The sequence below is a fragment of the Euprymna scolopes genome, chromosome 8, assembly GCF_053919585.1.
Source record: "Euprymna scolopes isolate OS-2025 chromosome 8, ASM5391958v1, whole genome shotgun sequence".
NCBI lineage: Eukaryota > Metazoa > Mollusca > Cephalopoda > Sepiida > Sepiolidae > Euprymna > Euprymna scolopes.
The window spans coordinates 55,270,019-55,342,107 of NC_136489.1; positions in this window are offsets into that span (position 1 = coordinate 55,270,019).

Here is a 72,089-nt window from a genome sequence, read left to right on the forward strand (position 1 = left end):
TACTAACGGTTACTATATTGTCCAATTCCTACTGTACACTCTTTAACCCTTATCCTCGAGTGGCCTTTTGGACGTGATAAGTGGTGATGCCTATGTAAAAAATAAAAAATAAAATAATATTCGAATCGAAGCTTTGTCTTGATTTCGAATCTTTTCCTTTCACAAATACTAAGGATTCCACTGAGTTGATTATATTCTACGAGCGTTTTCTCAATATACCTGAGGACTTTAGCTGTTTTGATAACATATCTGCAATCTACTTTAATGTAATTTTAATTTCGTACATTTAAAATTCAATAGAATAACCATCAAAATAGATAAAAGTCTATTTTATTTTAAGAAAAATTTTATAGCGAATCATTTTAATTGTTAATAATATGATCACAAGAAAATTTCCCTACAGAACTAATTATCTCTCGTTATCTGCGTGGTTTTTCAGCAGAGCTCAACTTTTTTTTAGATATATTGCCTATATTACAGCTGCAGAACTTCATATGCTAAAAGAGTGTTCGGCAACTTGTTCATCATCGTAGGCTGGATCGTACTATTATGACGCGGCATAAAGGCGTTTCTTTAGGTTTTCATTCAATTCGTGAGGCACCCATTTATCAATGTTTTTGTCTTTCCAATCTCTTTCAAGATCGTCTTATACGTTACGTTAAAGTCAGTAGCAAGTTGTGCTTTAATTGGTGTCAATTAACGCTCTTAATTGATCGTTGTCAACATCCTATGGCCGACCAGTACGCCCATGACCTTCCCGACTCTCATGTCTGCTACGAAATTTCTTAAATTAAAATGATGCTGTGCATTACGTAGCGATTCCTGAGACAAACTCTCTGTTAATATCGCGGGCTGTTTCAGCAACTTTTCAGCCTAATTGTATGAAATAAGATAATTGTGCGAATTTGCTGTTTGTCAATCTTGTATTCAATGTTTGGAAAAGAAGATATAATTATTTTAAAACGATTGTAATTTAAACGATTAGACATACGCTCTTTAAAAAAAATGTAACTAAAGATATTATAACGAAAACTTATTTGATAATAATTATTAGATCAGGGTTAAGGTTTCGAATGAAGCAGATTTAATTTGTCCATCATATTTTCTCTTTTGGTAATGGTTTCAACCATTTGTTTGATTAAAAATTCGATAATATGCGTGAACGCTTACTTTCGTAAGTGGTCTTATGATTTTGCCCAGGACTATATATATATATATATATATATATATATATATATATATATAATACGAAGCTGAACGTCTATGTGTGTATCTGCTCACGAATAGGCTCCTATATGGTTGACTATTATAGAAAACTGATCACATGGCAGCAGGTGGTTCATTAAGATTGCAGGGTCTGCGTACGCGCCTGGTCCACAAAGTATGGACATAAAAAATTAAAAAAACTAAACGTTTACAAGTGTGTTTGATATATGTGTGCATATTAATACTTTGATAAGTATGTTTTAACTTAAATATGGATGGTATAATAAAATTGTGGGGTCTGCGTTCGCGCCTGGCCTCCATAGAATGGAAATAGGCACAAACTTTAATAAAGACTTTTCATATCTATCTGCGTAAGTATAATTTGATAATCATGTTTCAGTTTGAATAAATATGGTATAATAAAATAATGGGGTGTCCGTTCGCGCCTGACCTCAATAGAATGGAAATATGCCACAAGGTTTTTTAATATAGATCCACGGAATATTGTGATAAGTGTTCCAGTGTGAACAGGTATGGTATAAGAAATCATGGGGTTTATCTATTTTATTTTTACTTTCATCACATTTTGCTTTGGTTTTGATACCCCCACATTCGAAACAATCTCTGTACAACCCTTTCTATTCATATCCTATCATACTTTCATAATTCAGAGTCCATTTTCTGTAGGTTGTTTTTGAACCCAGTCAACGACGGGTACTTGCTAGTATATATATATATATATATATATATATATATATATATTTGGAAGTATAATTTCTTATTATATTTCAATCCTTATATAAGAAGCTTAATGTGATTACAGAGCAATATACAGAATAAATGACAAATATTTGTATTCCAAAATTCATGATGTTGACAATCTTATACTTTATTCCTGTAAATCAGTTGATTTATACAATTCTTGACAGTTATTGTTTCGTAGCGCAAAATCAATCACTTAATTATTATATCAATTAGTGAATCTATCATGCACTTAACTCACAAAGATGCTATTTCTTCTGATGAGTTAAGGGCATCATAGATTCACTAATTGATATAATAATTATGTGATTTATTTTGCGCTACGAAACAGATTCTGTCAAGAATTGTATAAATCCACTGATTTACAGGAATAAACTATAAGATTGTCATAATCATGAATTTTGGAATATAAATGTTTGTCATTCATTCTATATATATATATATATATATATATATATGTATATATATATACATACAAACTAGCGATTCTCTATCTCTCTCTCTTATATATATATATATATATATATATATACATGGATTATTACACAAATATATAAATGTATATTTTTTTAGAATCATACTTTATTTATTGACGTGTAATGCTACAAAATGTCTTTTGAAAAACAATTAAAGATCATAATTTTTTACTTATACCTCGATGTACATCCGTGTGAAGCACGGATATATCTGGTCGGTGTACGATGGGTAGTTGTAACAAAAAGGGAAAGAGTATAAAGCACGTCATTAAAAGGTTTACACTTGACCATCTGAGCCGTCTTACAACAACTAACAATTTAGATGACTTTTAACAAAATACAAATTTATCAGAAAATATTGAAAAGTACTCATATACCTACCCACGCATGTGATTGCATGCGCATATACATAAAATAACATGCATGCTTATACATAAATAAAAACCATGTAAATACACATAAACACATATACGGAGGCACAAACGCACATATATTAAAAATATATAGGTAGAAAATAAAAAGTCCTTTCAAAATTGAATAAGAGAAGAGGAAATCGGAGCATAATAACCTTTCTGTTGCGTATATATATATATATATATATATATTAGCTTTATTATTTTTCTTTGTTCTCTCTTTTTTCGCCATCATTTTTTTTATCTAATTTGTAAAGCTTTTCCATATCGAACCGGAATGTTTGTAAAGTCGACGCTAACTTTTTACTGTACATTTGTACACAGTCAGTTTGTTCTCCTCTTCTGACGAGAGGCATTCGGTTCAAAGGTCCTTGGACTAAACTTCCCTCTCCCCTATTCCCCATCTTGTAATTATTACACTTGCCAAAACATTTTTATGTCCAAGGTTTCTAAGCTTATTTAGTCTTATTTGGGGGTGCTGATTCCGAAAATTACAAGAATTTTCTCTATAATTTAGTCTAAATTAGGTTTCCTGTCTCTGTTTGTAACACAATATCTCTTTTAAATTTACTTTCTTCTTAATTTCATTTTCCCGTACATAATAACTGGCGACAAAGCAAGACTTTTTCTTTTTTTACCTGCTCCTATATCGTGCATCATCGATATGTTTTATGTAGTTCTTCACCTGGACAATGTGTTTGTTTACTTTGTCATGCAACGTGAAATTTCAGGTTCCATTTTTTTTTTACTAACTTCTTCAGTTTTTATATTTCTTTAACTCATTCATTTTCTTACTCTTGTTTGTTGTTAGTGTTATTTTTTTTGTCATACCCGTTATTCTCTTTCCGGATTTACTTTTTACTCTTTAATTAAATATACCTGTGGATTATGTACTAGTCTTCAGATTCGTTATTCTTTCAAATAGTTTATCTGATAATTAAGCATAGGTGCGTGCGACGACAATACATTAGACGTGTTTATACATTCTAGCTTCATAATTACAAGTGTATGTAAAACATATCGTGCATGTTAATTAATTATGACATCACAAACCTTAAAATAAAAACCAAATTTCCCATACAATGAGGTATGTATTTGGTAAGAAATAGACATTCAGTGGTAAATAGGTCTTCCGATGGTGGTGTGCTTTAGTTGATTTCTGGATCAAAATAAAGATTTATTCTCTTAATGTTAAGAATTCATTTATAAGTCAGATAGGAAATAATTATGATGCATTATTTATTATTCCTTGTAGATTTTTATAGAAAAAATTAAGCGTGGCCACATCATCTTTTAGGCGATTTTATTGAAATAATTTAAATGTGTTTTGCTATATTTTTGAGGATTATATGTTGCAATCAAACAGAAAAAAGATCAGCGAATTTGTAAAGTGTGTTTAACTTGCTGTAAGTAATGCTGGATGGTCAACATAGGGCATAGTTACCCCATATGGTATCCAAGCAATATGTTGAGCATCTTTGACAGTGGAAAAAAAAGAAAGTCACTTCACTTTGGTATACCAATAGTCTTGTATGAACCGAAAAAGCATATCGATGTCTGCTATCTCTGTACAGTCAAAACGAACGGAATCAACAAGATAACAGGAATTTGTCTGCAGTTAAGCCAATTCAACACCGCAATGAGATTCCCGTGTTTAAAGTGTTACTTGAATTAGAATTGCCTGGTTCTGAAGAAAACCAAGCCTCTGTTTTGTCCACTGACATTAGTGAAGCTATTGTTTCACATGTCGGTTTTCCTCCTTCCACATTACCAGAGCTTTTCCTCTTATTGATCTGAATAGAGATATCAACTTTTCACAATAATCTCAAAAAATTTTAGCTGCAAGAAAAAAGAAAAAAAATCTGCTTCAGTCTAGAACTCTCATAATCTTTCTATAAAAAATTATATGAATTCTTCACATATTTCACTCAGGAAAACAACATAGTATACTGCAACGACATTGCCAGTCTGCTGCGGCAGCTTGGTGTTAAGCAAGATTGGCAATTTTTTATAGACAGTTAAAAACAAGTTTAAAGTGTGTTCTTCACAATGGCACTTTATATGGATCAGTTCCGCAAGGCATTTCAACGACCCTAAAACAAATTGATTAAATCAATTTTTTCTGGAAAAGATTTCGTACATGCAGCACCAAGAGATCATATGTGTCGATTTGAAAATATTTGAGTTTTTCCCGGGCTACAAGGTGATTACAAAAAATTTCTTTGGTTCTTGTGTCTGAAAGAATAGAGTACTAGATCAAAAAAAGATTGGCCTGTGCGCAGTGAACAGATTTCTTCTTCTCTCAATGGTCTGGCTTATCCTTTTAGTGGAGCGTTCCAAAATTGTGTTTCCTCCTCTTCACATAAAGCGTGGCATTTGGGAGCAGAATAAAGGCTCCTGAGAAAGATAGCAACTGTTTCAAATATATTTACATGAAATTTCCAGGCCTAATTATTGAAACATTAAAAGCTGGAACTTTTGATGGACCCAAGATTCGAAATTTAATGAATGGCGCTAATTTCTGTAATTTCATGAATCCCATAGAATTGATTGTTTGGACGGTGTTTACGAAAGTAGTAAAACTCTTCTTGGAAAAAATGAAGGCGTCCAACTACAAATAGCTTGTTTAAACATTACTCATAAGTCTCCATCAACTGGGTGCAAATATGAGCATCAAGTTACATTTTTTTACGGTCATCTTGCCCGTTTACAAATGTAGGTGATATGAATGACATGGAAGTTTCCTATTAACGTTGTCGGGTTGCTACCATGCTTGCAAACTGCCGTTGGTCTATCAAACGCGATTATGCCGGGGCCCCTAATTCTAGAAAATCAGTAAAACGTCAATTTATGGATGATAATGTCTATGCTTAGCATTTTTTACAACTTTAAGCTTTAACTGTGAATATTTTGGTGTGCTTTCATGAATATGTATTTTAAAATTACATTAACATATTGTTTGCTTGTTTTTATTGTGCAGAGTGGTGTATACCATAGCAGAAAAACTATGCCTGATAGAAAAATTTCTATAATCAGCGCCCTCAAATATGGTAAAAACAGTCTTCAAACATCTTACGCACATGACAGTTTTTTGTTGGCTGGTGCAATCATTAAAACGGTCTATTATGTGTATGAGTAGTTTTCCGTAAAACGTTACTTTCCTTCTTTGAGGAATATATATTTTTGCGTTCGTTTTTAGAAATTATTTATTGACTGATTCCGTTATTAACAAGATCATTCAATTATACTTAGTAATTTTAAACATTATTTGGTTCTTGGTTCCATTGATAAAAGGAGGTTGGACCTGTAAAACCACCTTTGTCCATTCGTCTGTCCGCACTTTCTTCAATAACTACGCCTTAGAATTTTATTTTAATTTTGCACAAAAATTAATCATGATATGAGTAAAAAAGTAATAGAACGAACTTTCTGGAAAAAACTTCGCTTCCCCCCATAGTGGTGACTTTCGATTTGTAATGACTAAAATTGACACTTTTTTGCTTATTAAGAAAACTTGATGCCTCGGATTTTCATCAAATTTTCTGATTTCTATATCATTTTGTTTGTCTTTACTTCGCGATAAGTCTTGGGTGTGCCCCAGTGGTTGTTTTAGTGCTAATAATACCACTCCATTTTTGGACTATTTTACCATATTTGTCCAAAATTTTCTGTGTATGTCTTTAGCAGTTTCGCGTGGTGCTGAACACAAATTTAAATATGTAAAGACATTGGGGACATTTGGAGCTAAATGGGGGAGGGCAAATGATGGACTTAGTCATTTCTTTTTTGTATATGTTTTACATAATTTAAGGCATAAACTGCACCGTTTGTTCATTTTCACCAGGATTTGACGTTTCCTGGGGATATTTGGGACTGAATAGAGGGGGGACTAAACGGGAGGGCAAATGCTGAACTTAGTGATTTTTTTTCCTTGTTCACTGTGAACTAACGGGGGACCATGCATGCTTCACTTGTTATTTTATAAATTTATAAATGTTTGCAGTATATATTTAATCTCCTCGCGTTACACCGTGCATACATTTGCATACATAATTATTATATTTGTTTTCAATTGCAGTATAAATCGAATCGCTTTATTTGATTTATTATAAAGTAAATGTTAAATAGATTTTAGTATTTTAAATCCCCGAAAGTGCACAATGTGTTACGTATTATGAATGGCTTATGATCGTCATGATTGTATAACGGACAGTTATTTTGTTTTAAAATGAATACGAGACGCTTATTGTAAAAAAAACACCAACCATACAACGAAAAAAGACTAAAAATGGTCCTTTGAAAAAAAACTTATTTATTTTATGACATAATATTGAAAAAAAAGAGACAGAAACAAAACCAAATCAGAGACTTTCAATTTGAAGAAAAAAACATATTCATTTACAACGGACACACTATTGAAGAAAAAAAAACATACTCATTTACAACGGATATACTATTGCAGAAAAAAACATACTCATTTACAACGGACACACTATTGTAGAAAAAAAAAATGTGACGGAAACACAATCAAATCAAAGACTTTCCATTTGAAGAAAAGAGAAAAAAAAGGAGAAAAAAAGAAAAAACAAGGAGGTAGGTCGAATCCGATTTTTCTTTGCTTGTTTCTGTTCTAAGATTATATATATATATATATATATATATATATATATATATATATATATATATATATATATATATATATATATATATGATATGATATGATATGGTCATGATATCAATTATGTCAAGTCCTTTCCTTACCTTGGTAGCAAGGTAAACCAGGGCGGTTCTCTTGATGATGAAATTGTCAACAGGATTGCTAAGGCCACTGCTGCCTTTGGAAATCTTCGCCATCGCTTGTGGAACGAAAGGGGTATTCGACTAGACACAAAAATCCTTGTCTACCGTGCTGTTGTTCTTTCCATTCTTCTTTATGGATCTGAGTCATGGACTCCATACACCCATCACATTAATCAGCTGGACGTTTTCCACAAAAGTTGTCTACGCTCCATATGTGGTCATAGCCTCCGCGACAAGGTATCAAATGCCGAATTATTCACAAAATGCAAAATACCTGGCATTGAATTATTCCTTATTCAATCGCAATTGCGGTGGGCTGGTCATGTATTGAGTATGCCCGATGACAGAATTCCAAAAATTGCGATGTACAGTCAATTTGAGGGTGGTAAAAGAATTGTCGGACGTCCTTGGCTTAGGTACAAGGACAAGTTGAAGAGTAACTTGTATGCAATGAACATACCATACAGGAGTCTTTAAAATGAGGTGAATGACCGAAAAGGATGGAGATTAAGGTGTTTTGAAGGTCTCCAGAGGTTTCAATCTGAAAGCTTAAGGCAACTGAAAGAAAACAGAGTAAGAGCAAAACGACTAGCAGTCGCACCAATATCTGCAGCGTTAAATCCACATTCATGTTCTATTTGTTGCCTTGTTTGCAAGTCCCTTGCTGGACTAAAAAGTCATTAGAGGCAAAAGCATAAATGAGTTTGAGAAATATTGGTTGTCCGAACCTCATACATCGAAATCGACAGGAGAGTCAATCATGTATATATATATATATATATATATATATATATATATACAAAAGAAAAAACACTTCAAGCTTTCGTTAAAAAAGAAAATAAGAAAGAAAAAATTCGTGATTGTTTGACAAAATTAATAAAAAATAAGGATTTTTTAAATTGTACTTTTGTTTCCTCTTCTTGCGTTGTTTTTAGGTGTTTATAAAGAGTTCAGAAATGATGAAAACGAATTGTTTTTCGAATTTCGTACAGAGCTTAATCATGGAGATTAGGAATGCGGTGGAGGTTAGAGGAGGGTGGGTCGCAGATCTGTGTCAACCTGTATTTTCGCTTTGTCTCTCCTGTTTTCTCTCTCTCTCTCTCTGCTCTTTTTATTTATCCCACTTTGACTTGTTGGCCTTTTTCTCGGCAGCTTGTTTATTATTTGCAATTCTCTGAGTCTTGTTCCTGTTGCTTGACCTGTTAACCTTATTTCCGCTAGCATTTGTTGATTGCTGGTTTTAGTCTAACCTATTTAATATCGGTTAGCTTTCCAGGCCGATTAACGTCATGGATATAGGTCGTTTTAAATCCCGGGATTTTCATTGTGTTCTCTTTGCTTGCCTGGATAAAGCTTCATAACACTGTTATAGCTCACCTTTCCTGGGATTGATTTATTATTCTCTTGATCGCCCGAAATTCTCTTTAACAAATGTTTATTTAAAGAATGATGTTACACAGTAACAAAAGTCAACATTTCATTTTTGAATTAGTATTCATTTTTGTTATGTTAGTAATATTGAACATCCAATTTCAATATAGAATTGTGTTTCTTAATTTATGGTTTGTAAATGGAAGTATTTATATTTGATAGTATTGTTTTGTATTTTTTGTTTGTTTGTTTTTCTTATTAATTATAGATGGTTACGATAGTTATTACGTTTTGGAGGTTGTATAGATTTTCACAACTTATTTAGTGTATATTTTCACTGCTGAATCAGGAAATTGCATCTGTTTCTCTCCATCAGGTCTGGTGTCTTGTGTTAAGTAGATAATACATCTTAATTAAGATGGAACTCATCACTGTTACATCGACACAAGTTAAATGAAGCAAGTAACCCCCTATGCCAACAAATGCTGGATACTGATCGAAATATATAACTCCGGGTAGTGTAATAAGAAAACGGATCTGTGTAATTATAGTAAAACCCAATTACGTGTAAGAGAGCAAATATCTATAAAATTAGGATGATTTATTAACTAGGAAACCATTAGAGTTTCTTGTGTTGCTTAATTGGCATTAATATAATTTCATATTACTATCAATATTAAATCCATTTTTGAATGCAGGCGTCATATGTTATTAAATATAATCTTCATATGCTTAGTCATCTCTCAATTTGTCCTGAATTGTGTGGCGAGAAATTCTGACATTTTACTTTTAAATTTATTATATTTACTTATTCACAAATTTGCATCTTAAAAAGTAGATTGTCCTAATATTTATCGCCACCAATTACTTACTCTGTATTCTACTCAAACAGTGGGTATATTGCTGAGAAAATTGGATTTCTTTGAATTTCATTAATTATTGGATTTTGTCGTCTTTTGTATAGTACATTATGCAATAATTTTAAAATCTAAATACCGATCGCTTGTGTTGGAGGATTAAGTTAATATCATTCTGCCATTTTTAATGTATTTTGTTTATAATTTCTGTAAACATGTTGAATTTAGCTTTAACAAGCATATGGACGTATGCATTAACACATGATGACGTTCAGTTTCATGTGTAAGAGATGACTGAAACGCTTGAGTTGACAAAAAGGCTATGAAGAAGAGAACGGCGACCTAACAAAACAGTTATAAACAATGTTTAACTCTACGTTCTACCAATCGCTGCAATATTCCATCCTGCGGTTGCTTTGCACATATTTCCATGGAATATATTCTGATGACTATACACCACTTGTACAAACTTCATGTAAACAACATCGAAAACCTCTCAAAACGCGAACTCCGAGTATTTCACTATAAAACAACAGATGCGGGAAAACGTTCTATTAGTTGCTTTCATTAGACTAGTTACAGAATTATTTGCTTCTAGATTTCCTGAATGTACCAACACTCGGAAATGTAATTGTAATATGAACAAATATTTTGTACCATAACTCACCACTAAATCTGGCCAATAATCACAGACGATTCTTATATATGCCTTCTTTTGGGTGAGTAAAAGTAAAAAAAAAAAAAAAAAAAACACCTGGATTTCTCCTAAAACAGGAATATCCAATCGAGATTATTAATTCTATGAATAAAAGTGAAAAGTTTTAATGTAAAGAAAAATGTGTTGTATTCGTTTAAAAAAGTGTTCTTATTATTTAATGAACTTAATAAACTGAATGATGCAAAGTTTCATGTTGATAGATTTTTAAAATGTTTTCAATTTAATCGAACGCATAAACTACAGTTATACTGTAACGGAAATAAGATAAAAATAAAAAGTATTTTTTTTATAATTTGGTAAAAGATTAGTCGCGTGATTGTCCATTGCTTTGAATATTTTCCGCAAATATTAAGACATCAGATTTAATTTTGCAGACAACGCATACAAACAAATTATTTAACCAATCAGCTTTATTTTGACAAAATCAAGTTCAATTATTCGATGCGTTGTGGATTCTCTACAAAAACGATTTTTGCGTCTGTCCGTTTATCTCGCGTCGGTTGGTTTGTCATACTAAACTTTGAAATCGCAATTTTATCGGTAAATGCATGTATTCGTAACAATTTTATCTCCTACATAAATTTGAAATAACATAAACCTTCTTTTAAATTTTCTGATTTCTTTTTCATCTTAAAATTTGGTCACTTCACCAGATACCATACATTTACTCACTATCTTATACATTCCAACCAGGAGATCATTTTAAGATTCTAACTGTTCTATTTATGTTAAATTCTTAAAATGTATATGTCAGGCAATATTTGAAGTTCTTTTTCATAAGTGGTGTTGGTCCTATAACCGCAATCATAGAGATCTTCTTAAGATTTTACTTCTTTACATGCCATACATATTATCACTTTATTTCGTAATCAAATGCTTACATCTTAAATGTACGTATATGTACCGTGAACAGTTCCGATGATCCAAAACAGACACAAGCCTATAGATCTGTTCAGGATTTTACGAAACTACGGTTCATTTAGAAAAAAATGTTAACTGTGGCAACCTTTTTACAGATAGTTTCCTTGCAATAAACTACGGGACAAGAATATTACTTGGAACGTTTAGAAAAAATGGATGGGAAATACTTTTACTTTAAGCAAACAGCATCATATAAAATACGATCCGTATAAAGAACATATTGAACATGTACTGGTTCATATCGATATATGTATTATATATATACATACAGATATATATATATATATATATATATATATATAATATAAAGCTGAAAGTATGTGTGTGTGTGTATGTGTGTGGTCACGAATAAGCTCCTATATGGTTGATTAATTAAAAAACTTATTACATATAATGATAGAAGATGTATCGAGGATCAGGAATGGATATGTTTGCTCTGGCAGAACGGTGGTTCAGAAAAACTGTGGGGTCTGCGTTCGCGCCTAGCCCCCAAAGTATGGAAATAAAAAATGAAAAAAAAAACGTTTGCAAGTGTTTTTGATATAGATGTACATACGAATACTTTGATAAGTATGTTTCAACTTAAATAGGGATGGTATAATAAAATTGTGGGGTCTGCGTTCGCGCCTGTACTCCATTAACATATGGCACAAACTTTAACAAAGACTTTTTTATATCTATTGGCGTAAGTATACTTTGATAATTATGTCTCAGTTTGAAGAAATATGGTATAATAAAATTATTGGGTGTTCGTTCGCGCCTGAGCTCCATAGAATGTAAATATGTCACAAAGTTTAACAAGGTTTTTTAAAAGGGGTGAGGGTCAACAATAACACCTTAACTTTAATCTTAATTCACATTAGTTTTTATTTATTTTTTTTTAGTTGAATCATATTGTGTCGAATAAATTTACTTCATAAATTCACGTTCTTATTAACGTGAAAGGCAAAAAAGTCGGAACTTTAGACAATTCTCGACACAAATTTTGCATAACTGTTTTTCCTTCTCCACTTGCACGTGGCACTCTTTCGAAAATAGATAAATAATAAAAAATAAGAACGTTACTTGTTATCGTGTCAAAAGAAGGAAAAAAACCTGCTCACGTGATTACGTGTCTTTTTAAAAACATTTACATAGCCTTTTTTATTTTTATTTATATCTTTTAAAGCTTATTGTTGTCAGTGTCGATATTTCGTCGATATTATTTAGTAAGAGTGTTTAGAAGAAAAGCCAACAAACGACTACCCGAAAAATAAATATACAAGAAATAAATGTTACCATAGTCAATAAACGTTCAGTTCATGTTTTTTTTTGTTTTGAAATAGTTTTTAATGCTCTTTATTCGAAATAATTTCAACGAACTTAAATTAAAACGAAATTTGAGGCGATAACTACTTAAATGAATTTTTATATAAACTACACATGCCATAATAGATTATTCCTCAAGCACAAAATAACGGAAAACATTAAAATATGTTTATAAATATTCCTTACGTTGACGGAACTCTCTTAAATTGTAAACACAGAATGCTCAGGTGCTCCTCCTTACAATTTAAAATGGGGCTCACCATTTCAAAGTCGCTGCCATTTTGATTTTTTTAAACTGGTTCCTGGATTTAAAAAAAAAAAATTACAAACTATTAGGTTGTCCGGAAAATAATGGCCATTTCAGGAAGTCTATTTTAAATTGGATTTTATCATAGGATTTTTATTATATTTCAGGTAAACATCAACATGATTATTGATTTATATGTGCTCTTTAATAATTTCTTGCTTTTTTCTTTCAGAAAACGTTTTATGAGCGAATGAGCCCATAATTTGGAATATGAGAAAAGAAGACTTACGATTACTTTTCCTGCATGAGTTTAAGCTTGGTAACAATGCTTCTCAAACAACTGCAAATATCAATAGGGCATGGGGAGAAGACATCACAAGTGATAGAACAGTACGAAGGTGGTTTCAGAAATTTCATAGTGGTGATGAGAGCCTTAAAGATGAAGAATGTAGAGGACGGCCATCTAATCTTGACAATGAAAATTTGAGAGCTATTGTTGAGCAAAACCCACGGCAAAGTGTCAGGGAAATGTCTCGGGAACTTGGTGTCAGCTTTTCAGCAGTGTCGGACCATCTGAAGCAAATTGGCAAGGTGAAAAAGCTCGACAAATGGGTCCCACATGAGCTCAATAAAAATCAACAAGCTCGACGTTTTGAGGTGTGTTCGATGCTCTTTTTGCGAAACATTAATGATCCATTTCTTGACCGAATAGTCACCTGTGACGAAAAGTGGATCCTTTATGATAATCGGAAACGATCAGGTCATTGGCTTGATTGTGATGAAGCACCCAAACATTTTCCAAAGCAAAAGTTTCACCAACAGAAGATTATGCTGTTTGGTGGTGTGCAATTAGTGTTATTCATTACAGTGTTCTGGATGCTAATCAGAGCATCACGGCAGAGGTTTACTGCAATCAACTCGAAGAAATGAATCACCATTTACAAAAATTGAGACATGCATTAGTGAATAGGCGTGGTCCAATCCTGCTCCACGATAATGCGCGGCCTCATGTTGCGAGAATGACACTGCAGAAACTCACAGACTTGGGATACGAAACTTTACCACATCCTCCTTATTCTCCAGATATTTAACCCACGGACTACCATTTTTTTCAAGCATTTAGCCTCTTTTTTAAGCAACAAAACTTTCAGATCTAATGCAGAGGTTGAATCTTTTTTCAAAGATTTCTTAGCATCTAAGCCAAAGAATTTATATCAACGAGGCATAAATGATCTAGTTGATAGATGGCAAAAATGCATGACTGTTCAAGGATCATACTTTGACTAATTTCAATGTCTAGTGTCACCTATTTGATTAATAAATCCTTTTTCTCTAAAAATTGGCCATTATTTTCCGGACAACCTAATACTTAACAATACAAACCCATGAACTTTTCTACCATAAAAGTAACTTTTAATCACTGTGGTAACATTTATTTCTTTTATATTTATATTATATATATATATATATATATATATATATATAACATTTTCTCTTTTTAAGGAAACATTTTGTTGGTTACTCTTGGCTACGAATGGAAACAAATTTGATATGGAAAATATACTTTGCGAAAATCATCTTTATTTTCATCATATTTTCCTTAGGGTAACATTATTGAGTATCAAAAACCTATCTCTTTACAACCCCCTCCTTTTCATAATCTATCATACTTTCATCAATCACAGTCCATTTTCTGTAGGATGTTTTTGAACCCAGTCAACGACGGGTACTTCTGCTAGTATATACAAAGGAGGATAGAGGGAAAAGTAGAGGAAGAAAGAAAAAAGGAGCAAACCAAGTTATGTGTTCGTCTTTATATATATATATATATATATATATATATATATATATATATTCTAGGCGCTGAATGTGCCTTCCGCTTATCTCGGCAATTGTTTCCAATCGTACTGTAGATACAGACACTAAACTTGCCACTGGTATTTAAAAACAGCAGAGGTGTTGTTGGATATTACGCACCTCTTGCCACAAAATTTTAACGTGCAGGCACCGCTTCGTGAGTATCCATAGTCTATTAATATATATATATATATATATATATATATATATGAAAACGTTTTTTGTTTTATGGTGAGAGTATATATACGAGGCGCTGCATGTGTGTAGGTTACATCAGTATCATCAAGTAATATGTATACATTCCTTACAACGTATGTACAAAATATAGATCCGTTATCTTTCGTGGTATACACACTAATACCAGTTATGTCTTTGAATTCATTTATAACATACGCACTTTATTTACATGATATGGATACATGTGTTCGCGTGTATTTAGCATATTCTTGTATGTGTGGCGCACAGAAAAAAGGGATATACTATATATTATAGTTACTTTGATTGTCCGGCTATCGGCCGTTGAACTTGAACCGCTGTAAGTGCATATTTTCATGCGACGGAATATCGTGAAAACTTTTTATTACATCTCCTATAACTTTAGTTCCCAGTTTATTTTTTGTCTCTACATATAAGAAGTAAATCCCCCAAAACTTTTTAAAACTAAAACTGGCGATATCTCTCGAGCAGGTTTCACAATTAATTTGCAACTCTTACTCTTATTAAGTACTCTAGATTCGTCTACCTAATATAATAATGTTCGCTTCATTTATTAATGCTGACACACCTCGAAAATATAACTGGCCCTGACGGCATCCCAATTATAGTGTTAAAAAAGCTTCAACACGAACTTGCTCCCATACTTACGAAACTGTTTAAGCGTTGCCTTGAGGAGAAGTGCTTTCCGACTCCCTGGAAGGCCTCATCAGTTTGCCCTGTATTTAAGAATTCAGGTGATAAGTCATCTCCCTCTCAGTACAGACCAATAAGTCTCCTATGTGTTATGAGTAAGTTGCTGGAATCCATATTAAATAGAGAAATAATCAACCACCTCAGCAGAAATAACCTTCTTAGTGACACACAATATGGTTTCCGCTCTGCAAGATCTACCGCAGATGTGCTAACGGTTATATCTCATAGGATTAGCGAATCTCTTGACAAAGGCTTCCTTTCTAGGGCAATTGCTCTTGACATATCAAAGGCATTCGACAAGGTATGGCATAAGGGCCTACTTCACAAGATTTCCAGCTACGGTATCACTGGAAATGTTTCCTCAATCATTAAATCATTTCTCTCCTATAGGCTCATAAGAGTAGTTGTCGATGGAAAAAAATCAGAGGCCTGCAGTATTAATGCTAGAGTCCCTCAAGGGTCCATCCCGGGCTCAACTCTCTTCCTGTTCTACATCAATGATCTCCCAAAACACATACTTAAATCATTCGTTGACATCTATGCTGATGACACGACCATCTATGGCAACACATCAAAGGCTGTAAATGACAAAGTTCTCCCTGATTCTCTCTCCTCTGGACTTGGGCGCGTGGTTCAGTGAGGGAAGACGTGGCTGGTTACTTTTAATGCATCTAAAACCAAATTCCTATCTTTACATTATCAACGCTCTGATCCTCATCTGGCATTGATTGAAATGAATGGCTCTCGTCTAGGAGAAGCCCCATGTTTTGACAAGCTTCTGGGTTTTTCCTTTACTCCTGATCTGAAATGGAACACGTACATCAAGTCTGTTGCCAAGTCGGTGGAAAGATGGTGAGATCCTTCAACCGCTCCAGAAGATATCTCACTACTGATGCAATTCTCTATCTATATAAAAGCCAAGTACCTCCAAGGATGGAGTACTGCTTCCATATCTGGGCAGGAGATGCTAAAAACTGCCTATCCTGCCTTGACAGAGTACAAAATAGACTTCGTGGCTTGGTGGGCGATGCCCTTTTCTCTTCCCTGCAACCTCTCTCCCACAGAAGAGACGTTGCAAGCCTATTCTTGTTTTATCGTTATTTCCATGGCAGGTGCTCGTCTGAACTTCAATCTCTGGTCCCCCCCTCGCCAATCTTTCACAAAAAACACCCGTCTAGCTGAATCCACTGTCAAAAATTTTCCCCACCCTTTATCGGTGTCTAAATCAAAACGTAGATTCCATGAACAAAGCTTCTTTCTTAGAACTGCACGCCTGTGGAACTCTCTTCCGTCTGCCTGCTTCCCACCTGACTACAAGCTGGATGTCTTCAAGACCAATGTAAACAAATTCCTAATGAACCGCCCCCTTAAGTAAACACTTCATTAAATCTCCACACTAACGTACTGCACTTGCAATAACCCTTATCCCTGAGTGGCTTTCGGGCCTTGATAAGTGGTGACCACTGTGTAAAAAAAATTGCGCTATTCGTTACACTTAAGAAGATAGTAACAATTTGCCATTGTAAACTAATTAACATGTGTTTAGTGTGTAAGTCAAATTGTTAATGTAAATAATTCAATTATTAAATCTGTTATTCTTGTAACATTCTTAAATGTTGCTTCAAGAAATATTAGCCATTATATTATTGTTACAAAATATATTTTCTTTTGTAACTTCTAACCGAACCAGTTATGGGAACTGCATAGGCTACTAGCTACGTACCCACTATTCTCGCATCGTAGGGTTTCAATCAGCACTAAGCAGACAAGCAGTAAAATCACAATAAGAAACAAGTAAATAGAGCTCCAAATCCGATATAATTCTGGATTATAATGCAAACAGAAAGTTGATTGATGCATTATGCGTTTTAGTCAAGAAGAATTGTGATAAACCAACCAATAGATAGATTATTATTTACTGGATAATTGATGTTGCAGGATATGTCTGTCTAAATTATTTTTCTCTTATCCCTCATCTGACATCCTGCAAACCACTCTAACACAAAGTTTTCTTTGCCGACAAAAGCCACACTAGTAGATAAGAAACTCACCGCTACTCGTGTTTGATATCATGAAAGGCCTAGATATGTCCAAGGCGCGTTAGCCTGATCTTATCCCTACCATTTCAATTAAGAAATGTTACTCTGAGCTAGTGCTTGTCCTCTTCCCACTCTTCAACAAATACAAAGCCATATCGAGCCTAACTGGTAGCTGGAAAATTGCCTTAGTTGCACCTGTATTTATTCGCTTAATTCTTACCTCATCAGCCCCCCCTCACATCGTTAAAATCATTAATTAATTAAGCACTGGTACAGCATCTTTTAAATGCTTAGCATTTATCTGATCCACAGTATGAATTTCAGCAAGCCGCTTTCACTGCGGATATTTTAACCATCGTCTCTGGGCGTATATATTAAGTGGATAAGACAATTATAGCCATTGATATATGCAATGACTTCGGCTTTTTATGGCATGAAGAAATTCTTATATAAATTAACTCTGATATTTAAGGATCAACTCGACATAATCAGATCCTTCCTAGACAAGCAGAAAATTTCAGATTGTCCTCAATGGTCACATAATTGTAATGAAGAGGTCGATCTTTAGATCATTATTTTTCTTGATATTTATAAGTGATCTTTTTGACAAAATTTATTCTGAGATTATTATATTTTTATGACACTACCCTCTATAATTGACATGGGCTAAAATCAAAATTACACTTAAGCAAGGCAAGTGCAAAAATCTAATAAAACGTACTTCAGTCGGTAGTGGAATGGTGCTCGTAATAGTTGGTAATATTCAATTCTACTAAAACTAAACTTCTTTCATTTCACAACTAAAAATGCCTTCATTACAAAATATAGCCATGAAAAATAGCACTTTACTCGAGAGCTTATCTTTCAAACTCTTTGGGCTAATATTCACAGACACGATTCGGAATAAATACATTTAGGGCATTTTCAATTCTGCGACTACGAAAATGTTCTCGGTACACAATGCTAGAAAATTACTCACATCAGAAAGCATTCTATACTTTTACAAATCGACGATTCTCATATGCACGAAGTATTGTAAACACATCTGAGCTGGTTCATCATCTCTAATCTTTCACACTTAGACAAGGTCCAAAAATTGTGTAATATAAAAAGGCTGACTGGGAAGCCATCACGGAATTAATTAGAGATGCCCCATAAAGAAATATTTTCTCTCTCCCTGCTGAACAATGTGCAAACGAGACCACTGACTGGTTCAAAACTGCAATCGAAGCGCATGTTCCCATGCGGAAATTTTATAGTAAGCCCCACTCTCCCCAATGGTTTACGTCGACTTGTGCAACTGCCATTGCTCAAAAGCAGCATGCATACTGTAGGTTTAACCGACATAAGTCCAGTTCAAACAGACTGAAGTATATAGAAGCTAGAAGTAACGTTAAGAAAGAAATAGCGACAGCTAAGAGAGAATTTACGGAAACCACTAAAAAGCGCATCGAAGCACAAAAACTAGGTGCTCGAGACTTCTGGTAAATCTACAACAGTGTAGTAAATAATGGGCAATCAACAATTCCCCCACTAACAAACAATCACGAGGTTGTCTCCTCAGCAACCTACAAGGCTAACATGATTGCCAGTCGGTTTGCCTCGAACTCCACACTGGACACTTCCAACCATCCCCTACCTGACTTTCCTATGCGGACAGACGCCACGCTAGACGATCTGAAAACCACCCCTGCTCAGGTGCATGCTATCATAGAAAACCTTGACACTTCAAAAGCATGTGGACCCGATCTTATCCCAGCTATGCTATTAAAAATGTGCTCAGCCGAAGTAGCTCCAGTTCTCTCCAAACTCTACAACAAATGCCTTAATGAAGCTTGCTTTCCGGGCTGTTGGAAAACTGCTTCTGTTGTACCAGTATTCAAGAATTCTGGCGAAAGGACTGACCCATCAAATTATCGCCCCATTAGCCTCCTCCCCCTTTTTGCCAAAATATTTGAGACCATAATTAACCATGCTCTAGTCCATGACCTTACAGATGCTAAACTACTGACTGACAAACAATATGGATTTAGACAAGCCCGTTCAACAGAAGACATCCTAACTGTGATCTCTGAACGTATATACCTTTTACTGGACAAAGTGGAGGAGGGCAGAGCGGTAGCTCTAGATATATCTAAGGCTTTTGACAGGGTATGGCATGAAGGTCTCCTCAGGAAGATTAGATCATACGGTATCACTGGTAGAATACTTAACATAATTAAATCCTTCTTAGATAAGAGAAAAATCCAGGTTGTCCTCGACGGTCGTACATCTAAACAATATGATATAAATGCAGGGGTGCCCCAGGGTTCTATCCTTCGACCTCTATTGTTCCTGATATTCATAAATGACCTCCCCGACAAAATTGCCTCTGAGATGGGTATATATGCTGATGACACTACACTCTATGGCAGGCACGTCAGGAAGACGAATGAACACATTTCTAAAGAAATGGCAGAAACACTAGAGGAAGACCTCCAATCTGTAGTGGAATGGGGACAAAAGTGGTTGGTCGCGTTCAATGCTGGCAAGACTAAACTAGTTTCATTCAATAATTACAAGAAACCCTCTCTACCACCTATAGCAATGGCCAACGGCTCTTTATCTGAGAGTCCATTATTAAAACTCCTTGGCCTAACGTTCACAGGAAACATGAGTTGGAACAATTACATTGAAGGCATTGCCAGGGCGGCTGCAAGAAAGGTGGGCTCTCTCTACCGTGCTAGAAAACTACTAACACCCGAAAGTATCCTGTACCTCTATAAGGCCACCATTCGCCCATGTATGGGTATTGCTGCCACATCTGGGCTGGTGCATCTGCTACTAGTCTCTCGCTCCTTGACAAGGTTCAAAAGAGAGTAGCAAACCTGATAGGCCCTGAACTGGCATTTAAGCTTCAGCCTCTGTCCCATCGACGAGATGTTGCATCCCTCTGCCTTTTCTACAAGTATTTTAGTGGTGAATGCTCTGACGAACTGCAATCACTTGTGCCCCCACGACGTGAGCACCCTCGACAAACCTGACAGACTGCTAAATCCCACCACCACACTGTAGAGATCCCTAGATGTAGAAGATCTTTTTACTCCAATAGTTTCTTCCCCAGAACCGCTAGACTCTGGAATTCCATTCCAGGTTCCTGCTTCCCCAACAGTACTGACGTGCAAAAGTTCAAGTGTAACGTGAACCGACATCTTGCTGCCCAAATCCCTACATAGTACCCCAGTGGTTGTTGCCCCTGATAGTAGCCCCCTACACCAAAGTGGCAATTTGCCTTGTTTGGGGTGAAAATGTAATTAAAAAAATATCTAATAGGTAACGCACTGTCGCTAAAACTCTTACGTCTGTCTCCATGCAATATCGCGTCACTGTGCCCGTCTTACACGGACATTAGCAATTTTTGATGTATATATCCCCGACTAACTAGACAACCAGTAAAACTACATCTATTCACTTTTGATGTTTCTAGATGCCGAAAAGCTTTCAATTCCAATGAGTTTGTTGTTTGAGCTGCTAGACTTTAGAATTCCCTTCCTATCCAGCGCCTTCAATGGCTGTAAGAAACTGCAGAGGTGTAAATGTAATGTGAACAGAAATCTCGCTGCTCAACTCGCCACAGATCCCTGTCAAATATAGTTTTAAATAGTAGTCCCCCCTTAACTTTTCGAGTTGCAATACGTCTTCTGTAGAGTAAGGTTAGAGTAGGGTAAGGCATATAATGCTGTTTATTTATTTATTTTTGTAGATACAAATTATGTCTATCCTGGAAACCAGACGCTCTGACATTTTCTCTCTTATTTAGCTCCTAAAGGCAAATAATTTAATGTGTTGAAGTAATGGAAAGCGAAGCATTACCATCTGAAAGCTATTTTCAAGAATCCAAGAATTGGCGTTATTTCAAGTACTCGAAAAGATTGGACCAAAAATATAAAAAAATAAAATAATCGTGCGCATAACATAATTTTATTTTCAAAAATGCCCCAACAAATTTGATTGATGTGTTTGTTTGGATGTTCCCAGAATAACCAGAATCAATAATATATACGTTCGTATAAGATCTATTTGTTTCTATTTACTTGTTTTATTGAGAAATGTAATTGTTTAACTAAAGGCGTTTTTCAATATTTTATCATTTCTTACTTATATATCAGCAGATGTTTTTACAATATATACAAAATACAGTGTAAGGTTTCATTACAAAAAGCATGAAGAATACGCATGTAAAATTAAATAATTCTGAATTTTATACTTTATGTATTAATCTGATTGAAAGGCAAGGAAAATGCAAGTTACAGTTTTTATTTGAACCGTTTTCCCTCGTCTGGATCCCCGTTCCGAATTAATGAAACGCTTCTAGAATTTTAGTTTTCGCTATATTTTGCGCCCGATAGTTTCCCTTATCCAAATAAACGCCCAACCTCGTGACTGTTATTAAACTGTTTTCGCTGGTCTAGGTATACAAATAAAACTCTTCCTAGGTCATTGTATTGATACCAAATACTATCTGTTATTGTTTCTTAATTCAAAAGTTGTTTATCTAGCTATAAAATTTTAACCGGTAAGAATCTATTGCGATTCCAATAATATATTATCTATTAAATATTTATAATCAATAACAATTGAAAATCGTAATGCCTTGCGAAGTTACTCGAAATATTTCCGTCAGGTTATTTTGAACACCGATTCTATGGAGGGTAAAGTATCTAAGAGTATTCATTTTTTTTTTAAAGTAATATGTAACACGTTAAATATATTCCTCTAAGATATTGAGGGGTCGGATTTTTAAATAATTTTGTCTATTTAAGCAGTCGGAAAGATTATCACCATTTGCTTCCTAAAAAAAAAGATAATATTGTATCCATACTTTTAAATACTGCATCTAATTTTCAAGAATCCAGAAAAGAAAACACCGGAGATTAAGAGAATATATAATTACTGCTTTGATAATGTTGATAATATATGTTGTGGAGTGTTAGAACTAATAAATAAATGAACTAGTATTACATACTATAAATAGATGTGCATAATTATTATAGTCTTTGTAATGTAGAGAATAAAAATATAATTGGTTGATCAGGTTTTCTTTTATTCTGCCTATATCGACTACGAGTACGGATATAAAAGATTGTCGGCAAGAAAACTTTGTATTTAGCTTCATAGTATTACATAGAAATAAGATATTCTCCAAGAAGACAAAATAATTTCTTTAATCAAAAAGCTAAAAGTACAAACCAATTGCTTTATTGAGGATTTTTAAATTCTTGTATGGAAGTTTTTTTAGTTTCATATTAGAATGCTTAAAGCAGTAGGAAACTACAGTGTTGTAAATATAATGAAAGACTTGAAAACAAATTCAAAGCGTCTGTTTAATCTGAAAAGACAATCGATACCCGTAGAACAGTAGTTGTGCGTAAAATTGTGAAGCAAGGGTTGCGCAATCGTAAACTACACGTCTCCTAAATCGACACTGATTCCTGTGGCAAATAAAAGTCTAGGACAACTGAAAACAACGCAGAAATAAATGGAAAGCACATATAACGCGTGGTAGCACAAAATGGTCACCCATTTTAGTACTGATTTGACTGAAACTTGCTTAACATCGGTGATCTAACGAAAATAGTCGTGCCAATTTGATTAGTCCGTCTATATATTGTTGTTAATATTCAGAAAAATATAATAAAATAAAGTTCAAGACCCACATAATCTCGAAATACGGTATTTAGAAAAGCTCTCCCCAAAATGGTCCAAATAGATAATCCAAACAAAATTTAAATTCTGTTGTGTAGAAATCGTTTTTGCTGTCAATACAAAACCACTTGTAGCATGTAGTAGGGATAGCTTAACTGTCAACAATACAAATCTGTGTTTTACTCCTTTTTACGTTTAAACTTTAGCAACCAAATCTACAGTGACACTATATAAAGATTGGATCAGCTACAGTTTTTTCACTGTACAGTTAAACTTCTAAACACTCAGGGAAACAGGTGACCTGAAGGGAATTTAAAGTCTGGCAGTCCACGGGAAGAAACTATTAACGCAGACGATTTTCTGGCAAAGAATGGTCGCTAAAGTGAAGTGGTGGAATTTTGCTGCTTTACGGGTTATTCGGGTACAGTTATGTCTAGGGGGCACAAGTACTATGAGTTTGTTAGAGAATATTTCATAATATTACTTGTAAAATAGACACAAGGATGCAATATCTAGTACAGGCGTTGGAACCTATAAGATCGAAGACTCTTTTTGAAACTAGTGGTAGATATGGCATTAATACTCCTCACATGGACGTAGAAATACGGGATATGCTCAGATGCAAGTAATAATCTAGCACGGTAGAATCTAGTTGTCCAGTGTAAGAGTTGATACATGTTGATGGCTGGTGGTGACCAGTGACGGTGGCTAAGAACATATATGAGACGATATGCAATCATTAGTGTGTCCAGTTCGAATCCAATTTAGTCTACAGAAACGCTTTAATCAAACCACATTAAATCCTCACTAACCTCTTGAAAAAGGACGTAAATAAAAATATCTCCATCCGCTATCTTTATTGTCGTGAATAAATATAAAAGTAGTTTGCATACATTGCATAATACATACACGTCGATTCTACATAAATAGCTGAACTAAACGCAGAATGTATATGCACTCTGCTAATTGTATTGCATCGATGTAAGGCGTTAAAAAGCATGTTACTGGTGTAATAGATGTTTCAAACTATTATGCAAATGGAAAAATCCACGTCCGATCCAACCGAATATTAGATCTATATGAAGTGATGCTGAGGAAACCAAACAATTATACTAGAACGCCACCGTGAAAGAACTCATGAATATACATTAAAAATTAATAGTCACGCATTTTCTTACAAGAGATATAAACCACATGTTGCTATAAAAATTCAAAATCGTATTTGACACGACGCGTAATGATATTGATAAGCGCATATAACAATGTTGATATGTACATCTTCTTTCCTTTTTGTTCTTAACTGTACTTTTGTTTCATTAACGTGGGAATGAGTTATATCGATTTCGCTTCCGGTAATTGTCTAATATAATTTAGGCTAGATGTTCTCAATATTATTACGTTATTGGTTGACAGAAAACCATTCCGTTATCTCATTCAGAATTTTTCCCCTTTTCGATAACATGTACAAGGCCCTGAAAAGAATGCGGCGTACATTGGCGTACATTTTAAGATAACAATTACGTTCTGGCTTAAAATTACTACGGTGTAAGATAACGCAAACAAAGTTATGAATAATTTAAAATGTTAAGTTTTACCTTTTTCTCAACTCAATGATTGTTTTCAGTATAAGTACCGGTAGGGTAGTGGTGTAACATGATGCATATGAGCTCTTGGAAAAATATCGGCAGCATCAATAGATGGCTTGCTTACGAAGAGATTAGCAGTAATAATGGCCGAAAAAAGTGGATATGTAAATTAGTTAATGTGGGCGCGAAGAAGAAGGAAACAAAGAAGAAACAAAATCGGCGCTGAAGAAGACGAACGTAAAAAGCGAAGATGAGAATGGGCCGGCTGTGGCTAGCCTGCGGTTGGAAGAAAGACAAACGCGTGTCAGGCTAAAATGGACAGGTGGCAACGAAAGACACTTTTTAACTTGTACCGAAAGTAACGCTAATAAAAAAATGTTTTGTTAAAAAAGAAAAATATTGATCGGGATTTATATATTATTTATTGTCTTTTGTATTTTTTGTCCCTGTGACGTTACAATTGTATCTTCAAACGTTTGCTGGCTTCTGTGAGATCACTGGACAGTTGCACTTAACCAATAATTTGTTAGTGTATAATTACTCTGTGTAAACTACGTATAACCATCCGATTTTCGTGTAATTCTCCACTTTATTCAATAGAATTACTAGTAAACATGCTTAAATCGTTCTACGTAATAACTTTTTCAAACATGTTTACACTGTTTAAAATATGTTTACACTGTTTAAAATATGTTTACACTGTTTAAAATATGTATGTTCTAAAAAAATAGTAAACGTCTTAGTTGACGCCGATCTCGGTAGAATATATTTCGAGTAGATTTCATTTGAACTATTGTTATTTACTCACGAACCTTCAAATCTTCCATCTAGAAACAAAAATAAGTACAGCTTTTATGGGGAGTTAAAAAGCAAATATTTTCGCTGATAGTCATTTCATTTCTTTTGTACATTGTTAGTTTATTTGCACTCTAGGGAATAGACATACTTTGCTTAACACTTACATTTCTAATAGATGCGAATAAAGTTGAAATATCTACCTTCACAAGGAAAATTCGTATGCCCTTTTTATATGATGCAAATGCCGAGTTTTGTTGATTTAATCACTGAAAAATTGAATCATTTCACTTACTTCAAATAGTCAAACAGGGAGAACTTCTTATAAGTATTCTTATGAAGCCTATGAGGACAACATAATTTAAAATACTCGAGTTGCTAGGTAAAATGATAACTGGGTGGGGTATCTATCTTCGGAAACAGAGAAAACATTTTTCTCTTTTATTCATCTTTAAAAATATTCACACTTAAGTCTAACATAGATTTGTCGGCAGTGTGTAAATTTCACGTTTGGATTTTTACATGTTCTTTATGTCATGTTCATGCGTTTTTTTCTGTCAGCCTTAAGTAGAACATGTTAATTGCATTTCAACACCTGTTAATCAAATATACACATATTGATAACATCGAGTATTCTCAAATAGTTACCAACATTCCAACCTATTACTATTAAGAAAATGAGATGCGATTAGTCACGTCACGCGGGACTTTATTAGAAGTCACGGGAAAGTCTTAATCCACATTAATGTCTTTCTAACAAGCCTGTCCACAAACATAGTTGCTTCCACTGCATGAGCTCTTTTATTACCCAATTTTTCTCGTAACAATGAAATAGCAATGTCCCTAACTCACTTTGATTCAGTAGATATAAAACCTCTACAAACTAACCCTGTAACATTAACTAACCACGCAGGGTCTCAGAAATACCTGGATTAGGACCCAGGCGCGGAGCAAACCATCGTGGTGCTGATGGACCCAGTAGACCTTCCCCGATCATCCGTCTAGGAGAAGGAAAACTCTGAAACTAAACATAAGGAGAGGGAGGCCTCTCCAGTCTTGGATGACAACCTTCCTAGCGCTGGTGATTCAACCAAATTACCGGTTTGCAAACCTAAACTGCTTAAGGAGTAGACAGGCTCTGTCTATCGCCCGGCTTCCATACTCCTTCTTTGCCTATTAGTCAGGCGCAGAGACACTGTCACAGAGATTCGACAGAAACACTCAGTGGTAGATCTTGTTTCTTGTCTAAGGCAATTAACACCATTTTCCCCGCCCCGACATATGCCTGTGCAATTAGATTGGATTGACCTTCGTCTAATGGGTTGAGGGTACCGAATTGACGGTTCCTGGACGCTGTTTCCGACTGGTAGCGCTTAGAGCGGCTGCTATATCAACATTTGTATAATATCGGGTTGTTTGTAGTGCCATGTCGCACATGAAAAGGGGCCCTGCTCTCATCCCCGGTGGGATTTTCTGAGGTCAAAATCCTACTTGATGAAAGGTAAACTGATGGTCTACTTGTGTTGCATGTAGTGTATTCTGCATAACCTCTTGTTCAGCCCCTCCTTACGAAAACTGAAACTCTTTAAAAAAAAATGATGACAGTACAATCAAAAATTAAGCTTAAACACGGCTTAGGTTAAAAAAAATTCTACTTGCCTCCTCCCTTGAGGCTTGCATTCACGAACATCCGTAGGCTTAGAACTAATTTAGCTGATGTTGAAGCATTTCTCCAAAAAAATACCCCGGATATCCTAGCACTAAGTGAGATTAATCTACACTCCTCCATCCGCTCTACTTTAACATTCCTGGATATCTCCCACTCTGCCGTAAAGGCTCTAACAGACATATGCACAGACTTGGAGTCTACATCCGTAATACCCTCCCCTTGACTAGGGAAACAAACCTAGAATCGGACGATCAAGCCTTTATGTGCTTTAGACTAAATATGCAACATAACATTTGTTACTTTTATTTACTCTACCGCTCTTCCTCAACGCAGGACTGCACCATAATAAAAATATTTCTGACAGCATAAACACAGCACTCTCCCTCGACACTAGCGCACAAGTGTATGCATTTTGTGACTTTAATGCCCATAACAAGTACTGGCTTGGATTCTCTACCCACACAGACGCAGCGGCCAGCACAACACATAGTTTTTCTATATCTCACTCCCTATCAAAATTGTTACGTTTCCAACCCGTTTCCCTGACCAGCAAGAACAAAACGCTTCACTTCTAGATCTCTTCATGGCCACAGTTCCCGATGACTGCATGACGAATGTGAACAGCTCACTTGGGAACGCTGATCATGCAGTGATAATGGTCGAAATTGCCCTAAACTCTAGAGCCAAAACTAAATAGCTATTGCTCAAAACAACGAGATATTATAAAAAGGCTGACTGGGAAGCCATCAGAGATCTCATCAGAGATACCCCATGGAGAAATATTTTTCTCTCCCCGCTGAACAGTGCGCAAACGAGACGACTGAATTGTTCAAAACGGCAATTGAGGCACATGTTCCCATGCGGAAATTTTATAGCAAGCCTCACTCTCCCCAATAGTTTACTTCTACTTGCGCAACTGCCATTGCTCAAAGGCAGCATGCGTATCGCAGATTTAACCGATATAAGTCCAGTTCAAACAGACAGAAGTATATAGAAGCTAGAAGTAACGTTAAGAAAGAAATAGCGACAGCTAAGAGAGAATTTACTGAAACCACCAAATTAATGCATAGAAGCACAAAAATTAGGCACCCGTGACTTCTGGAAAATATACAAAAGTGTAGTAAATAGTGGACAATCAACAATTCCCCCGCTAATCAACACGAGGTTGTTTGCTCAGCAACCGAGAAGGCTAACATGCTTGCCAGTCGGTTTGCCTCGAACTCCACACTGGACCCTTCTAACCAACCCCTTACTGACTTTTCTTTGCAGATGGACGCCACGCTAGAAGATCTGAAAATCACGCCTGTCCAGATGCATGCTATCATAAAAAACTTTGACACTTCAAAAGCATGCGGACCCGATCTCATCCCGGCTGTACTAATAAAAAAGTGCTCAGCCGAAGTAGCTCCAGTTCTCTCCAAACTCTACAACAAATGCCTTAATAAATCTTGCTTTCCGGACTGCTGAAAAACTGCTTCTGTGGTACCAGTTTTCAAGAATTCTGGCGAAAGAACTGACCAATAAAATTATCGCTCCATTAGCCTCCTCCCACTTTTTGCCAAAATATTTGAGTCCATAATTAACCAAGCTCTAGTCCATCACCTTACAGATGCTAAACTTCTGACTGACCAACAATATGGATTAAGGCAAGCCCGTTCCACAGCAGACATCCTAACTGTAATCCCTGAACTTATATACCATTCACTGGACAAAGCGAGGGAGGGCAGAGCGGTAGCTCTAGTTATATCTAAGGCTTTTGACAGGGTATAGCATGATGGTCTCCTCAGTAAAATTAGATTATACAGTATCATTGGAAGAATACTTAACATAATTAATTCCTTCTTATATAAGAGAAAAAATATCCAGTCACATTCAATGTTGCCAAGACTAAACTTGTTTCTTTCATTAATTACAATAAACCTTCTCTACCACCAATAGCAATGGCCAACGACTCTTTATCTGAAAGTACATCTCTTAAACTCCTCGGCATTACGTTCACAGGGAATATGAGTTGGAACGTTTACATTGAAAGCATTGCCAGGACCGCTGCAAGGAAGGTTGGCTCTCTCTACCGTGCTAGAAAACTACTAACACCCGAAAGTATCCTGTATATCTATAAGGCCACCATTCGCCCATGTATGGAGTATTGTTGTCATATTTGGGCTGGTGCATCTGCTATTAGTCTCTCGCTCCTAGACAAGGTTCAAAAGAAAGAGAGTCGCCAACCTGATAGGTCCAGAACTGTCATCTAAGCTTCAGCCTCTGTCCCATCGGCGGAATGTTGCGTCCCTCTGCCTGTTCTACAAGTACTTTAATGGTGAATGCTCTAACGTACTGCAAGCACTTGCGCCCCCACAACGTAAACGCCTTCGACAAAGCCGACAAGCAGCTAAATCCCATCCCCACAGAGTAGAGATCCCTAGATATAAAAGAGCTTTCTATGCCAGTAGTTTCTTCCCCAGAACCGCTAGACTTTGGAATTCCCTTCCGGGTCCCTGCTTCCCCAACTGTACTGACATGCCGAAGTCCAAGTGTAGTGTTAACTGACATCTTGCTGCCCAACTCCCTACATAGTAACCCAGTAACTTTTCCCCTGATAGTAGCCCCCTACACCAAAGTGGCAATGTGCCTTGTTTAGGGTGAAAATGTAATAAAAAAAGTGCAGTGACTCACTGGTTATCGACGCTAGCTGAGAATCTGGATGTGCCAAAATTGAACCCAGTTCGTTCTACTTAACACTATCTCATTTAAGTACGTTTGCAAACTTTACGTAATCCTACCCGCAAGTAGTCGATATCTTTCTAGAAAGACTTCTTAATTAAAAGATTTCGGGGCAATGAATTCCAACAAAAGTAATCATCAGGAATGATGCTCAAGAAGAACAAGAACAACAATACGTTGCAACGAACACCATCTTTAATGAAATCGTGTTTCTTCTATGTTTTTCAAGTAAACATGAGTAAATGACTAAAAATTCTGCAAATACATAATTTAGCCGATTTCTTAATCGCGAACGAACCAATTTTGTAATGATTACATTTTGAAAGAAAAATAGATAACCAAATGAGAGAACATGATCTGAGAGAACCATTATATATATATATATATATATATATATTTGGTAAAACTGGTAATTAGTAAAAACCTGAAAAGAGTGCTCAATACTATTGCAGAGGAAATATGTGTTTTATTTTTTATTACCGTTTTATCTGTTTGGTTACATATGTTTCGGATGTTGGACCGTGTTTACGATCTAACCGCCTCGTCAGACCTTACAGAAATTGTTGGTTAGTATTAGGAAGAATTGTTTTTAGGAGGAATACGAAAAAAGGGGGGAAAGAAAAGGGAGGGGGTTGGTGGTAGGAGATAATAGGGGGAGGCGAGTAATGACAATATTTCAGTTTTGAAGGTTAAAATATAATAAATAAATAAAATAAAAACATGCACCTCGTAGATATACGGAGATTTCGCTGTTCCACAAATAATTGAACTGAGTTCAACGTTGGATTACTTAGGTTGTATGATACCATTTATCTATGCCGTTTAAACACGTTTTTAAATAACTTTTTTCAATGTATGTGCTGACGAGTAAAATATATGTCTATTGATTGCTGATCGTTTTGCGAATTGCATTTCATTTCCTCTTTTTTTTTTTTTTTTTTTTATTACATTTTCACCCCAAACAAGGCAAATTGCCACTTTGGTGTAGGGGGCTACTATCAGGGGCAACAACTACTGGGGTACTATGTAGGGATTTGGGCAGCAAGGTGTCGGTTCACGTTACACTTGAACTTCTGCACGTCAGTACTGTTGGGGAAGCAGGGACCTGGAATGGAATTCCAGAGTCTTGCGGTTCTGGGGAAGAAACTATTGGAGTAAAAAGATCTTTTACATCTAGGGACCTCTACAGTGTGGGGGTGGGATCTAGTAGCCTGTCGGGTTTGTCGAGGGTGCTCGCGTCGTGGGGGCACAAGTGATTGCAGTTCATCAGAGCATTCACCACTAAAATACTTGTAGAACAGGCAGAGGGATGCAACATTTCGTCGATGGGACAGAGGCTGAAGCTTAGATGCCAGTTCAGGGCCTATCAGATTTGCGACTCTCTTTTGAACCTTGTCAAGGAGCGAGAGACTAGTAGCAGATGCACCAGCCCAGATGTGGCAGCAATACTCCATACATGGGCGAATGGTGGCCTTATAGAGGTACAGGATACTTTCGGGTGTTAGTAGTTTTCTAGCACGGTAGAGAGAGCCCACCTTTCTTGCAGCGGCCCTGGCAATGCCTTCAATGTAATTGTTCCAACTCATGTTTCCTGTGAACGTTAGGCCAAGGAGTTTGAAAGATGGACTCTCAGATAAAGAGTCGTTGGCCATTGCTATTGGTGGTAGAGAGGGTTTCTTGTAATTATTGAATGAAACTAGTTTAGTCTTGGCAGCATTGAACGCGACCAACCACTTTTGTCCCCATTCCACTACAGATTGGAGGTCTTCCTCTAGTGTTTCTGCCATTTCTTTAGAAATGTGTTCATTCGTCTTCCTGTCGTGTCTGCCATAGAGTGTAGTGTCATCAGCATATATACCCATCTCAGAGGCAATGTTGTCGGGGAGGTCATTTATGAATATCAGGAACAATAGAGGTCCAAGGATAGAACCCTGGGGCACTCCCGCATTTATATCATATTGTTTAGATGTGCGACCGTCGAGGACTACCTGGATTTTTTTCTTATCTAAGAAGGATTTAATTATGTTAAGTATTCTACCAGTGATACCGTATGATCTGATTTTACTGAGGAGACCCTCATGCCATACCCTGTCAAAAGCCTTAGATATATCTAGAGCTACCGCTCTGCCTTCCCCCGCTTTGTCCAGTGATTGGTATATACGTTCAGAGATCACGGTGAGGATGTCTGCTGTGGAACGGGCTTGTCTAAATCCATATTGTTTGTCAGTCAGTAGTTTAGCATCTGTAAGATGATGGATTAGAGCGTGGTTAATTATGGTCTCAAATATTTTGGCAAAAAGTGGAAGGAGGCTAATGGGGCGATAATTTGATGGGTCTGTCCTTTCACCAGAATTCTTGAATACTGGTACAACAGAAGCAGTTTTCCAACAGCCCGGAAAGCAAGCTTCATTAAGACATTTGTTGTAGAGTTTGGAGAGAACTGGAGCTACTTCGGCTGAGCACTTTTTTAATAGCACAGCTGGGATAAGATCGGGTCCACATGCTTTTGAGGTGTCAAGGTTTTTTATGATAGCATGCACCTGAGCAGGGGTGGTTTTCAGATCGTCTAGTGTGGCGTCTGTCCGCATAGGAAAGTCAGGTAGGGGGTGGTTGGAAGGGTCCAGTGTGGAGTTTGAGGCAAACCGACTGGCAAGCATGTTAGCCTTGTCGGTTGCTGAGGAGACAACCTCGTGATTGTTGGTTAGTGGGGGAATTGTCGATTGCCCATTATTTACTACACTGTTGTAGATTTTCCAGAAGTCTCGAGTTCCTAGTTTTTGTGCTTCGATGCGCTTTTTAGTGGTTTCCGTAAATTCTCTCTTAGCTGTCGCTATTTCTTTCTTAACGTTATTTCTAGCTTCTATATACTTCAGTCTGTTTGAACTGGACTTATGTCGGTTAAACCTACGGTATGCATGCTGCTTTTGAGTAATGGCAGTTGCACAAGTCGACGTAAACCATTGGGGAAAGTGGGGCTTACTATAAAATTTCCGCATGGGAACATGCGCTTCGATTGCAGTTTTGAACCAGTCAGTGGTCTCGTTTGCACACTGTTCAGCAGGGAGAGAGAAAATATTTTTCCATGGAGCATCTCTAATTAGTTCCCTGATGGCTTCCCAGTCAGCCTTATTATAATATCTCGTTGTTTTGAGCACTGGCTCTTCAGTTTTGGGTCTAGAGTTTAGGGCGATTTCAACCATTATCACTGCATGATCAGCGTTCCCGAGTGGGCTGTGGGCCTTCGCTATGCAGTCATCGGGAACTGTGGTCAAAAACAGATCTAGAAGTGATGCGTGTTGTTCTTCCTGGTCAGGGAAACGGGTTGGAAACGTAACAATTTGTGATAGGGAGTGAGATATAGCGAAGCTATGGGTTGTGCTGCCCGCTGCATCTGTGTGAGCAGAGAATCCAAGCCAGTTTTTGTGGTGGACATTAAAGTCACCAAACACATGTATTTGTGCGCTAGTGTCGAGGGACAGTGCCGTGTCTATGCTGTCAGATACTTTGTTTATTATGGAGCAGTCCTGAGTCGAGGGAGAGCGGTAGAGAAAATAATAGTAGCTAATACTGTGTTGCACGTTTAGTCTAAAGCACATAAAGGCTTGATCATCTGTTTCTAGGTTTGTTTCTCTAGTCAAGGGAAGGGTATTACGAATGTAAACTCCAAGTCCGTGCATATGTCTGTCAGAGTCCTTACGGCAGAGTGGGAGATATCCAGGCATGTTAAAGTGGTTAGAGGGAATGGAGGAGTGTAGGTTAGTCTCACTTAGTGCTAAGATATCCGGGGTATTTGTTAAGAGAAATGCTTCAACATCAGCTAAGTTAGTTCTAAGCCCACGGATATTTGTGAATGAGAGCCTCAAGGGAGGAGGCAAGTTGAATTTGTTTGTCCCTAATCCTGGTTTAAGCTTATTTTTAGATTGTACTGTCGTCATATTTTTTTTTAAGAGTTTCGGTAAGGGGGAGCTAAGCAAGAGGTTATGCGGAGCTTCAGACATGCATCACAAGTAGACCATCAGCTGACCTTTCTCCAATTAGGATTGTGGCCTCAGGAAAGCCCACCGGGGATGAGTGCAGGGTCCCTTTCCATGCGCGTCATGGCACTGCAAACAACCCGATATTATTCAACTGTTGATGGAGCAGCCGCTCTAAGCGCTACCAAAGAGTTAGGGCTCCTGTACTACCAGTCGGGAACAGCAGCCAGGAACTGTCAATCCGGTACCCTCAACCCTTTAGGAGAAGGTCAACCCAATCTAACTGCTCAGGCATATCTTATACTCAAGCACTCCCAAATGTTCAGTTTTAGGGGTGGGGCATGCTGGGAATGGGGAAGAACGGCGTTCATTGCCCTAGCCAGGAAACAAGATCTACCGCTGGGTGTTTCTGTCGAATCACTGAGATAGTGTCTCTGTGCTTGTCTAATAGGCAAAGAAGGAGTATGGAAGCCGGGCGATAGACAGAGCCTATCTACTCCTTAAGCAATTTAGGTTTGCAAACCGGTGAATTTGTTTGAGTCACCAGCTCTAGGAAGGTTGTCATCCAAGACTGAAGAGGCCTCTCTCCCCTTTGGTTTAGTTTCAGAGTTTTCCTTCTCCTAGACGGATGATCTGGGAAGATCTACTGGGTCCGTCAGCCCTGAGAGGGTTTTCTCCGCGCCTAGGTTCTAATCCAGGTATTTCTGCGACCCCGCGTTGTTAGTGTTACTGGGTTAGTTTGTTGGGGATTATATCTACTGATTAGTTACACTCCTCAAAGTGATTTAGGGACATGCTATTTACTTGTTAATGGATAAAGGGGGTGGGTGAAGTTCATGCAGTGTAAGCGTCTATGTTTGTAAGAGGGCTTGTTAGGGAGGAGATAATGTGATTTTAGTCGTACCCTTTTTTTTATTTTATTAATGTTAGCTTAGGTCTAGTATAGTGTTACAGTATGAGTAGGTATTAAGAATTGAGCTACGAGTTGTGCCCGAGCTATTTTAGATGATAGGAGGGTTAAGATGTAAGTGCAATATAGCATGGATAAGACAGCAAGTATTGAGTCATGCGTAATTAGGTGAATAGATATATATGGGCAGGTTTTCAGTAGGTGCGAATAGAGTTGGAGTTGTAGGTATTTTTTAGTAAGAGTCATGGGGCGTTTTGCATAACAAGGAGTGTCGTTTCAATATCGTAATTAATCGTTGCAAAACTCGAGACAGTTGTGTAGTGCATATCGCTTTGTTTCTGGGTACTTTGGCTGTTAAGTACCTGCCTTTGTGTGCATAGGCTGTTAAGTCCCTTACTGGATAGGAATGAGCTGTAATGCATGCCTTAGAGGTAGAAATGTATAGATGTTTAGTGATGGTTATTAAAACAGTTTGCATGTGAGGGATTAGGGGCTGGAAGTTAGCGATTCAACTACAGATGCGGAGCACCGGAGCAATGTGGGAGTTTAGTGGCGGATAGGTTGGAAGGAGTAGATTGTTAGCGTTCAAGAGCAGAGGGGTTATTTATTTACAGATGGATTTCCATTAGGATTTTTGAGTTACAGGTAAGGTTTAGTCTGAAGAAGGGAGGAATTTTTTTTTTTTTTTTTTTTTTTTTATGCATGCAGGTAAGACAAACGCAATCGTCTTGGAGGTAAAATGTATAGGATTTCGTAGCTAGCTATTGGGTTTTTCCCTCCCAGTTATAGGGACAGCTAATTCGTTGGGATTTGGGATTGTAGTCATTAAGGTCAGGCGCAGAGTGTTGCATCTATTCAGAAAATTAGCCCTAGTATCACAGCTGGGATTATGTGTATTGCAGTTAAAAATATAGTGCCAGTCAAATTATGAGCCACGTGCAGTGGTTTGGTATGGTATGGGTATCATGGAGGACACTTACATACAAGCAAGCGTACGGTGATTGCATATATTAAGTATACTACTTAAAGTTCTTCTGTCTTCTATGGTAGAAAGAAAGGTGGTCCTAGCTCTGTTCTATATTCTTGCATAGGCTATTCGTTTTCGAGTAGAGTTCTGACCTTAAAAACGGCTCGCGTCGGACTAAGTGTTAGAGACCATTTTTACGCATATGTAATTAAAATGCATTAAATAAATACATTTAAAGAGAAGGTATACACAGTTGGTAAAAGCAAAACGAGAAATAAACAAACAAAGTGAATAAATAAATAAAAAATAAAGTAATAAGAAACGACTCGCATGGAAGCAAAGAGTTAAAGACAATATATGCGCATATAGTTAAAATACATTAGTCAAAATTTTAGAAAAAAAAAAAAAAAAAAAAAAAAAAAAAGCAGTTGCCATTTTGGTAATATTAGGATTTGTTAAATTAAACTTAGCTTATATTGTTTGCCCATTTTCAAAATTTTCGCGTCTGTCAGCGAGCGAACCCTGCTTAGTGTGTCGGCTTCACTTCCTTTCCCCGGATTTTATATCTATTTATAGTTTAGTGCGCACATGTGTATGGTAATTTTACTTTTTTTTTTTTTTTCTTTTTCCCTTTTATTCTTTATTCTTTTTTATTTTTTTATTTAGGTTAATCTTCTGCCTTCTATAGTAGTAAGAAAGTTGGTCCTAGCTCTGTTCTATATTCTTGCATAGGCTTTTCGTTTTCGAGTAGAGTTCTGACCTTAAAAACGGCTCGCGTCGGACTAAGTGTTAGAGACCATTTTTACGCATATGTAATTAAAATGCATTAAATAAATACATTTAAAGAGAAGGTATACACAGTTGGTAAAAGCAAAACGAGAAATAAACAAACAAAGTGAATAAATAAATAAAAAATAAAGTAATAAGAAACGACTCGCATGGAAGCAAAGAGTTAAAGACAATATATGCGCATATAGTTAAAATACATTAGTCAAAATTTTAGAAAAAAAAAAAAAAAAAAAAAAAAAAAGCAGTTGCCATTTTGGTAATATTAGGATTTGTTAAATTAAACTTAGCTTATATTGTTTGCCCATTTTCAAAATTTTCGCGTCTGTCAGCGAGCGAACCCTGCTTAGTGTGTCGGCTTCACTTCCTTTCCCCGGATTTTATATCTATTTATAGTTTAGTGCGCACATGTGTATGGTAATTTTACTTTTTTTTTTTTTTCTTTTTCCCTTTTATTCTTTATTCTTTTTTATTTTTTTATTTAGGTTAATCTTCTGCCTTCTATAGTAGTAAGAAAGTTGGTCCTAGCTCTGTTCTATATTCTTGCATAGGCTATTCGTTTTCGAGTAGAGTTCTGACCTTAAAAACGGCTCGCGTCGGACTAAGTGTTAGAGACCATTTTTACGCATATGTAATTAAAATGCATTAAATAAATACATTTAAAGAGAAGGTATACACAGTTGGTAAAAGCAAAACGAGAAATAAACAAACAAAGTGAATAAATAAATAAAAAATAAAGTAATAAGAAACGACTCGCATGGAAGCAAAGAGTTAAAGACAATATATGCGCATATAGTTAAAATACATTAGTCAAAATTTTAGAAAAAAAAAAAAAAAAAAAAAAAAAAAAAAAAAAAAGCAGTTGCCATTTTGGTAATATTAGGATTTGTTAAATTAAACTTAGCTTATATTGTTTGCCCATTTTCAAAATTTTCGCGTCTGTCAGCGAGCGAACCCTGCTTAGTGTGTCGGCTTCACTTCCTTTCCCCGGATTTTATATCTATTTATAGTTTAGTGCGCACATGTGTATGGTAATTTTACTTTTTTTTTTTTTTTTTCTTTTTCCCTTTTATTCTTTATTCTTTTTTATTTTTTTATTTAGGTTAATCTTCTGCCTTCTATAGTAGTAAGAAAGTTGGTCCTAGCTCTGTTCTATATTCTTGCATAGGCTATTCGTTTTCGAGTAGAGTTCTGACCTTAAAAACGGCTCGCGTCGGACTAAGTGTTAGAGACCATTTTTACGCATATGTAATTAAAATGCATTAAATAAATACATTTAAAGAGAAGGTATACACAGTTGGTAAAAGCAAAACGAGAAATAAACAAACAAAGTGAATAAATAAATAAAAAATAAAGTAATAAGAAACGACTCGCATGGAAGCAAAGAGTTAAAGACAATATATGCGCATATAGTTAAAATACATTAGTCAAAATTTTAGAAAAAAAAAAAAAAAAAGCAGTTGCCATTTTGGTAATATTAGGATTTGTTAAATTAAACTTAGCTTATATTGTTTGCCCATTTTCAAAATTTTCGCGTCTGTCAGCGAGCGAACCCTGCTTAGTGTGTCGGCTTCACTTCCTTTCCCCGGATTTTATATCTATTTATAGTTTAGTGCGCACATGTGTATGGTAATTTTACTTTTTTTTTTTTTTTCTTTTTCCCTTTTATTCTTTATTCTTTTTTATTTTTTTATTTAGGTTAATCTTCTGCCTTCTATAGTAGTAAGAAAGTTGGTCCTAGCTCTGTTCTATATTCTTGCATAGGCTATTCGTTTTCGAGTAGAGTTCTGACCTTAAAAACGGCTCGCGTCGGACTAAGTGTTAGAGACCATTTTTACGCATATGTAATTAAAATGCATTAAATAAATACATTTAAAGAGAAGGTATACACAGTTGGTAAAAGCAAAACGAGAAATAAACAAACAAAGTGAATAAATAAATAAAAAATAAAGTAATAAGAAACGACTCGCATGGAAGCAAAGAGTTAAAGACAATATATGCGCATATAGTTAAAATACATTAGTCAAAATTTTAGAAAAAAAAAAAAAAAAAAAAAAGCAGTTGCCATTTTGGTAATATTAGGATTTGTTAAATTAAACTTAGCTTATATTGTTTGCCCATTTTCAAAATTTTCGCGTCTGTCAGCGAGCGAACCCTGCTTAGTGTGTCGGCTTCACTTCCTTTCCCCGGATTTTATATCTATTTATAGTTTAGTGCGCACATGTGTATGGTAATTTTACTTTTTTTTTTTTTTTCTTTTTCCCTTTTATTCTTTATTCTTTTTTATTTTTTTATTTAGGTTAATCTTCTGCCTTCTATAGTAGTAAGAAAGTTGGTCCTAGCTCTGTTCTATATTCTTGCATAGGCTATTCGTTTTCGAGTAGAGTTCTGACCTTAAAAACGGCTCGCGTCGGACTAAGTGTTAGAGACCATTTTTACGCATATGTAATTAAAATGCATTAAATAAATACATTTAAAGAGAAGGTATACACAGTTGGTAAAAGCAAAACGAGAAATAAACAAACAAAGTGAATAAATAAATAAAAAATAAAGTAATAAGAAACGACTCGCATGGAAGCAAAGAGTTAAAGACAATATATGCGCATATAGTTAAAATACATTAGTCAAAATTTTAGAAAAAAAAAAAAAAAAAAAAAAAAAAAGCAGTTGCCATTTTGGTAATATTAGGATTTGTTAAATTAAACTTAGCTTATATTGTTTGCCCATTTTCAAAATTTTCGCGTCTGTCAGCGAGCGAACCCTGCTTAGTGTGTCGGCTTCACTTCCTTTCCCCGGATTTTATATCTATTTATAGTTTAGTGCGCACATGTGTATGGTAATTTTACTTTTTTTTTTTTTTTCTTTTTCCCTTTTATTCTTTATTCTTTTTTATTTTTTTATTTAGGTTAATCTTCTGCCTTCTATAGTAGTAAGAAAGTTGGTCCTAGCTCTGTTCTATATTCTTGCATAGGCTATTCGTTTTCGAGTAGAGTTCTGACCTTAAAAACGGCTCGCGTCGGACTAAGTGTTAGAGACCATTTTTACGCATATGTAATTAAAATGCATTAAATAAATACATTTAAAGAGAAGGTATACACAGTTGGTAAAAGCAAAACGAGAAATAAACAAACAAAGTGAATAAATAAATAAAAAATAAAGTAATAAGAAACGACTCGCATGGAAGCAAAGAGTTAAAGACAATATATGCGCATATAGTTAAAATACATTAGTCAAAATTTTAGAAAAAAAAAAAAAAAAAAAAAAAAAAAGCAGTTGCCATTTTGGTAATATTAGGATTTGTTAAATTAAACTTAGCTTATATTGTTTGCCCATTTTCAAAATTTTCGCGTCTGTCAGCGAGCGAACCCTGCTTAGTGTGTCGGCTTCACTTCCTTTCCCCGGATTTTATATCTATTTATAGTTTAGTGCGCACATGTGTATGGTAATTTTACTTTTTTTTTTTTTTCTTTTTCCCTTTTATTCTTTATTCTTTTTTATTTTTTTATTTAGGTTAATCTTCTGCCTTCTATAGTAGTAAGAAAGTTGGTCCTAGCTCTGTTCTATATTCTTGCATAGGCTATTCGTTTTCGAGTAGAGTTCTGACCTTAAAAACGGCTCGCGTCGGACTAAGTGTTAGAGACCATTTTTACGCATATGTAATTAAAATGCATTAAATAAATACATTTAAAGAGAAGGTATACACAGTTGGTAAAAGCAAAACGAGAAATAAACAAACAAAGTGAATAAATAAATAAAAAATAAAGTAATAAGAAACGACTCGCATGGAAGCAAAGAGTTAAAGACAATATATGCGCATATAGTTAAAATACATTAGTCAAAATTTTAGAAAAAAAAAAAAAAAAAAAAAAAAAAGCAGTTGCCATTTTGGTAATATTAGGATTTGTTAAATTAAACTTAGCTTATATTGTTTGCCCATTTTCAAAATTTTCGCGTCTGTCAGCGAGCGAACCCTGCTTAGTGTGTCGGCTTCACTTCCTTTCCCCGGATTTTATATCTATTTATAGTTTAGTGCGCACATGTGTATGGTAATTTTACTTTTTTTTTTTTTTTCTTTTTCCCTTTTATTCTTTATTCTTTTTTATTTTTTTATTTAGGTTAATCTTCTGCCTTCTATAGTAGTAAGAAAGTTGGTCCTAGCTCTGTTCTATATTCTTGCATAGGCTATTCGTTTTCGAGTAGAGTTCTGACCTTAAAAACGGCTCGCGTCGGACTAAGTGTTAGAGACCATTTTTACGCATATGTAATTAAAATGCATTAAATAAATACATTTAAAGAGAAGGTATACACAGTTGGTAAAAGCAAAACGAGAAAACAAACAAAGTGAATAAATAAATAAAAAATAAAGTAATAAGAAACGACTCGCATGGAAGCAAAGAGTTAAAGACAATATATGCGCATATAGTTAAAATACATTAGTCAAAATTTTAGAAAAAAAAAAAAAAAAAAAAAAAAAAAAAAAAAGCAGTTGCCATTTTGGTAATATTAGGATTTGTTAAATTAAACTTAGCTTATATTGTTTGCCCATTTTCAAAATTTTCGCGTCTGTCAGCGAGCGAACCCTGCTTAGTGTGTCGGCTTCACTTCCTTTCCCCGGATTTTATATCTATTTATAGTTTAGTGCGCACATGTATGGTAATTTTACTTTTTTTTTTTTTTTCTTTTTCCCTTTTATTCTTTATTCTTTTTTATTTTTTTATTTAGGTTAATCTTCTGCCTTCTATAGTAGTAAGAAAGTTGGTCCTAGCTCTGTTCTATATTCTTGCATAGGCTATTCGTTTTCGAGTAGAGTTCTGACCTTAAAAACGGCTCGCGTCGGACTAAGTGTTAGAGACCATTTTTACGCATATGTAATTAAAATGCATTAAATAAATACATTTAAAGAGAAGGTATACACAGTTGGTAAAAGCAAAACGAGAAATAAACAAACAAAGTGAATAAATAAATAAAAAATAAAGTAATAAGAAACGACTCGCATGGAAGCAAAGAGTTAAAGACAATATATGCGCATATAGTTAAAATACATTAGTCAAAATTTTAGAAAAAAAAAAAAAAAAAAAAGCAGTTGCCATTTTGGTAATATTAGGATTTGTTAAATTAAACTTAGCTTATATTGTTTGCCCATTTTCAAAATTTTCGCGTCTGTCAGCGAGCGAACCCTGCTTAGTGTGTCGGCTTCACTTCCTTTCCCCGGATTTTATATCTATTTATAGTTTAGTGCGCACATGTGTATGGTAATTTTACTTTTTTTTTTTTTTCTTTTTCCCTTTTATTCTTTATTCTTTTTTATTTTTTTATTTAGGTTAATCTTCTGCCTTCTATAGTAGTAAGAAAGTTGGTCCTAGCTCTGTTCTATATTCTTGCATAGGCTATTCGTTTTCGAGTAGAGTTCTGACCTTAAAAACGGCTCGCGTCGGACTAAGTGTTAGAGACCATTTTTACGCATATGTAATTAAAATGCATTAAATAAATACATTTAAAGAGAAGGTATACACAGTTGGTAAAAGCAAAACGAGAAATAAAACAAAGTGAATAAATAAATAAAAAATAAAGTAATAAGAAACGACTCGCATGGAAGCAAAGAGTTAAAGACAATATATGCGCATATAGTTAAAATACATTAGTCAAAATTTTAGAAAAAAAAAAAAAAAAAAAAAAAAAAAAAAGCAGTTGCCATTTTGGTAATATTAGGATTTGTTAAATTAAACTTAGCTTATATTGTTTGCCCATTTTCAAAATTTTCGCGTCTGTCAGCGAGCGAACCCTGCTTAGTGTGTCGGCTTCACTTCCTTTCCCCGGATTTTATATCTATTTATAGTTTAGTGCGCACATGTGTATGGTAATTTTACTTTTTTTTTTTTTTTCTTTTTCCCTTTTATTCTTTATTCTTTTTTATTTTTTTATTTAGGTTAATCTTCTGCCTTCTATAGTAGTAAGAAAGTTGGTCCTAGCTCTGTTCTATATTCTTGCATAGGCTATTCGTTTTCGAGTAGAGTTCTGACCTTAAAAACGGCTCGCGTCGGACTAAGTGTTAGAGACCATTTTTACGCATATGTAATTAAAATGCATTAAATAAATACATTTAAAGAGAAGGTATACACAGTTGGTAAAAGCAAAACGAGAAATAAACAAACAAAGTGAATAAATAAATAAAAAATAAAGTAATAAGAAACGACTCGCATGGAAGCAAAGAGTTAAAGACAATATATGCGCATATAGTTAAAATACATTAGTCAAAATTTTAGAAAAAAAAAAAAAAAAAAAAGCAGTTGCCATTTTGGTAATATTAGGATTTGTTAAATTAAACTTAGCTTATATTGTTTGCCCATTTTCAAAATTTTCGCGTCTGTCAGCGAGCGAACCCTGCTTAGTGTGTCGGCTTCACTCTGATGATATGAGTCATTATTGAAAATCCATAGATTAAGGAAATAAATATAATTATTTTCCATATACTCCTTGTTGAAACCATAAATTCTTAACTTGTATATTTTTAGTCTAAAGAATTTAACCTTGATTCTTACATTTATATCTTGCTCTATTTTTATATATTGAGCTTAGACTTTTTGACTGATATTTTTTATATGGTTGTCAGCACTTATCAAGGCCCGGGAGCCACTATGGGATAAGGTTTATTGCGTGTACAGTAATCCATGGGATAATATCGTCGAAATCATTAGTAATAGAGATTTGATAAAGTGTCTTACTAAAGGGGGTGGTTTATCAGGAATTTGTTTATGTTGTACTTGAAGACATCCAAGTTGTAGTCAGGTGGGGAACAGGCAAACGAAACAGAGTTCCACAGGCGTGCACTTCTAAGAAAGAAGCTTTGTTAATGGAATCTATGTTTTGATTTAGGCAAAGATAAAGAGTGAGGAAAATTATTGACAGTAGTTTCAGCTAGACGGGTGTTTTTCGTGAAAGATTGGCGAGGCGGGGCCAGAAATTGGAGATCAGACGAACACTTGCCATGGAAATAACAATAAAACAAAGACAGGCTCGCAACGTCTCTTCTGTGGGAGAGAAGTTGCAGGGTAGAGAAAAGAGCATCCCCCACTAAGCCACGAAGTCTATTTTGTACTCTGTCAAGGCAAAATAGGCTGTGTTAGCAACTCTTGCCCAGATGTGGCAGCAGTACTCTATCCTTGGACGTACTTGGCTTTTATATAGATAGAGAATTGCGTCAGCAGTGAGATATCTTCTGGAGCGGTAGAAGGATCCTACAATTTTCCCAGCGGACTTGGCAACATACTTGATGTACGTGTTCCATTTCAGATCAGGAGTAATGGTCAATCCCAGAAGCTTGTCAAACCATGGAGCGTCCCCAAGACGAGAGCCATCCATCTGAATTGATATCAAATGGGGATGTAAAGATAGGAGCTTGGTTTTAGATGCATTAAAAGTAACCAGCCACGTCTTCCCCCATTGTAACGCGCGCTCAAGATCAGAGGAAAGAGAATCAGAGAGAACTTTATCATTTATTTATGGCCTTTGATGTGTTGCCATAGATGGTCGTGTCATCAGCATAGATGCCAACAAATGAGTTAAATATGTGTTTTAGGAGATCATTGATCTAGATCAGGAAGAAAGTTGGGTCCATAATATTAAATAAGTAAATCACATGTCATTATGTATATTAATACTTGTATGTTTTTTTTTAACCTTTAAGAATATTGTCCATATTTATTTTTATAATACTTGGTTTCTTTTATTTTATTAATAATGCGTCTGGTGTATAAATTTTTGCTAGTTTGTGGTGTGTTTTAAATATATGTGATGAGCAATGAAGATTTAAATGAGCGATTATTTCTGTTGCTCACAATTTAATTTTCTACGTAATGACCAACATTCTCGGTGTAATTATCCCAGTGATGGACGAAGGCTGTGCATGGGCGTCTGGAGTGCACTTTCTCATATGAGAACCGCCAATTTTGTAAAGCCTTGTATTGTTTCATCTCGAGAACGTGAAAAGCCATGATATCAATAGGAGTAACATTAAAACGAGCGAGCTTTTTGCTCTGGAATTTATTTTTCTGCATAGTCACCACGATTTTCAGTGCAGTTTTGCATCTCTGCTTTTGGCGTACGTTCATGATAGGAGTTCTTTGTGTTCGAGTCTCACACTATCAACATCTGATTGTATAATCTGTTATTTAACACACACACACACCCATATATATATATATATATATATATATATATATATATATATATATATATATATATTAGTTTGTTTATTTGAAGACTATTATTCTCCTCTTCTAGTTACTGTTTTCACAACGTTTCCTCTAGCCTTTATCAGCTGGTAAACCCTGAGGGGATAACATTCCTATCTTGTCGTGGTTACCCACCTGACGAAGGCAAAGGAATAGTTGGTCGAAACGTTGTGAAAACAACAACTAGATTACGCGGGTAATAGTCCAAAAATAAACACGTAAATAAAAAGAATGTCTTGTTTTTTCTAGAATCGATTTGAAATGAAGACAAAAAATATTTAAGAAAAGCCTCGTTATGTTCAATAGAAAATATAAAGAAGTAAATAAATTTAATTATGCTTTCGTTTACAGTATCCATCAATAATTGATTACTATTCTTAGCTAATTAAAGAATTTTAGTCTTTTTTAATTCATTAAAAAAACGGACTTAATTGATGATTTATTTTATTTTAAATGATTTTTTTCTATTCTTAATGAAGTTAATAACAGCGTAGCATGTCACAGTAAAAACGGGAATTAATATTCGTAATTGTCGCTTTATGTGTACTTTTAAACGTTTTCATCTAATCTGCGCTTTTTTTTATTCAATTTGCGTTTAGATGTTTAACAATGCCAGTTGTGTATTTCCAACTTCAGATCATGCAACTGACTGACAGAGCATTTGTAAAAATGCAAGAATATATAAAAAAAATGTTCACAAATAATGTTATCTCTACTATTAGATAAAATGAACTTTGTGTGTCTGTGTGTGAGTCTGTTCCCTATGAAGTCGAAAGCATTTGGGTCGATTTTATGAACTTTCACACGAATGTATTTTATGTGCCTGTTAGAGGTCGTAGATAAATTTGGTCTCGGAATATCTTCGATAAGTATCGATAATCTATAATCGAAATAATCCTATGAAAGAAAGAGCAGGCGATTTTAATTAAAGTCAACACTTTAGACAGCTAACATCACAAGTGTATTAAAGAAGTTTTATTACTACATAAACCGAAAGGCCTGACATATAAAACCAACAGTAAGTTCTTTGATATGATAGGAGCGCGTTTAAAATGAATGTTCTGTTCAAGCACAATTGCACCATGATACTTGACTTTTATTTTAGACTTAAATTCAAGCCTTTATCACCGAACAATCGGTAAGACTAGGCATATAAATTAGCTACAGTTCTTTTATATAACAGTTGCGCGTTTGAAATGAATGTTTCTATTTAGAGCAAAATTGAAGCTTGATACTTTTGCATTTAAAACATTCATTTCAGCAATTACGTAACGAATTGGAGCGCTCTTATGGTAACATATCGCGTATATGTGTCCGTAAGAAAATCAGCAGCAGCTTATAATAATTGATTAGCTAAAATATTTCAGCAGCCGCTTTACCACATATGCAAAACAGGCGTCAGGGGAAAAAGAGAGAAGAGAGAAGACGGACAATAAAAAATATAGCACATGGTCAAGCAAAGGAAGTGATCGGACGTACAGGGTGACCCAATAAACAGGCCCCAACTCTAATTAGGCCCCGTTTCTTAGTGTTTTGTCCGAATGAAATGAAACTTTGGTCATAACTAGTTTATTATATTCAAAACATCACATAAAAACACTAGGGTATTTGCCCTTTTTATTCCGTTCTAGATGGCCTCCATTTAGCTTTTGTTTTTTTTTAGGGGGGGGGGGCTCACCCTGTATTTTGACATGTATGCGGCGAAAGATAAAATGCGCCGCGTAGTCGAATAAGCGAAAAGTCAGGCGACGAAAAAGACACATGCGTGAAAGTGCATCTTGACAGACACGATTGACGCGTGTGCGGTATTTGATTTAATTACTGACAAAAGTGCATTGAAAACCTTGGTGGATATGTGGAATAATAAATTAAGGAACACAAATGTCGCCTGTTTTGACATTACCACTTCCATCTTCGCAGCTCTACATTTTTTCCAGTTAAAAAAATAGGAGACTTTATTTCTAGAACGACCCATTTATATTCACATAAAGATATGTACTAATTAACTTCATGTTGAATAACTAACAAGTATAAATTATCCTACCCATAAAAAGAAGATGTCTCACTCTATGAATCGTTAATAAAATTCCAGGTACTTATCCAGTATGGAGCCGAACGATCAAAGACTTTGCATCCTACATAAACAACCACATCAAAGTTTTTCAACTTGCATAAACAACCGGGAGATACCGAAGAGAAGAGTACTTTACGCTTAATTAACAACGCAGTGTTCTCTTTACTAAGTCGAGAATGGCTATTAAGATAGCCATGTTTAATGTGAGCAAAAGGGGTGTATTCGCGTTTACATACCGTGTATAAAGTTTTTTTTCAGGTATAAAAATAATTTACTTTGTTTAATTCAATTCAATTCAATTTATTCGGGACATAAGTTAAAAGATGACATGTTTCCTCGCTGTTAAGACTGGTGCGGGAAAAGAGAAAAAATAGACAAGCGAACAAATAGGGAGGGAGGGAGGGAGTGACGCTGCGAATTAAGACGGTTTGAAATACCATTGGCCAGCACCTGTCCAGCTTCTTGAACTTAACCGTTGTTACTGCGGTGACATTCAAGCGGCAGTATCTTCCAGGGAGTCGATATGTGGATGCAAAATGCGGCTTTTTGTAGGTTTCGGAGGAAAAAGTTTCAGGTCGTGTTCTCTTAGTACACGTTCGAGTGTCGAGGTGAAGAGAAGCTCGCGTGGGAGGTCATAATTGTCTTGAATGAAGTTATAGGCTAAGATTAGGTAGCCCCTTAGTCTTTAGCGCTCCATCGAAAAACGTTCAGCCGTCACAGACAAGTCTCGGGAGGAAAGTTATGAAAACCTCCACCGACCAGGTCGACACTTCTACCCTCGTTCCAGATGCTGAATGTCACGAACCAAGTATGGAGACAACGCGTTGATGTCATACTCCAACAAAGGTTGGGTTGAAAACTAAATAAGTGCCAAATTCACAATTCTATCTGCTATCTTCTAGAGTTTAAACGAGTAAATTTTACTCTGTCTTACAGTTTCATCAAGATTGAATCATTTTGCTCTTTTAATCCACGATAGGAATTGCACCAACATCCGTGTTACAATTATAATACATGATGGCATTCTTTAGTTCAATAATAAGTTTGAATTTTGTAGGCATTATTTTTAAGGTACGGTTTTGGAAGTTAACGGAAGTTCGAAACTTATTCGGTGTAACCACTACTTATGAGACAATCGTAAATTTTACAAAATTAAACAAACACAGTAATTGTCACTACGACCTTTTCTTTAAACTATTACATAAAGTCTTTTCAACCACCACTTCACATGACTAATACCCCTCTACAGTAGAGCTCATCGTTCAAATCCATCTACTTAACATTCATATCTGCACATTAATTGGAACAAATCTTGGCAGCTATTGCCATCTTGCTGCAAAGAAAGTATGCTCCTACTAACGTGCTTAATACCTACTCACACAGAGAGTATCTTATACCATGACTCACCTTTGCACGCAGAGTTTTATCAACATTTGTGATGATACTATTACTATTTTCTTCCACTTAGATAAGGTCCAAAAATAGTACTAAATTTACAAGGTACCCCATATCATTTAAGATCCAACCCTGCCATCTCATCGTACGGTCGCACCCGGGTGTCTGCTTTACAAATACTTTAATGGACTGTGCTACGATGAACTCATAGAACTGTCTTTTCGAGGTACATATTTCAGACAAACCCGCCAAGCAGTAAAATCCCACCCCGTCTGCTGTTTATCCCACTAGATCTCCAAAAGCAATTTACTCTAATATTTTCTTTTCTAGGATGACTGTTGTCTGCTTCCCTGATTACAATAACTATCAGAAGTTAAAATATAATGTAAATAGGCATCTCCTTCATCTCACACTTCGCTGTAGACAACCTCTCAATTAATTGCCTCTTACGTCCAAGTGGACATATGATTCGTTTTAGGTGAACAATATTTTTTTTAATTAGTTGATCTCTAATTGACGATTTTCCGTAAATAACAAGAATTTAAAATGGGTTTCCGCTTTCTATTAATTGATTTTCTCTTGCAAAAATATTTTTATGTCATTATTCTTACACATGAATGTGAATCTATAATCTAATTATTTGCTGAGCAGTGTTATTTGTTGTTTTTTATAATAAGAAAATTATTATGTTTTTTTTCACTTCTGTTTAAATCAAAAAGATATTAGAGTGGTATGTTTTTATACGTGGGAGTTCTTACTTATCAAGGCCCGAAAGCTACACAAGGATAATCGTTAATGATTGTAAAGTGGTAGCGTAGTAATCGTTAATGGTAGGAATTCGGTAGAATTGTATTATTATGGGGACAGCTCTAAAAGAATTTGTTTACATTGGATTTGAAAACTACCATATTGTATTCAACCGGAAAGCAGGCCAGCGGAACAGTTTCTACAGGCAGGCAGTTCTGGGAAAAAAACTTTGTTCATAGAACGTGTGTTTAGATTTAGGCACATATAGAAAATGGGTGAACTGGCATATAGTAGTTGTAGTTAGTCTAGAGTTTTGTGCAAGTTTGGTAAGAGGGAACAATAGATTGGAGTCAAGTTATGGAAATAACGATAGAGCAGAGGCAGACTCGCAATATCTCTTTTGTTGGAACTAGGTTGCAGGGAAGAGAAAAAGGGCATCACTAACTAGGTTTCGAAGCCAGTTTTGAACTATATTGAGGAAGGATAGTAAGCGCCGAACAGCTCCTGCCCAGATGTGGCAACTGTACTCCAATTTATTGCGTACGTTGCTTTTATACAGAGAGAGAATTACATCGGCAGTAGATACTAGAGTGATTAAACAATTTTTCCAGCAGTGTTAGCCAGATGTATATGTTCCATTTTTTCTGGTATCTATCCATATTTTAAGTAAAGGTGTGTTGTTTTCTTTCTAGACATGTGAATTTGTATACTTACGTCCAAGTGCAATAGGTTCGTCAGAGTACACTGCGTTAGATGGCTTGGAAAATATGCATCGCAATGTTATATTGCAATTATCTGAGGGATTGAGACTTAACATACAGCCATATATATTGCGAGTTTTTGTATATTCGAACGCTTTTAAATATACAAAATATTCAGATGCAAACATTTTCTACATACGTCCTTGACTCGCTGGGAATTTTATGTTCGCATGTTTTAAATTAGACAAAATTTATGTCCTCTGTCACGCTTTAATTTGAGACATATATGCATATATCTATACTCCTATACTTTATTTTGTGTGTGTATTGATATCCATATTAAAATACCTTTTTTCTATTTATTTAAAACGAAAATACAACTTTTTTTATATATGGGTCGTCGAATTGCACTAATCTACCAAAGATCTAGCTAATTTGCAGTTGCTTTAAAAAATTCATTTTAATTAATTCCTTGGTAGTTTTTTTCAGTTTTCTTATCAGATAATCATCTTTAGATAACTACTACGTGTAATTATATCCATGCATATATTGTATTATATTCTTTAATTTTGTACATGAATTATACTTGCGTAATATTTGCGTAAATTTTTATAGTAGACACAAACCTCTATCGATATATATTTCTATATGCATATTTCTATATGTATATATACATATATATATATATATATATATATATATATATATATATATATATATATATATACATATATATATATATATATGTATGCTTAAAAAAATTCCTACAAACTCCTCTGTCAGTTTTGGTCTTCAGACATGAAACTTAGTATATAGGATATTCGAACCAATGTGAAATTTTATAAGGTTTTAGCTGGGGAAAATCGGTGCAAAAATGGGAAAATTAAAAACATGAAATTTGCCACATGAAGATCGAAGGAAGGCATTAAGAATATGCACGCTTAACGTAGTAACTATTAGTTCATATTTAAATTTTGAACCATGCAGTAAACATGACTTCATAGCTTAGGCATTAGAGTCAAAGTAAAAAGTAAATCATAACATAAACGTGTTGGTTTCGATTCTCGGTGGTGCCGCACGAGTCACTTTTTAAAACGTTTTAACTCATTACTATATATTGAGTCCAATAAATATAAGAATCGATACGAAATCTTCATTAATCAAAATATCATATTTAAGGGTATTTTTCGACCAGACAATGCCGACCACCTTAACACTAATCATCAACCCTTTTCATCTCGTCTACAAATCTTTTTTTTCTCATTGTTTACTTTTATCCTTATCTTTATCCTCTCACACATTTTTTTTATCGCATAAGCACATATAATTTTCTATTAAGCCCTAATTGATCATTTAAGTAACATTTTTATCTACTGACCCCTGCATTATCTTTACGTCGTCAATCATTTATTCAAACCTAGCAATAATTGTGTTTTACAGATTTTGTTCATCATACACTCAGTGTGGCTCTTGTCAATATTCATACTCGCTAACTTAATCGCTACTGGCGTAGAGTCTCTAGTATGTAGCTCATGCGAAAGTTGTCTTTATTGTTTTTATAGTGTTACAATTATTCCATATCGGCTATCTATCAGCGTTATGCAACAGTGCAATTTTATTATTAACTTGATGATTATTTCTAATAAATGTGAAAGTGCACTGGGGGTCTACCCGAAGACTTACCTTTAAGAAGTTGACTTTTTTTCTATTCAACTGTTTACAGGTATATTCGGGTCTGCTGCGAAAAAATATCACAGTTTATTTTGTCGCTGACAAGAATTATGTACAAAAGTAACACACTCACTAGCCCGTGGTAACTAGTATAGTTATGGCTGGTAAAAGGGGTGCGCATGCGTAGAAAATTGCAGTTATTGCAGCAGACTGAATAGACTCCCCCACCCCCGACCTTTCTATGTTAAGAACGGCTTTCGAAATAGACATCCCCAACCTCCCCATATTAAGAATGGCTGTTGAATTAGACACCCTCCCAACCTCCCTAATGTAAGAACAGCTTTCAGAATAAACACCCCAACCTCTCCATGTTAATAACGGCTTTCAAAAGAAATACCCCTAATCTTGTCAGCATATGTGCAAACCTAGAAAAGTTGATATGTCGAATGTGAACGGTTAGTTTGACGTAAAACGCAACGAAATTTGCATTGTTTGTTCCATTTTTAAAACAACCGTAAATCAGAGTGTTCTTCGCAAGAAGAAAAAAAAAGCTTCTCTAACTCTGTTCTTTTTCGCTTGTTTAGAAATATATATATATATATATATATATATATATATATATATATATATATATATATATATATATACACCACAACATTTTGTTTCTTCGTTAAAAAATAATTAAATAAATAAAGATGGCGTCCATTGCACAAAAGGTTTTATAGAAAACATTATTTTTGTAAGCGAGAATTTAAAATGTTATATTTATTTGCAGCAGACCCGGATACACATGTAAACCGTTGGATAGTAAAAAAAAAATCAACTTCTTATGGTAAATTTTCGGGTGGTCTTCCAGTGCACTTCTACCTAAATAAAGGTTTCCACTCTAATTGTGGCTACAAAATTGAAGAAATGTCTAGAAAAAAAATATAGACAGGTATTATAGCTAGTACGTTTTGTAAGATACGTGTAAATATATATAAAACAATAAAACTGTGTTGAGGCAGTTGTCTGTGTTTTGAGGGCATATATTAAAAATATATGCTTAAAAATACTGTGTTCTAAAGTAGTTTTTATGCACTAAACAGTAACGGAAATATGGAAAATGTCCTTCCAGTGAAATCAATGAAGCATCATATAGTTTTGTTAAGTGCAATTCCTACTTATTTGATGAAACTATATAAATAGTAGATGTGAGTGTGTGACTGTGGAAGAATATTAAACCTATAACTCTTAAATCACTAGCCATATAATACTGACATAAACATAGAATAGTAATCATACACCAAGGATTGATTTTAAGGAGTAAAATCTTTGTTGAGATTGATAATTAACGCATACAAATATATATATGCGTGTGTGCGTGTGTGTGTGTAAGTTCAAATGCGAACTTTACACATCAATTTACCAACATATTTCTATTACTTTTACGCATGCGGAAATTTATTCGTAGCTTGAAGTGATTTAATTTATATTTTTTCTTATCTACCTACCGATAGGTGGAACTATCAGTTCCAATCTAATTGATAGCATGCATGTATGTATCTTTTTAACTTTTAAAGTCTGTACTGCATATAAGTTACGATAAAATATTACATAAGAAATTGACTCTGTGATAATAAATACAAAACCTTCATGAGTTCATATTCATACGAATTTTAGGACCAGGCAGGAGTGGGCGTCTCTTCCTGCGATAGATATACACAATTAGTTTTCTTTCTCCAAAAACAAAACTAACGAAACAAATGAATCATGTAAGGTCCCCTGTGAGCTCACAGTGAACGAGGCATGAAAAACTAAGTTCAGCATTTGCCCCCACTTCATTTCGCTCCAATGGCCCCAGGGGGACGTCAAATCCTGGTGAAAATGAAAAACGTTGCAGTTTTAGGCCTTAACATATGTAAATTTAAGTTCTGCACCATTGCTAAAAAAAGAAGAAATGACAAAGTCCATCATTTGCCATCCCCCCCCCCCATTTCACCCACAAAAGTCTCCAAGGTCTTAACATATTTAAATTTGAGTTCAGCACCATGTAAAACTGCTAAATAAACATACACAGAAAATTTTGGTAAAATAGTTCCCAAAATGGAGTTTTTATTAGCCCTAAAAAGCCCCTGGAGCACAGCTTAGAGTTATCGCGAAGTATAGACAAACAAAATTATATAGAAATCAGAAAGTTTAGCCATTTTAACCCGAGGGGAATCCCTAAGCGGACACTGGAGTTTTCCCGTAAAATTAGTTCTGTTACTTGTTTACTCATATCATGTTTAATGTTTCTGCAAAATTTGTAAAAATTCCAAGACGTAGTTATTGAGAAAAGTGAGGAAAGATGAACGGGCGAACGGACAAAGGTGAATTTACAGATCCACTTCCTTTTGTCGGGAGACCAAAAATATATATATATTCAGAAACTGAGATTATATAATTATTTCCACAACCAAACAACGATGCAGCTCACAAGAACCATGAGAGCCAACAAGTCCAATGCTCGAGATCTGCCCTCATTTGGGTTCATCAGTTAAAAATATCTGAATTCGGGATTAGAAACCCGAGACTTCTGCGTCCAAGGCAACCGCTCTGCCACCGAAGCAAATTAGTAAGTTCCCGTTAAGTTAGCTTGTTGGATGTCATCGTTCTAGCCTGTATAAAATTCCTACCTGTGACCATCAGCTTGGGTTATAGCTTGGTTGTATGATCACATCTCTTGTTCGAGACGAAGTAGGTTCATTCCACAGTCGAATTTCGCCGCGGTTTGTTTGATCTGTGTTAGTTATTAGACTTTCTTGTGACTGTGGCGCGTTTTCTCAGGTGGCAGATTCCTTGCCTTGCATGCAAAAGCTCGGGTTTCGAATCCCAAATTCGGATATGTCTAATATGACCCCAAATGAAGGCGACGAAACTCGAGTCTTTGACTTTCTGTTTGTTTGCTGCCATGACTCTTGTCAGGTGCGACGTGTTTTGGCTGTGGAAAGAATTAAATTTTAAAGCAATTTGCGTCAGAGGATAAACATGGTTAGCATGAATTGAAAAAGTATAAATATTAGTGAGACACACATTTTTTGGAAAACAAAAGTTGTTTCAACAGAATGACGGTTAAAAAACAATCAAGCAGCGAATTAACTTGTCAACGAATTCATTACTGAAATAGTTAACTAAAACGTAAGGAAATAATCTCAAATCTAATACAAATGCGCAGTTAAGTACACAAATTAAAAAGTAAATACTTAATAGAGTTGAATTTTGGGGCAGCGTCCGTCGCTCTTCTGTCTTTAAGTTAGAGTATGTAGGCATTAACATTTATTTGTATACACATGAAAAAATATTGATGCACTGGCATAACATGCATGTAAAGCAGTTTGCTTATAGACTACAGCATGGTAATTGTCAAGTCCAATGTGATCAAATACCTGCCAGGTTGTCATTAGAAATTACCAACTCTTGGCCATTACGCTTTTCGTTCTCAATTTGTTCATCGTACTCCGTCATCGATCATTTATCTAATTAGGTCTTATTCTCGAGTAGCTTTTGGCCTTGGTTAGTGTTGACAAATAATTATTAATAAAAGTTTTCTTTTAGCAAGTTATGATTGTTTGTTAAATTCATAGCTTTATAATATAATTTTGTTTCAGAAATATCAAAATAAAACGTTTCACCTTTCAAATGAATTAATCTACAATAATGAATTATCGACGTCATTATATCTATTACATTTAAGATCGTATCATATGAGAAAAAAGCGTAAACTAAAACATTAAAATCAAAGAATAAACACTGTAAATATGCCAATTTGATTAAGACTAAGGCATTAACGGGATGTGTGATCCGTGTATAGAAAAGGGAAAATGAAGGAAGAAAACAGAAGTAAGAACAGATTCTTCAGCAACAAAATGAAAAGTAAAATTATTTTGCAAATCAAAATAAAATAGTAAAAGAAACACAGACAAAATTTGAAAATACTAATGTTAATTCGTTCAGGAAGTATAATAGCTTTTTATATAAAATTCTCTATAAAGACCTCGATCTTTGACTTTAAAAATAATTGATGCAAACATTTACGTCAGAAAACGTAATTAAAGTTGGGAATATATATATCAAATATATACATATTAGGTAAATGAAACACAAATAGATTGTCAAATAATTGAATATATATATACATATACACACACACACACACACACATATATATATATATATATATATATATATATATATATATATATATAAAATTTATGATTTAAACGAGCGTGGTTTGTTGTCCAAGTAATTATTTTACCTTCGCTATATCGTCCTCCTTCCTCCTGCCTCACTTTTTCTAGATAGGACAAAGGATACAAAATATAAACGTTCCTTTTTTTGCTGTTTGCTATTTAACATAAACTATATGAAATGAGAAATAATGTTATGCATGAATCTAAACGCATATTAGAGGAGAAACCTATCTGATGAAATAGTATAGCGTTATCTTTTTTATGAGTTCGGAAAGTTGATTGCATCATGTTATAATAGTTTCTATTTCTTTCTCTTTGTTTCCACTGTTATAGATTAAACTAGAGGTGCCATACATTTTGTTTCCAGATGTCAATCGAAGATCATGTCTCGAAAATCACGCAGACATCTTTGGGTTAGAGTAAGGTAATTGCTTACTACCTGAGGCGGCTTATAAAAGACTCTTTGGTCGTGTATGTCTGTGTGTGACTGCGTTCTCTATGGATTCAGAAATTGCTTTGTCATTTTTTAAATTTCAGCCAAATGTATTTTATGTGTCTGGAAGTGTCCTAAGATAGTTTTTGCATCAGAATACATCTGATACGTATTGGAAATTGATACTCGAAACCCCAATTAAAAAAGCAACAGTTCGATTTCGACCAAAATTTACATTCTTATATAAACTTACACCATAAATGCATTTGAGGAGTTTTATCGTCGTACAAACATAATGACTCGGCGCATAAAAACAACAGAAGTATCTTTGATAAGACAGAGGGGTGATCGAAATGAAAGTTATTGTTTAGAGCACACTTGAACCATGATACTTGACTTTTAAATGTTAAACTTTAATTCAAGTCATTATATCAAAATGATTTTATAAAATCAATAGTAGGTTTTTCTACATTGCAATGTAGACTATATGGCATTGTAGGCTAAGTCATTGCAAGGGGGCACGTTAATTTAACTCCCGTTGCATCGCGGGAGCCCCTGTGTGGGGCAAGAAATCTATCGATTTGATTGAAATATGTTGATTTCGCCGATTTCATTGAAAATAAAAGTATTTAGAGTGTAACCATTTTTGAGTCTTATTAAATCCCAGACAACGTCGGATCTCCTCCGTGTGCATACATAAAAACAAACTAAATAAAACTTCTATGAATAAGAACTTTTTTCGTGTAGAAACACATTATAATCTCATTAAGTCCTATACTCAAACTGGTAATTAAATGGCGGGAACATGTCCAAAATTGTATTGCCATATTTTTTTATAACAATATTATATTAAATGTTAATAAAAAAATATCTACCGAGATTAACGTAGCGCCAATGCGAATGTTTGTAAAATAAACCGTATGAAATAATGTGTTTCATAAATAAACTCATATGGGAGAAGTAATCTTTCTGGCATATAATTAAGTGTAATCTATTTTCGTGAGGTCTAAACGTTACGTAAAGCATGTTATATACATTTCTATCAATTACTGCCATTTTTAATTTAAAAGTTTCAGTTCTTGTTTTCATTCATTTTGTGTCGAACGGTGACAGCTGGCACATGTCGATTAAGGATACGATCACAACAATAAGTTACACATAAATTGGGTCATTTTCTGTCAGGCTGAAGCATTTGTTCAGGCTGAACTTTGAAAGGGCTCCCTATAAGGCGTTACCTTACCTTATCTTTGGGGTGGAATAATATTTTGGGGGGAGGGGGGCTGCTGCTTGAAAGACCCCAATGAGAGTAAATGTCAATAAAGCTACTAAGATAAATCATAAAAGGCCAGAGTTCTCATCATATAAGAGCACTGGCTTGACTCTCCTTATTCTCTGACCTTGTGTCACATCTCCCTGCGGAAGTATATGCTTATGTTACGGTTCTAGTGACATATTTTCTTTTTTGTTTCTTTATATGTTCGTGTACATTTTGCTCTATTATTTTAAGAATGTATATTACTTGTTGTTGTAAGCAAAGAAATATGGTTTTACTTTCATTTTATTTCGCTTTGCTATTATTTCCATCCTTCGGACTACTGTCCTTATCATGATGATTATCCGTTTAACGTTTTGTAATATGTGATCATTTTCATTTAATTTCGTTTATCGTGTTCAACTCGGAATCTGGACGGAATTTTAAAAGCCCTCCTTGATTTAATCAACGTGCTGTCGTTTCTTTTGCCATAACGAGGAAGAAGTTTTAAGTAATTCTCAATTATTTTACTGCATCACGACTGTCGAAACAAGATCATTTAATTCCCATTGATTAAATAAAGTGTTCCATTGACATCCTGAACAGATTCTCGAGTTCAACCGGAAGATTCACGAGTTCGACGACATACCCATGAAAAAGATAGGCGGTGACATCGGCTCTAAAGTTGTACAAATAACAATCAATATGATAAAAAGAGTCAGAATAATCCAAAGAATACAATTGATTAATCCTCATCTTCAAAACTAAGAAAAAAACTTATTTTCTCTTTATAGTTTTACATTATTTTATTTTGTATCTGTATCTGCTTGGATCCGATTTTTGTCGGTGGATATTTTTATCCTTTTTTATTCATCAAGCGGTAAGGTCATTAGACAGTGTGTGTTATGTTATTATCAACAAAAGATGCAAGTCATCCGGGGGCGTCATCTTTTCAGAAAAGATGAATAATACCATTCATTCTATTATAATGGAATGCTGACATTTCTCTTCGTATACACGTCGGATTTTCATTTTCAGTATACGCAAATTCTTTCGCTAACGTAGCAAAAAAAAAAAATGAAATGTCGGCTCATTTTAATCTCAAGCATGTCTATTCTTGTTTTTCCCTGATTAAATCTTCGAACCTAATTTTAAAATTTACTTTTCTCGCACATTCCGCAACCCAATATAATTTTATCGACAACCGTTTTTTTTTCTATTTTTCTCCCAAACATGAAATTATATAAACAGCCATATTTTTATTTTGATAAATGTCTTCTCTCCACCCAATGTTCCTGTGAAACTCAATCATTGTTTGCTGTAGTCCGCCGAGGTAGGAATGTAATTTTGTTTTCCTACGCTGTGTGGACGTTAATTAATACATGTCAAATTGAGTTAACATCTAAACTTATTGCGGAGACATATTTTTCACTGAGCTGTCAATTTGAGGTGAGTGATAGGTTGTTGTTTTTACAGTATTAATAAACCGTTTCGATTTTATTTTTTTCCTCATACGAATAATAAAATTAGGCAAACATCTTTGAAATGTAGAGACATCGAACTCTTTCCAAAAAGAATTGTATCATTGTGCCACACATGATCTCTTTTTCAATAGTATATAGTTTGTTCACTACTTCTCTGATCAACCCGGATTATTTTGCTACAATTATTAACATATAAATTCTATTATGGTTATTGGTTAATGTTTATGCAACGTTTACGTTACTGAAAAATTGAATAGGTCAACAATTTACGCGCTCATTTCCTCGTTTTGTATTTTGCGCGTATATTAATTCTTTAATTTACTTCTTTTTCTACTTTCCCAATTCGCGATTATATTTTTCCGTTACTTCTATTATTATTATTATTATTATTATTATTATTATTATTGATTAATTGCACCATAGTAATGAAATACGTGAGAAACATCAAGAACCGTCTCATCTAAATCCAAGATTGCATGTAGCAATAGCACTTATTATTTGCATATCTTTACACACGGTCATACAAACGCTCACATCGGAGTTGGTCTCAAGAATACGTAATGTTACGTTCAAGTTGCGATCCGTATCAGTTAATACTTACTAACAACTGCGAATTCTATCAAACACTTTTAAGGAAAAAAACTGGAAGCGAGAAATATTCATAGGCTTAACAAATGTCGTTTCTTATAAACCTCTACACGTATTTCGTTTTCTAAAATATCCTCCACAAACCCGAGATATCTAAACAGATTATGTGGTCCGTGTGAAGGCTGACACGCTGTACATGTCTAAGAATCTGCGAAAAATGAAACAATTTGTTTATTAAAATTTGCATACGGCATATTCAGGTTGATACACCGAATCCGGTTATCGTGGCACAACAATGTTGAGCATGGTCAGTACCAAATGAGTAGTCTTTAAGGAAGCTGTAAATTGGACATGGCAGTATCCCCTATCAAAAGAAATCTAGACGAGCACGTACTTTAATACAACCTGATGAAATCAAATGAGCGATCAGTGGAGAGGAACATTATTGAGCACCTATATCTCAGATCTATTGTATGTCGATGGTAACCCGATTGAGAGACGTCCTACTATAATTTTTTTTTGTTTTTGTTTTTTGTTTTTTGTTTACGTTTTCACCCCAAACAAGGTACATTGCCACTTTGGTGTAGGGGGCTACTATCAGGGGCAACAACTACGGGGGTACTATGTAGGTATGTGGGCAGCAAGATGTCGGTTCCCGTTGCCCTTGAACTTCTGCACGTCAGTACAGTTGGGGAAGCAGGATCCTGGAATGGAATTCCAAAGTCTAGCGGTTCTGGGGAAGAAACTACTGGAGTAGAAAGATCTTTTACATCTAGGGATCTCTACAGTGTGGGGGTGGGATTTAGCAGCCTGTCGGATTTGTCGAAGCTGTTCACGTCGTGGGGGCACAAGTGCTGGCAGTTCGTCAGAGCGTTCACCATTAAAATACTTGTAGAACAGACAGAGGGATGCAACGTTTCATGGATGGGACAGAGGCTGAAGCTTAGATGCCAGTTCAGGGCCTATCAGATTTGCGACTCTCTTTTGAACCTTGTCTAGGAGTGAGAGACTAGTAGCAGATGCACCAGCCAAAATATGACAGCAATACTCCATACATGGGCGAATGGCGGCCTTATATCTAGCACAGTAGAGAGAGCCCACCTTCCTTGCAACGGCCCTGGCAATGCCTTCAATGTAATTGTGCCAACTGGGCAAAAAGTGTGAGGAGGCTAATGGAGCGATAATTTTATGGGTCAGTTCTTTTGCCAGAATTCTTGAATACTGGTACCACAGAAGCAGTTTTCCAACAGCCCGAAAAGCAAGGTTCATTAAGGCATTTGTTGTAGAGTTTGGAGATAACTGGAGCTACTTCGGCTGAACACTTTTTTAATAGTACAGCTGGGATGAGATCGGGTCCACAGGCTTTTGAAGTGTCAAAGTTTTTTATGACAGCATGCACCTGAGCAGGGGCGATTTTTAGATTGTCTAGCGTGGCGTCTGTTCGTATAGGAAATTCAGGTAGGAGGTGGTTATAAGGGTCCAATGTGGAGTTTGAGGCAAACCGACTGGCAAGCATGTTAGCCTTCTCGGTTTCTGAGCAAACAACCTCGTAAGTTTTGGTTAATGGGGGAATTGTTGATTGCACATTATTTACTACACTGTTGTAGATTTTCCAGAAGTCACGAGTTCCTAGTTTTTGCGCTTCGCTGCGTTTTTTAGTGGTATTCGTAAATTCTCTCTTAGATGTCGCTATTTCTTTCTTAACGTTACTTCTCGCTTCTATGAACTTCTGTCTGTTTGAACTGGACTTATGTCGGTTAAATCTGCGGTATGCATGTTGCCTTTGAGCAATGGCAGTTGCACAAGTCGAAGTAAACCATTGGAGAGAGTGGGGCTTGCTATAAAATTTCCGCATAGGAACATGCGCTTCGATTGCAGTTTTGAACCATTCAGTGGTATCGTTTGCGCCCCATGGGGCATCTCTGATGGATTCTCAGTAAGCCTTTTTATAATATCTCGTTGTTTTGAGCACTGACTCTTCAGTTTTGGCTCTAGAGTTTAGGGAGATTTCAACCATTGTCACTGCATGATCAGCGTTCCCAAGTCGGCTGTCAGCATTCGTTATACAATCATCGGAAACTGTGGTCAAAAACAGATCGAGAAGTAATGCGTGTTGTTCTTCCTGGTCAGGGAAACGGGTTGGAAACGTAACCATTTGTGATAGGGAGTGAGATATAGTGAAGCTATGTGTTGTGCTGCATCTGTGAATCCAAGACAGTTTTTGTGGTGGACATTAAAGTCACCAAATACATGTACTTGTGCGCTAGTGTCGAGGGAGAGTGCTGTGTCTATACTGTAAGAGACTTTTTTATTATGCTGCAGTCCTGGGTCAAAGGAGAGCGATAGAGAAAGAAAAAGTAACTAATATTGTGTTGCATATTTAATCAAAAGCACATAAAGGCTTTATCAATCGATTCTAGGTTTGTTTCTCTAGTCAAGGGAAGGGTATTGCGAATGTAAACTCCAAGTCCGTGCATGTGTCTGCCAGAATGTTTATGGTTGAGTGGGAGATATCCAGACATGGTTAAGTAGTTAGAGAGGATGGAGGAGTGTAGGTTAGTCTAAATTAGTGCTAAGCTATCCGGGGTATTTTTTAGGAGAAATGCTTCAACATCAGCTAAATTAGTTCTAAGCCCACGGATATTTGTGAATGCAAGCCTCAAGGGAGGAGGCAAGTTGCATTTATTGACCCTAAGCCTGGTTTAAGCTTATTTTTAGATTGTACTGTCGTTATATTTTTTAAAGAGTTTTAGTTTAGGTAAGGGGGCTGAACAAGATGTTATGCAGAGCATCAGACATGCATCACAAGTACTTCATCAGCTGACCTTTCTTCAATTAGGATTATGGCCTCAGGAAAGCCCACCAGGGATGAGTGCAGTGTCCTTTCTCTGCGCGACATGGCACTAAAAACATAGATATGTTACAACTGTGGATCGAGCAGCCGCTCTAAGCGCTACCTAAGAGTTAGGGCACCTGTACTACCAGTCAGAAGCAGCAGCCAGGAACTGTCAATCCGGTATCCTCAACCCATCAGAGGAAGGCCAACCCAATCTAATTGCTCAGGAATATATGGTACTCAAGCACTCTCAAGTGCCTAATTTTCGGGGCGGGGTGTGTCGAGAGTGGGAAAAACGGCGTTCATTGTCCTAGACAAGAAACAAGATCTACAATTGTGTGTTTCTCTCAAATCACTGTGATAGTGTCTCTGCGCCTGACTAATAGGAAAAGAAGGAATATGTAAGCCGGGCGATAGACAGAGCCTATATACTCCTTAAGCTCTAGGAAGATTGTCATCCAAGAGTGAAGAGGCCTCCCTCTCCTTTGGTTTAGTTTCAGAGTTTTCCTTTCCCTAGACGGATGATCTGGGAAGATTTACTGGGTCCGTCAGCACTGAGAGGGCTTGCTCCGCGCCTGGGTTCTTATCCAGGTATTTCTGCGACCACGCGTGGTTAGGTAATGTTACTGGGTTAGTTTGTAAAGGTTATATATCTGCTGAATAGGTTATATATCTGCTGAATAGTTACACCTCTCAAAGTGATTTAGGGCCATTGTTATTTCATTGTTACTGGATAAAGGGGGGAGTAGAGCTCATGCAGTAAGCGGGGTGTTGGAAAACTGCTTCTGTGGTACCAGTATTCAAGAATTCTGGCGAAAGAACTGACCCATTAAATTATCGCCCTATTAGCCTCCTCCCACTTTTTGCCAAAATATTTGAGACCTTAATTAACCATGCTCTAGTCCAGCGCCTTACAGATGCTAAACTTCTGACCGACCAACAATATGGATTTAGACAAGCCCGTTCCACGGCAGACATCCTCACTGTAATCTCTGAACGCATATACCATTCACTGGACAAAGTGGGAGAGGGCAGAGCGGTAGCTCTAGATATATCTAAGGCTTTTGACAGGGTATGGCATGAGGGTCTCCTCAGGAAGATTAGATCTTACGGTATCACTGGTAGAATACTTAACATAATTAAATCCTTCTTAGATAAGAGAAAAATCCAGGTTGTCCTCGACGGTCGTACATCTAAACAATATGATATAAATGCGGGAGTGCCCCAGGGATCTATCCTTGGACCTCTACTGTTCCTGATATTCATAAATGACCTCCCCGACAAAATTGCCTCTGAGATGGGTATATATGCTGATGACACCACACTCTATAGCAGACACAACAGGAAAACAAATGAACATATATCTAAAGTAATTGCAGAAACACTAGAGGATGACCTCCAATCAGTAGTGGAATGGGGACAAAAATGGATGGTCACGTTCAATGCCGCCAAGACTAAACTGGTTTCATTCAATAATTACAAGAAACCTTCTCTACCACCTATAGCAATGGCAAACGACTCTTTATCTGAGAGTACGTCTCTCAAGCTCCTTGGCCTGACGTTCACAGGAAACATGAGTTGGAACAATTACATCGAGGGCATTGCCAGGGCCGCTGCAAGGAAGGTGGGCTCTCTCTACCGTGCTAGAAAACTTCTAACACCCGAAAGTATCCTGTACCTCTATAAGGCCACTATTCGCCCATGTATGGAGTATTGCTGTCATATTTGGGCTGGTGCATCGGCTACTAGTCTCTCGCTCCTTGACAGGGTTCAAAAGAGAGTCGCAAATCTGATAGGCCCTGAACTGGCATCTAAGCTTCAGCCTCTGTCCCATCGTCGAAACGTTGCATCCCTGTGCCTGTTTTACAAGTATTATAATGGTGAATGCTCTGAAGAACTGCAAGCACTTGTGCCCCCACGACGTGAACACCCTCGACAGACCCGACAAGCTGCAAAATCCCACCCCCACACTGTAGAGATCCCTAGATGTAAAAGATCTTTCTACTCCAGTAGTTTCTTCCCCAGAACTGCTAGACTTTGGAATTCCATTCCAGGTCACTGCTTCCCCAACTGTACTGACATGCATAAGTTCAAGTGCAACGTGAACCAACATCTCGCTGCCCACATACCTACATAGTATCCTCGTAGTTGTTGCCCCTGATAGTAGCCCCCTACACCAAAGTGGCAATGTGCCTTGTTTGGGGTGAAAATGTAATTAAAAAAAGCAACTAACATTGTAAGAAGGCTTGTTAGAAAGGAGATTATGTAGTTTGAGGCTTTCTCTTTATATTTTTTTATTTCATTTATGTTAGATTAGGTCTATGATAACGTTACAGTATGAGTAGGTATTAAGAATTGAACTATGAGTTGTGCCCAAACTATATTTTAGATGACAGGAGGGTTGAGATGTGAGTGCAATATAGTACGGATAAAACAGTAAGCTTTGAGTCATGTATAATTAGGTCAGATGCAAATAAAGTTGAAGTTGTAGATATAAAGTGTGTTTCTATTATTGAGGGAAGATAATTTCAGCTTTCAAGTAAGAGTTATGGACATTTAGCATAAGAAGGAGTATCGGTTCAGTTTCGTATTAATCGTTGCAAAAATATCTAGGAGGAGACATAGTTATGTAATGCAGATCGCTTTGCTTCCGAGAACATACTTTGGCTTTTAAATACCTAACTGAATAGGAATGAACTCTAATGCACGTCTAAGAGGTAGAAATGTATAGATGTTTAGTGATAACTAAGCAGTTAGCATGTGAGGGTTAGGGGCTGGGAGTTAATGATTCCACTACAAATGCTGTGCAATATAGGAGTTAAGTAGCGGCTTGGTGGGAAGGGGCAGATTGTTAGCGTTCAAGAGACAGGCATTATTTACTTACACATAACAGTAGATCTCCATTAGGATTAGAGTTTCAGGTAAGGTTTAGTTTGAAGAAATTTTTTTTTGCCATGCAGGTTAAACAGAGGTAGTCGTCTTGGAGGTAAAATGTATATTGGGGTTTCGTAGCTAGTCGTTAAGTGTTTTTTTTCCAGTTATAAGAAGAACAACTAGTTCATAGTGATTCGGAATTCGTATTCTGTATTTATAGGCAGACATTAAGGTCAGGCACAGAGCATTGCATCTACTCAGAAAAATAGCCCTGATATCACAGCTAAGATACTGTATATTTCAGTTACAAATATAGTGAAAGTTAAATTATAAGCTATGTTCGGTGGTTTGGTATGGATATCATGGAGGCCACTTTATTAATACAAGCAAACATATGGTAATTGCAGATATTTAGTATACTACTTAATAAAGTTCTTCTGTCTTCTACAGTAGAAAAAAATAAATCCTCGCTTCTGTAAGGTTAAGAATTCTTTCTTGCCTAAGCTTTCAATTGCTCGAGTGGAATTTTACTACGCCCATTTTTACAGCCATGTTTAACAGATATTGCTTATTACAGACTTAGTGTAACTTTTGTTAACTTTACCGGTATTTTCCCTGTCATGATCTAATCATATATAACTATATATACATACATACATATATACATGTACATATATATACATATATATATGCACATATATATATATATACATATATATAAATACATATATATATCAAATTTATTTATACAAACATTAATGGCTACATGTATGCATACATATTTCTGTAATCACCCGTTTAAGGGAGACTACGACGTTAGACCAAGAATTTCCCTCGAAATTTCACTCAAGATACAAAACCATTTTCTTATATTACTTACAAGAATAGACTCTTATCTCAGATTGGGGACGGGGACACAGAGAAGCATTTAATTTGGATTTTTTTTATCTTTTCATCTTTTATGTCTCGTATACAATATTTTTTCCGTTGTGTCTATATTATTTATGGTAACCACCAGGTTCGATTTTTTTCACACTTTTGTATGAGTGCTCTGGTTGACGAACGCCAAATTGAGTGTTTGTTGCGTTGTTATATCATAAAGGCGATAGAAGAGATGACGTATATTATATATTTGTTGTATCCTAAAGGGGATCGTGTGTGATTGTCTAGTCAGCCTTAATGTCGTGTGTGATCATCTAGTTGTTCTGTCTATTTGTTCATATGCCGGTGTGTGTGTATGTGGTACATGTATTTTTCAACATACCTTCTACGTCTTGGATGTTGGTCCATCTGAAAATCTCTCGTCTTGGACTGGTACTTGTTTTAGATGATTATTCATTCACTCGAATACGATGAATTTGTTTCATAGTTTTTATTTCACTTTCCAGATGTCTCGCAGAGGATGGAAAGTGAATATCTAGCCTGTGTAGTTTCTTCTTCTATGTCTTATTTCTACACACGTCAGCGTCTCCTCCCCCCAGTGAAGGGGAGGAGACAACGGTGAAGCCGTCCCTCCTCTTCTAAGTTTAAAGCAAATCTCCACGATTCAGCTAACCTGATCACATGAGTCACACGCAATCCGATCAGCTGATCCTGATTCCTGTCAACGTGTCTCAATATAATTTACACCTCTCTCTCTCTCTCCCTCCCTCTCTCTCTCTCTCTCTCTATCTCTCTCTCTCCATTCTCTAACATAGAGAGGGTTGGTTTGCGGGAGAATAAATAACTATCCAGTCATCCCATGCTTTTTTTTAAATCTCATCTTAACTTGCATAAAGATAATCTTTATTTTTTATATTTTTATGACCTTAAAACTAAGTATCTATTTTCAAGTACACTATTAGAGAGTAGTTAAGAAGTTCGCCAGAAGGAACAAAACAATATTTCCGATTTTTACACACGCAAATTTCGATTTTACACACGCATATTTTCGATTTTTATACACGCATATTTCGAACGTATACATATACGTTAATACAGATGCGTAGATGTGCATACCTGATATATTCCTACATACATACACATACATATAAAAATATATAAATATAAAAATGTAAAATATAACAATACAGCACATACATGCATACACATGAATGCACGCATACATCTGCGTAAATATACGCGCAAACATACACACGCGTACATCTGCGTACATATACACACAAATATACACATCTACATACACATCTTCATCTACATCTACATACACATCTCTCTACAACTATGGAAGTTAAAATGAGATTTAAAAAAAGATGGTGATTACAGAAACATGTATGCACTTATGTAGTCATTAATGTTTGTATAAATAAATTTAATATACCTGCTCTGTTGACTCATTGAACACTTTTTGGTAGACACATGTTGTTTCCGTGGATGTACTTCTAGGAAACCAAACTAAACTGTCATAGCTCTTTGGTGCAGATCATCATATAATGATTAGATCACTCTGACAGACGTTAAAAAGCATTTAAAGAATAAAGTTTTAAATTTCAACAATATTTCTCGCGGTTAACGGTAGCCAAATGGATTAGGTCCTTGCTAATTAAGCCAGAGATGGCTTCTGTTGCCAGGTTCGGATCTATCGACTGGTGTTAATCGTGACTTCCGTCCCTAATGATTCCACAAAGGGCATACTAGAGTAAAGTAGTAGAGTAACACTAGAGTAAATAATTGTATATATATATATATATATATACACGTATATATATATGTGTGTGTGTGTGTGTGTAAATTAAATAAGAATTACAGTTAAGTTTACCAAAATGTTCCAAGATGGCAAAACTAAAGTACATTATAAATATTAAAGAATTAATATTTATAAAGTAATCTGAACCAGATGTAAACGCTCGATAAAACCAAATAGGAGATAGAGCTTATAATAAGAACATATAGCTAATAAAACATGTTAAAAACACTTTTAAAATAAGTTAAAAACATATAAGCAACTGGCCCTGATGGCATCCCAATTATAGTGTTAAAAAAGCTTCAACCAGAACTTGCTCCCATACTTACGAAACTATTTAAGCGCTGCCTTAAGGAGAAGTGCTTTCCGACCCCCTGGAAGATCTCATCAGTTTGCCCTGTATTTAAGAATTCAGGTGATAAGTCATCTCCCTCTCAGTACAGACCAATAAGTCTCCTCTGTGTTATGAGTAAGTTGCTGGAATCAATATTAAATAGAGAAATAGTCAACCACCTCAGCAGGAATAACCTTCTTAGTGACACACAATATGGTTTCCGCTCTGCAAGATCTACCGCAGATGTGCTGACGGTTATATCCCACAGGATTAGTGAATCTCTTGACAAAGGGTTCCTTTCTAGGGCAATTGCTCTTGACATATCAAAGGCCTTTGACAAGGTATGGCATAAGGGTCTACTTCACAAGATTTCCAGCTACGGTATAACTGGAAATGTTTTCTCAATCATTAAATCATTTCTCTCCGATAGGCTTATAAGAGTAGTGGTAGATGGACAAAAATCGGAGGCCTGCAATATAAATGCTGGGGTCCCTCAGGGGTCAATCCTGGGCCCAACTCTCTTCCTGATCTACATCAATGACCTCCCTAAACACATACTTAAATCATTCGTTGACATCTATGCTGATGACACGACCATCTACAGCAACACATCAAAGGCTGTAAATGACATAGTTCTCTCTGATTCTCTCTCATCTGATATCGAGCGCGTGGTTCAGTGGGGGAAGATGTGGCTAGTTACCTTTAATGCATCCAAAACCTTAACTCCTATCCTTACATCATCAACGCTCTGATCCCTAGCTGGCATCAACTGTGATGGATGGCTCTCGTCTGGGTGAGGCCCCGTGTTTTGACAAGCTTCTGGGTTTGACCTTTACTCCTGATCTGAAATGGAACACGTACATCAAGTCTGTTGCCAAGGTCGCTGGAAAGATGGTGGGATCCTTCTACCGCTCCAGAAGATATCTCACTACTGATTCAATTCTCTATCTATATAAAAGCCAAGTACGTCCAAGGATGGAATACTGTTGCCATATCTGGGCAGGAGCTGCCAAAAACAGCCTATCATGCCTTGACAGAGTACAAAATAGACTTCGTGGCTTAGTGGGGGATGCCCTTTTCTCTACCCTGCAACCCCTCTCTCACAGAAGAGACGTTGCGAGCCTATCCTTGTTTTATCGTTATTTTCATGGCAGGTGCTCGTCTGAACTCCAATCCCTGGTCCCCCCTCGCCAATCTTTCACGAAAAACACCCGTCTAGCTGAATCCACTGTGAAAAATTTCCCCCACTCTATATCTGTGCCTAAATCAAAACGCGGATTCCATGAACAAAGCTTCTTTCTTAGAACTGCACGCCTGTGGAACTCTGTTCCGTCTGCCTGCTTCCCTCCGGACTAGAACTTGGATGTCTTCAAGTCTAATGTTAACAAATTCCTAATGAACCGCCCCCTTAAGTAAACACTCCATCAAATCTCCACACTAACGTAATGTACTTGCAATAACCCTTATCCCTGAGTGGCTTCCGGGCCTTGATAAGTGGTGATCACTGTGTAAAAAAAAAAAATATTTATTTTTAAAAAGGAAACACTAAATAAATGGATAGTCCTTAAGAAATAAAAGAAATAATTTCCTTCTCATCAGAGGGTAGGATTTAGCCAAATGCGTGATAGGATTTTACTTGAAAAAGTATTTGATGAAACTACTAGTAAGTCATAGATCTTAGTTGATAACAAAAAATGAAGCGGAGGGAATAGGGTGAATAAAAAAGTTATTTCATGTTTCTTAATTAAGCCGACAGTTTTGCATTTCTTGGATTTTTATTTTGTTGTTTTTTTACACACATTTTATCTGTCTTTTATTAATATTATTTGATTTCATTCCCGTTTCCTTGTACCTATTTTTGAATTTTTCTACGGATTTCTCCCTTTTGAGTTGCTTTGGATCATCTTCCAATTACGCGATTCCCTTGGAATTTACTTGTGCGAATGGAAACTTTCTTCGATTCTGCATTTTATTATTTTACCGTCATTGGATACTTTTCCCTTCACCAGACTATCCATTCACATGAAATCACTTTTTTATTCACTCTATTCCCTCTGCTTCACTTTTTTTATCAAGTAAGATCTTTGACTTACTTGTAGTTTCATCAAATACTTTTACAAGCAAAATCCGATTCCGCATTTGGCTACATCCTACCCTCTGATGGGAAAGCAAGTATTTATTGGGAACTACGCGGATTAAGGGCTATCCACTTATTTAGTGTTTCCATTTCAAAATTAAATATGTTTTTAACTTTTTTCAAAGTGGTTTTTAACATGTTTTATTAACTATTTGTTCTTATATATATATATATATATATATATATATATATATATATGTGTGTGTGTGTGTGTGTGTGTGTGTGTGTGTGTGTGTGTGTGTGTGTGTTTAACAAAAGAAAATAGCAACCCTCTATTACTTTTCCTTTGATAGGAGATAGTATTACAATAATTAATACATAAAAACTGAACTGATACTCATCATTATACAAAATACAAACTTCCGGATTTTAAAAGAAAGGCGAAGCTAATTTCCATTCATTAGAAGTCTGAATACAACAAACATGCTAAACATATAAAATTCCATATATTGCTATCTACTGAAAACATATCATTTATTCTTAATTATACTTGCAGAATACGCCATAACTTATATATTTTTCAGTTATATATGTACTGAACTGTAATCCAAATCAAATATTGTTACTTGTATCTATATTGAGCATACATCTTTCTGTCGTCTTAACTACTCAGAGTTTGGGCATCAAATTTTAATTCCTAATATCAAGTTAACATTACTTTAACATGTTATCCTATTCCCAAACTAACATTTATCTATATCTAAACCTTACATTAACTCCTCTCTCTCTCTCTCTCTCTCTCTCTCTCTCAAACTAATCCTGTTGCAAATTGAATTGCTTCCACTGCATGAATTTCTACTTATCCCAATAACAATGAAAATGAAAAGCATAGTAATGTCCTTTTCAAGCATTTTGAGGAGTATAACTTTCCAGCAGATATATAACCTACCAAATAACCGATTAACATTAACTACCCATACGGGGGTCGCAAAAATACCTGGTTTAGGACCCAGGCGCGGGCCGAACCCTCTAGGTGCTGATGAACCCGTGGATCTTCCCAAATCATCCGTCTAGGAGAAGGAAAACTCTGAAGCTTAATCTAGGAGAGGGGAGCCTCTTCAGTTCTGGACCACAACCTATCTAGAGCTGGTGACTCAAACATATTACCGGTTGGTAAAACTAAACTGCTTAAGAAGGAGATAGGCTCTGTCTATCGCCCGGATTTCATACTCCTTCTTTGCCTATTAGCCAGGCGTAGATGCGTAATCACAGGGACTCGACAAAATCACCTAGCGGTAGACCTTCTTTCCTAACTAGGGCAACGGACGCCGTTTTTCTCTGCTTCCGCTATATCTCATCTCCCTAAACTGGACACTGTGGGGGTGCTTCAGTACCATATATTTGGACTGGGCTGACTTTTGTCTGATGGGTTAAGGGTACCGGATTGACAGTTCCTAGCTGCTGTGTCCGACTGATAGTAAAGGGGGCCTAACTCTTTGGTAGCGCTTAGAGCGGCTGCTC